At 45.7% G+C, this 72089-nt stretch overlaps 5 protein-coding genes across 6 annotated transcripts in view; 1 reads left to right on the plus strand and 4 right to left on the minus strand.

Moving 5' to 3' along the window:
- kcnj6 (potassium inwardly rectifying channel subfamily J member 6) overlaps positions 1 to 3926 on the minus strand; it is a 23218-nt gene extending 19292 nt beyond the window's left edge. Inside the window, exon 1 of the mRNA XM_079507909.1 lies at positions 3637 to 3926. The gene's annotated coding sequence lies outside the window, so the exon portion shown is untranslated. The remainder of the gene's footprint in view (positions 1 to 3636) is intronic.
- An 11573-nt stretch (positions 3927 to 15499) lies between these two features.
- Positions 15500 to 33779, plus strand: LOC306928315 (hepatic and glial cell adhesion molecule-like). Its single transcript, XM_079508333.1, has 7 exons — positions 15500 to 15616; positions 21364 to 21711; positions 25580 to 25864; positions 29446 to 29539; positions 30654 to 30712; positions 30838 to 30905; positions 33034 to 33779. Exons 1-7 carry the CDS (start codon positions 15532 to 15534, stop codon positions 33322 to 33324), a joined length of 1230 nt encoding a protein of 409 aa, XP_079364459.1. The 5' UTR covers positions 15500 to 15531; the 3' UTR covers positions 33325 to 33779.
- An 8255-nt stretch (positions 33780 to 42034) lies between these two features.
- Positions 42035 to 45721, minus strand: LOC306928704 (cullin-associated NEDD8-dissociated protein 1-like; the record flags this gene model as incomplete). Its single annotated transcript, XM_079508974.1, has 1 exon — positions 42035 to 45721. The coding sequence occupies one exon, from the start codon at positions 45719 to 45721 to the stop codon at positions 42035 to 42037; it is 3687 nt and encodes a 1228-aa protein (XP_079365100.1).
- A 2923-nt stretch (positions 45722 to 48644) lies between these two features.
- LOC306928705 (hypoxanthine-guanine phosphoribosyltransferase-like) lies at positions 48645 to 49304 on the minus strand (the record flags this gene model as incomplete). Its single annotated transcript, XM_079508975.1, has 1 exon — positions 48645 to 49304. The coding sequence occupies one exon, from the start codon at positions 49302 to 49304 to the stop codon at positions 48645 to 48647; it is 660 nt and encodes a 219-aa protein (XP_079365101.1).
- A 22107-nt stretch (positions 49305 to 71411) lies between these two features.
- LOC306927922 (uncharacterized protein) overlaps positions 71412 to 72089 on the minus strand; it is a 9522-nt gene continuing 8844 nt past the window's right edge. Inside the window, exon 7 of one of the 2 annotated variants that reach the window (XM_079507809.1) lies at positions 71412 to 72049. In XM_079507809.1, the coding sequence (XP_079363935.1) occupies positions 71863 to 72049 (187 nt within the window). In that variant the 3' untranslated portion in view covers positions 71412 to 71862. The remainder of the gene's footprint in view (positions 72050 to 72089) is intronic. The other variant, XM_079507808.1, reaches the window with a different exon arrangement.

Genomic DNA, 72089 nt, shown 5'->3' on the forward strand with positions numbered 1-72089 from the left:
AAAAGGTCTAAACGAAGATTATGAATGATAGAGCGTTTCTGTAAATGGCATCCTGTGATGTATATACCTCTGAGTCTCTATGTGTGTTGTTTATGTGTCTATAGATGCACATTTTGACCAGCTCAGTGGCCTAGTGGTTAGAGTGTCTGCCCTGAGACTGGGAGGTCCGAGTTCGATCTCCGGCCGGGTCATACCAAAGACTCTAAAAATGGGGGCCAATGCCTCCCTGTTTGACACTCAGCATCAAGGGTTGGATTGGGGGTAAGTCCCTGCGACATACTAGCGTCATGTCCAGGGGGTGTACTTGTACATCAAGCTGCCTCACGCTACAGAAACAGGAGATAGGCTCCTTCCCTATGGGCCTCATGGCTACAGAAACACGAGATAGGCTCCTTCCCCTATGGGCCTCATGGCTACAGAAAGAGGAGATAGGCTCCTTCCCTATGGGCCTCATGGCTACAGAAACAGGAGATAGGCTCCTTCCCTATGGGCCTCATGGCTACAGAAACAGGAGATAGGCTCCTTCCCCTATGGGCCTCATGGCTACAGAAACAGGAGATAGGCTCCTTCCCCTATGGGCCTCATGGCTACAGAAACAGGAGATAGGCTCCTGCCCCTATGGGCCTCATGGCTACAGAAACAGGAGATAGGCTCCTGCCCTATGGGCCTCATGGCTACAGAAACAGGAGATGGCTCCTGCCCTATGGGCCTCATTGCTACAGAAACAGGAGATAGGCTGCTGCCCCTATGGGCCTCATGGCTACAGAAACAGGAGATAGGCTCCTTCCCTATGGGCCTCATGGCTACAGAAACAGGAGATAGGCTCCTTCCCTATGGGCCTCATGGCTACAGAAACAGGAGATAGGCTCCTGCCCCTATGGGCCTCATGGCTACAGAAACAGGAGATAGGCTCCTTCCCTATGGGCCTCATGGCTCGTCAAGGCTACTTACTTAGATGCACATGGACTTGGTCTCAACTCCATGGATATCTACGGTCATATTTAGACATCTTCTCCTTGATGGGTCAAATCCTGGTTGTTTATCCATAATGTTTACAGACTCTCCTGTTGTTTTTGAGGGGCGCCATGCAGCCCCTCCTATACACAGGTTTAATGTTTGTCTTTAGTTCAATGTTTGTTTTGTAAACGCCTTTGATAATGAAGGGAAAATTTACCACATAATGTGTCATTTATGTCATATTGTCTTTGTTTAATGTTTGTGTTGGCACCGTTTGTTTTTCACATCACCATTACATCACCATATCAACATGAGTTAGACTTTAATATATTAGCGCCCCTCACTTCACATGGGTGCAGTGACGTAGAGTCTGTGGGGGCCGGGGGGCCAGGGCCCTATTATATATATATATATTCGCCTCAGTTCGTCCCGTTTGTACCGCACCAGGTCGCGCCGCGCCCGTTCGCGCAATTCTCGGGCGATCGGATCGGGCCCCCATGACGATTATAAAAACATTTAGTCTCTGCATGGGTGTGATTTTTAACTGATCATAAGGTATTTTGATTTTGTTTGTTTTGTGTACGTTTACAATCACTGTCAGGAGCTGAGAGCAACTTAGTTACATCATCAGCCAATCCCTGATTGGCCGACAGACAACGGCAGGCCCGCGGGAAGTACTTTACACTCGCAGGGTCTGAGCGTCTAGTAGGGGGTGCGCGCGCGTAGCGCGCGCCGCAAAAATGCGCGTGCACGCGCATCATGCACGCGCATTTTTGCGCATTTTCGCGCGCAAACGTGGCCTTTACATTCCCTCTCCACACGCAAGTTATATGAACGAACTGACACAGGCAATTAACCAGGATAAGGTGCCAATACTGTGATACAGCATATTTATTAGGCCTGGCCTATCTCTTTTTTTTTTCTTCCCCTCCTGTTCGAGGGGGGGCTGTGCCTGGGGGGAGGGGGTGCTACAGCCCCCCCAGCACCCCTACTTCCCTCAGCCCTGGACAACGGTACTTGTGCGCTCTTGTAACGCCCGGGATTCGAACTCGGGTCTCCCGCGTGAAAGTCCAACATCTTTTAAAACCACTTGACCAAAGGGATAGGCTATCCCTCTGGACCGCGGGGAGATATTAAGACTTTTCAGGCCATGAGGCAGAGGCTCTGAGTCACTCTGCTTATTATTAATAATAATAATAATAATAATAAAATCATGTGTGGTCCCGACCAATGCATGTTGAACACCAATTCATGTTGTTCTCCTGCATTGTTATTGTTATAATGCAAGTGTTTCCACTGGCCCTGTCACCTGCCCCCCCCCCCACACACACACACACACACACACACACGCACTAGCTGAAACGCTGCGCGCACCACCGCACGTACGGCAGGCACAGCCCACCATAATGGCAGGTTTCCCCGTCGCCATGGTGATGAGAACCCATCCAGGGCAGTTTATTATGTCTTGTTGGTGCGGGACTATATTTATCATCATGGCTACAGTAGAGGCTACTGTGGCCGGCCGGGAGTCGTCGTGCAACGATCATCTTGAGAGTGAAATGAAACGAAACGAAACCACACACTTAACACACACACAGCCCACCACAAACACACAGACAGACCGACGCACGTACAGCACAGGACAGTAAAAGATACACGCATATTATATATTGTATTTATTCTTGAATCTTTTCCTCGTTGCTTCTTATTTTCGCCACAAATCAGTCAAATCAACCATAATAATCCTCCTTATAGGTATCATCAGGTATAGGTGTTGGCTAATTGTAATCAGCTGTGATTTCTCCCCACATGCAGTGAGTGAACTAATATTAGGCCTGCCTGTCAATGTTATGTAACACCTACTGTATGTCTCCACTGTCATGTCTACACTTATTATTATTTCGCGCAGTCAACGGACCAAGAATGACAGAGGTTTTATTTTAAATCGATAATGACATTGTGTGTGTGTGTGTGTGTGTGTGTGTGTGTGTGTGTGTGTGTGTGTGTGTGTGTGTGTGTGTGTGTGTGTCGCGCTCTCTCTGTCAGTCTTGACCGACTCCCTCAAATATCCACTGGACGTTCATTGTCAACGCCCGTACTTCGCCACACATTGAGCGAATTACAAATATAAAAGTGCTCGACCTGAAGTCAGAGATGTCCAGCGTCGGGTCGGGCCGGGCCGGCTGTGCGTTCACTGCTATTCCGTGTTGTTCGATATAGAGCCGTTTAATCCCGCCTGTGCCTGATTTTCAGTCTACTATAGTGAGTTTATAGTGGCGCTGTTGTGGCGCAGCAGGCCAACGCCGGTATTACACGCAGCGGAAACGAGGAAACACGGTGACATTCGGGCCCGGGCTCTTTTTACCTCTTTTTATGGAACAAATACGGAATCAGACGGAACATAAGCGGCCCGCCGCGACGGGTAACAGCTAGTAGGGTGAGCACTTTATATTTTGCCATTTATACGCGTATAATAGAGTTGTGTACGGACCTCATATACGGACGTCCCGTTGATAATAGAGGAGGAGGAGGTAGACCAAAACTGACCGAGATATACACACAACACAACTATCGAATAAAACAGCATACATCTATTTAGGTACACGTCATTATACAGTTGCACTAAACCGGAGCTCGGGTGCATAAAACCGTCGATGAAAAGGAAGAAGTATTTCATACCTTAATGTTCATGTAAGGCTGCCATCCTCCTCGGTTTCTCCTCGCAGCCTCTACAAGACAATAAATTGTTCTCCTGATCTCCAGCCTGTGGACGCGGTCGACTCGACTCGGTCAGGTGGGTGAAGAGAAGACAGGGCGAAGGAGGCGGATATATATTAATCCAGCATTTCCCCCACCATTATCATCATCATCATCATGATGACAGTGAATTCATGTAGCCTACTGTACTACTACTATATGACTGTATGATACATCTCCTCCTGATACACAGTACACACACACAACCCGCCGTCTCCTCGACTGAACGTCAGGCAGAGATTGGAGACACTACAGGGAAGAAGAGGAGAGAGAGGGGTGGGGGGCGTATTGTGTGCGTGTGTGTGTGTTTGGAGACAGGAAAGGAGAAAGAGAGAGCGAGAGAGAGAGAGAGAGAGAGAGTGTGTGTGTGTGTGTGTGTGTGTGTGTGTGTGTGTGTGTGTGTGTGTGTGTGTGTGTGTGTGTGTTTGGAGAAAGGGAAGGAGAAAGAGAGAGCGAGAGAGTGTGTGTGTGTGTGTGTGTGTGTGTGTGTGTGTGTGTGTTTGGAGACAGGGAAGGAGAAAGAGAGCGAGAGAGAGAGTGTGTGTGTGTGTGTGTGTGTGTGTGTGTGTGTGTGTGTGTGTGTGTGTGTGTGTGTGTGTGTATGTGTGTGCGCGCGCGTGTGTGTGGGAGGATATTGGTACAACATGGGAGAGATAGATAGATAGATAGATAGATAGATAGATAGATAGATAGATAGATAGATAGATAGATAGATAGATAGATAGATAGATAGATAGATAGATAGATAGATAGATAGATAGTTAGAGAGATAGATATATAGATAGATAGATAGATAGATAGATAGATAGATAGATAGATAGATAGATAGATAGATAGTGGCAGCGGTGGCCGAACGGATAGCGGCGCGGTCTAGATACCGGAAGGTTCCCAGTTCGAATCAGCCGTCCGACGTTAAAATTACCACCGCTGAAATGCCCTTGAACAAGGCATCAACCACTACGATGAAATGTGTTCTATGAGCAGGGCCTGGCTGGAAACAAGTTCTTGAGCTTAGCCCAGATACCCTGGGTAAATATAGATTTCATTTCATTTCATTTCATAGATAGATAGATAGATAGATAGATAGATAGTTAGAGAGATAGAGAGATAGATAGATAGAGAGATAGAGAGTTAGAGAGAGAGATAGAGAGATAGATAGTTAGAGAGATAGATAGATAGATAGATAGATAGATAGATAGATAGATAGATAGATAGATAGATAGATAGATAGATAGATAGATAGATAGATAGATAGATATAGATAGATAGATAGATAGAGACTCATACAGATACACTCATATCACTAGATACTAGTACTTCCTTTCCTTGCAGTATTAGTCAACATCAACATGTAATGTTTACTGACGTAAACAAAAGGCCCCCAAAGGTCTAATAATAGCCCAGTGTGAACTATCTGTATGATGATGATATAACATATGAAGAAGAGCCTATAATCTAATTGGTTGCTATGGACCGCTTGGTTGGTTGTCTCAACACAATCATGTTCTACAGCACTGGTTCCCAAAGTGGGGTCCAGGGACCCCCAGGGGTCCTTGAGGGTCCCTATAGGTAAATGATAGTTTGGAACCAAAATGGACCCTTATGGGTCTGTGACTCTGAGTGTGTACAAATGGAACCAAATGGACCCTTATATGTGTCTGTAACTCTTGAGTGTACAAAACTACAAATGGAACCAAATGGACCCTTATGGGTCTGTAACTCTTGTGTGTACAAATGGACCCTTATGGGTCTGTAACTCTGAGTGTGTATACAAATGGAACCAAAATTTGGCGACTGTGGCTCAAGAGGTAGAGCAGGTTGTCCAATGATCCATGGGTCGGCGGTTCGAATCCCGGCTCCTCCTGTCTACATGTCGAAGTGTCCTTGGGCAAGACACTGAACCCCAAATTGCTCCCGATGTGCTGGTTGGTACCTTGTATGGCTTCCGCTGCAATCGGTGTATGAATGTGTGTGTGAATGGGTGAATTTAATGCACAATCTATGTAAAGCGCCTTGGATAAAGGCAGTATATATATGCACCATTTATGGGTCTGTAACTCTGAGTGTGTACAAATGGAACCAAATGGACCCTTATGGGTCTGTAACTCTGAGAGTGTACAAATGGAACCAAATGGACCCTTATGGGTCTGTAACTCTGAGAGTGTACAAATGGAACCAAATGGACCCTTATGGGTCTGTAACTCTGAGTGTACAAATGGAACCAAATGGACCCTTATGGGTCTGTAACTCTGAGAGTGTACAAATGGAACCAAATGGACCCTTATGGGTCTGTAACTCTGAGTGTGTATACAAATGGAACCAAATGGACCCTTATGGGTCTGTAACTCTGAGTGTGTACAAATGGACCCTTATGTGTCTGTAACTCTGAGAGTGTACAAATGGAACCAAATGGACCCGTATGGGTCTGTAACTCTGAGTGTGTACAAATGGAACCAAATGGACCCTTATGGGTCTGTAACTCTGAGTGTGTACAAATGGAACCAAATGGACCCTTATGGGTCTGTAACTCTGAGAGTGTACAAATGGAACCAAATGGACCCGTCCATTTGTACACTCTCAGAGTTAAATTAACATAGATTTTTACTAATCTAAAATCTAAATTGGGGGTCTCAGAGATAGAAATGCCATAAATGGGGGTCTGTAGACTAATGCATGTCAAACTGGGGGTCCTTGACAATAACATGGTTGAGAATCACTGCTAGAGCCGTAAACATCTTCTCTTATGGGGGTTCCTGGCAAATCTTTTCAATTTGGGGGTCCTTGACATGGAAAAGTTTGGGAACCACTACAGAAAGCTAAACTGTTTTATATAACTATATGCCTATAGTACACACAACCATATGCTAAGAGAAAGAGAGACAACAATGCAATGATGATACACGAACCGACCAAATTAATATATGGTACTTTGACCTATATTTGTTTATAATTAATATTATTTATGCATATATAGATTATGGTCTCAGTAACCTGAGCGACTATAAGAAAAGTGAGAGTCTGTGTCTAATTGGGGCTATGTTTTCAGTAGAAACACATGAGCCTAGATACGTTTCGTTCGTTCGTTCAGAGATAGGTCAGTTATATCTTACGATCATAGTTAGCACCAACAGAGTTATTAATAGAAGTATACTAGTCTAGTATGGAAGTCAGGAGTGTGCGGTATATCTAGTTCTATATGGGTAAATAGGACAGGCATGTATTGAGGTGAAGGGGCCACCAGATGGCGACAGACTCTTAGTCTAGCAGCAGAGTAAGTCCTTAAAAAGGCTTTAGTTTTTGAGTGGTGCAACCACTCCAAGGAACAGCAATGTCCGTGTCCGTGTGACACCTATGTGACTCGTGTTAACCTATGTTTGTGTGTGACTCATGTGTGACTCATGAGTACCAGTAGGGGCGCTGTCGTGCCAGAAACAGAGAGAGAGAAATAGTGCTGTACTGTTGCCTGCTAATGAGAGCGAGAGAGAGAGGGGGGGAGTTGCACCACTCAGTTCACATGGGTGTGATTTTCAGATACTCTGAGCTGAGAATAAGGAACCATGCACATACAACCCACACTGTGTTCTTGACCGTCTCAGTCAGAGGTCTACAGCTCTCCAGCTCCCTCTCTTATGATTGACTGTCTCAGTCAGAGGTCCACAGCTCTCGAGCTCCCTCTCTTGACTGTCTCAGTCAGAGGTCCACAGCTCTCCAGCTCCCTCTCTTATGATTGATAAAAAAAACTTTTTTGCCGTGTTGTCAACTTAATTGTCAGCTATTATTCCATCAAAATAGGCTAGAATAAATGTCTGAAGAAAAGGCGGCATCCGAGCACTCAAAATGTTACCTCAATAATGTGCCCTTTAGAATCTCTATTGATCCACTGAAAAAGTCAAGGAATCCAAAGCTTACATTTAAATCTATATCTTAGACACAAAATTAAACTACATAATTAAAAAAGGAAAAAGGAATTAGGCCTACATTCATCTGGAAACTATACCAGGATACCATCATCCTGAATGTATCCTATTGTAAGTCTGGGTCAGATGGTGGTCTTTGACATAACCACTGGTCTGGTGGTGAATGTCTGGGTCAGATGGTGGTCTTTGACATAACCACTGGTCTGGTGGTAAGTCTGGGTCAGATGGTGGTCTTTGACATAACCACTGGTCTGGTGGTGAATGTCTGGGTCAGAGGGTGGTCTTTGACATAACCCCTGGTCTGGTGGTGAATGTCTGGGTCAGATGGTGGTCTTTGACATAACCACTGGTCTGGTGGTGAATGTCTGGGTCAGATGGTGGTCTTTGACATAACCACTGGTCTGGTGGTAAGTCTGGGTCAGATGGTGGTCTTTGACATAACCACTGGTCTGGTGGTGAATGTCGAGATGGTGCATACGGATGTAAACTAAGTCATCACTTTCCATTATATTCTCCATTTGTTCGTTGCAGTGGCAGCGGTGGCCGGACGGATTGCGGAGCGGTCTTGATACCGGAAGGTCGCCAGTTCGAATCAGCGGTCCGACACGTCAAAATTACCACTGCTGAAGTGCCCTTGAGCAAGGCATTGAACCACTACCATGAAATGTTCTATGAGCAGGGCCTGGCTGGAAACAAGTTATTGAGCTTAGCCCAGATACCCTGGGTAAATATAGTAACTTTGCTTTGCTTTGCACAATAATTGGTTGATCTCACATATATCTTGCTGTGCACAGTGCACCAGTTTAGACACAGATAGACACTTCTATATAGACAAAGAACAGAACAGGAATTCATCATAATGGAGGTAAAAAGGGGAAGAAACATATAGCCTACAGTGAGGGGGAAAAGGGGGGAGGGGCGGTGGGGGGGGGGGAATTCAGATTTTACGGGGGCCAGTTTCGAATTGCAGCCGTCCGTAGGTGCCCTTTGAGAGCGGTTTTGAAGGAGTCAAGGGATTCACATGTCTTAATGACTGTTGGTAGGGCGTTCCACATTTTGGTGGCATAGGAGCGAAAATAATTTAGTCCCTTGTTTGTGCCGAATCTGGGTTGTACATGGTTCGTTGCACTCCCTCTGGTGTTGTGGGTGTGGACTTCGTTAACATTAAGGAAGTATTTAGACAGGTACATGGGTATCTTGGTCTGACTTATTAGCCAGGCGGCTAGAATGTTCATGCTTCAATCTGCCTACTATACTATAGTCTTATCTAGATCAGGAGATAGGCCTATCTTGTATCTTGTTTGGGAGTAAATTGTGTGCATTTTGGCCTTACGGTGGCACTAGAGGAAAAGACACATGCAGGGACACAAAAGCCCTGCATTAAAGAGCGCTCAAATTCAATGGCAAGCCAGCAATTTGAGATATGTTGTTGTTGGGAGCACACGTGTGCTAAAGTGTACTCAATGTAGGCTAAACCCCAAAACAACGTCAAATCTGTGTTATATAGACCGTGAGCCAGGGGGGTTGGTCTGTACCATCTGGGTGAATAAGGCTCATAGTGATTGTTGTGAAGGTATGTCTAGAGTTAGAAAATATGTGATAGCATTGCACCAGTGGTAGCTTTATGAGTGCTATCATGCATTTTATTTTATAACACTAGGCGAAAATTGCATGGATCAATATGAAAAAAAGCATAGTAATACACCCCCCAAAAGGTTTTTCCAATTGGTTCTGGTACCTCTAGGCATGCTTAAGAATATACTGAAAATCTAGGAAAATATATGTTCCGGAAAGGGGTCATTTTCAAGATGGCGTCCAATATGGCTGCCAGGAGCTTAAAATGCCTATAACTATTACTAATTCATCATTATTTGGGGTTTTAGGGCTAAAGGAATGTGGCTGAATCAGTGAAAGTGATCAGTTAATTATAGGGATGTGCCGATGAGACATTTTGGTCGATATCGAGATCCGATATAATTAATTGCTGTTAATCTCATGTGCTAAATGTCATGTCAATGTCTATCTCATAAGCAGGTGTGTCCAATCATGTAGCAGATACAGTATGGTCACTGGTTGACATGCACAGTATTCACCTTAACATTGATATGCAGCTGTTTGTTGTTGTAACCTACAGCAGGGGTATTCAACTAGATTGAACTGTAGAATGATGGTGTGTTTGTGTGTGGGGGCGGGGGTGTTCAAAAAAAACGATTTACTGAAAATGTGGGGGTTCTCAAAATACATTTTGTGCTCAAACACAAAGATGTATACATTTGTGCACAGTAATGAGCAGGATGTCTATACAGCTATATGCTAGCTTAGAATATATGTAGACCTATTTGACAGTGCATAAATATAATTGCCTTGACATTAACGACCTTCAATGAGCAACACACGCACGCGCACACACACACACACACACACACACACACACACACACACACACACACACACACACACACACACACACACACACACACACACACACACACACACACACACACACACACACACACACACACACAGTGATGGGCCTGATCGGTGACGATGACGAGACGGCCTACAGAGCAGAGGTTCGAACGCTGACACAGTGGTGCCACGAGAACAGCCTGGCTCTAAACGTCAGCAAAACCAAGGAGCTGATCGTGGACTTCAGGAGGCCAGAGAGAGCGTGCTGCAGTGGAGCAGGTCAGCGACTTCAAGTTCCTCGGGATACACATCTCGAGGGACCTGAAGTGGGCCACACACACAACCAAAGTGGTGAAAAAAGCCCAACAACGGCTCTACTGCCTGAGGCGCCTGAAGAAGTTCAGAGTGAGCCCCCGCATCCTCAGAGCATTCTATAAGAGCACCATCGAGAGTGTTTTGACGAGTGGCACCACTGCCTGGATCGGGAACTGCACCGCGGCTGCAGAACGGAAAGCACTGCAGAGAGTAGTGCGAACAGCACAGCGCATCGTGGGAGGGGAGCTTTCCCCACTCCAGGAAATACACGAGAGACGTTGTGTGGCTAAGGCTGAAAACATCATCAGGGACATCCATCACCCCAGCCATAGCCTGTTCAAGCCACTTCCACGCCCACGGCCGGGCAAACGCTACATGAGCATCAAGAGCAGCACCTCCAGACTCTTGGAACAGTTTCTACTTGTCAACAATTAGACTGCTGAACAAGAACTAGGACTGGTGACGCCGCACAGACTGAACTGAATTGGTCTCTTGTTCTATAGTAGAGACTACTTTATATATACACATAGGCTACATCACGATTATTTATTTTTATATATGCATACATATTGTACCATGTAGATTAGTCATGTACTATGCACTTTTTCTTCTTTTAACTGCAATGATGATCCTGCACAACAAGAATTTCACCCATGTTACTTGTAATGTGATGTGACAATAAAGTTTGATTCTGATTTGTTGTTATCCCATAGGTGAAATTTAGCATTGACCAGACCTTTAACATGTGAGATTGACCTGATATAAAAGAAAAATAGCTTCAGGAATGCATTCTACACATATGAAAATCCAATGAGCTCGCCGCTGCGGCCGCTCAGTGGCCTTTTTGGATTATGCCAATTACCAAAGTCTGGGCAACCAACTAAAATTGTCCCCAAATACAAATCAACAAAAACTTCATATGAAACAGCATTATTAGGTTTGGTATTGAACAGATAGAAGTGTCAAATGGACTAAAAGGTGATATTAATTATCTTATGCATTACTTACACTGTACACTTACACTATTTAGTTTATTGAATTTCATAAAACATTTCCTTAGAATTTATGTTCTAAGATGGTTTTAAATATTTACAGTTATTTACAAAGGGAACCTTTGTGTTACCTCTTTCATGAAAACAGAAGTACGTCTCATGTAATATATAGTCACTATATGTTGTCTCTCCTGTAATAGATAACATTTCTAGATATGCTAATTTTAACAACTTTTCAGAGAAATATATAGTCTGAGCTGTATCCCAACCATTCTTCAAAGATATATGATCAATAATAGGAGAGAACCATCAGTTTGAAGTAGAATGCTCCATTCGGATTTGGAAAATTGAGTTTTGGCATGTGGTTATAAATGGAGTGATAACACACAGAAAGCTACCACAGATGCAATGCTATCACATTTTTCCTAGCACTAGGGATGTATACCTTCCCAAAAATCACTATGAGACTTATTCGGCAGATGACCCCAGATTTGGGGTCCTGGCTCACGGACTATATACTATACTATACATATATACTATAAAGTGCTATGACTACATATAAAATGCAATTCTAGTGCTGTCTACGTAACATGCTATAAGTCTGTATAGTATACTATCTATTATACATTTGAAAACGTGTGCCCAATGCCCAAGCCAGGAAAATAAAGTCACCAGCTACTACGTCACTGACACGCTGCAACACGCTGCAACACACACTGCAACAACACACTAACACGACACAGCCTTACCCTCCGCGTCGATCCACGGCTATCTCCTCATGTCGCGCCGCACGCCCACAATCAACAACACCCGCGTAAAAACTGTCATTGCACTGCCACTACAGCCGCCTCCCGTCCACACTCACAAACAACATCAATATCAATAATAAACACAAACACGCCACAAGCACCGACACCCCCGCCTAATTTGTTGCCAGGTCTATGAAAACAACCCCAGAAAAAATGCCATTCAACACGCTACTTACAACTCGCTTACAATTCGCGGACCTGGCAACACTGCATCCTGTTTTCCCATTGGCTACGGTTGCTACAACACGCATTTGCACTGCATCTTGGGAGCAACACAGCTTAATGTAGGGGTCACCGATTGCTGTGCTACATCCCCCTCATGTTCTCACCACCCCGTTCGGCTACACCACACACACTAACCTACACAATTCTCCACATGCAACACAGGGCCCTTATTGGCTAGCCCCCTCACATGGCGATCCCCACGCAGCCAAACACAGGCCAGCCAGCCACACACACACACCCACAACGGCCACGCTCGGAATTATCGCACTGAGCGCACTGTGCAAATGCAATGCAAACTAATAGGCGAGTGTGCTTCGCTGCGGTATTTCCCAACGCGCCCATCTCATCGACACAACGCGCGCAGTCGGATGCCAAGGTCTTCCGCGCATTATTCCTTTCCCAGTCTCACCACACCACGGACTCATTGTAACCTCGCATCAGTGTCACTGCAGACACGTAATCACACTGTGGAGGATTTGTGACTGAGTGACTGTGTGTGTGTGGTTTGATTTCAGCATGTTTTACACTGCACAGTTCAACAGTTGCGCAGTGCACACCATGGGACAAATCGGCTTTTCACCCCCTGCCACTGTGCCCACAAACGCATGTAGCCTACAAGAGGAAAACAATCTAAACATTATATACTAACGTCAGCATCGGGCAGATTAACACACACAAGCGTTATTAGTTGAGTTTTCTTATTGAAGTGCCTCTGAATTGTAACTGTGCGTTTATGTCAGTCAGCGATGCGATCCGTTGTTATTCAGCCACGCACGGACTGGAGAGAGGCGACGTGTTTCTCTCCCTTCGGCTCATGTAGCCCTCATTGTAACTACACATATTGTTCCCGAAGAAACAATGTGGGGTCACTGCAATCCAAAAGATTGTAGGCCTACTATAATGCAGTCAAGGTCCCCACAAAAATATACTACAGTATGTTCTGCTCCATTCTCAACATCTTTTGGTTTCCAAAAACACTAACTTATTGTAAGTAAACCAAAACAGTAACAAGCAGTTTCATGTGTGCTTATTTTAATTTAATTTAATTTGCTTTGATGTGAAAATAAAATACAACAAATAATAATAATACCCATCCGTTAATACATGTGAAGGGCACAATACTGGGTTTAAAAACACAGCTGAAACATGAAGTGGAGTCTGTCAAATCTCGCAATTTCCTTCTTCCCATTGCGCTGCAACGGAACTAGGATGAGCCGCCCGAAGGGCGGCGAAATTCTAGTACTATACATATCATTAATTCCCATCTTCCTGGCCAGTGGTTTCAGTTTCTATGTGACACCTGAATTCATATTCCTCAGTCTAATTAACCTCCTAGCGCACTAGAAATGACTAGACTCGTCCTTGAATCCAGAAGATTTTGACTCCTTCAAAACCGCTCTCAAAGGGCACCTACGGATGGCTGCAATTCGAAACTGGCCCCCGTAAAATCTGAATCCCCCCCCACTGCCCCCCCTTTTTTCCCCTCACTGTATATGTTTCTTTTCCCTTTTTACCTCCATTATGATGAATTCCTGTACTGTTCTTTGTCTATATAGAAGTGTCTATTTGTACGTCTCTAAATGTTTTGATGAATTGAACATGGTGGACCCTGTTGTAAACAAGTGTAATGCTTAATTGGGTCGTCCACTCACAGTTAACAGCCTTTGTATTGAGTTTGTGCTTGAAATGTACTGTAATTCTGCAAACTGTTAATACAATTTTCAATCAATCAATCAATCAAAAGACAATTAAATGAAAGAAGCCGATATTAGAGACTAGCACTTTGAAAAAGTGGTAGGCTATACCACTTGAGTTTTACTTGAGTGAAAGTATTGTCATCAAATTTATACTTAAAGTTAGATCATGCTATTTTCAAATAGCTAAAGTTTACATAGGGCTGAATTAAGTGGTTAATGCACCAGATGTAGTCGAGTACAAAGTCAAAGTACCTACAGAAATACTCCACTACCTAAAACATGTACTGTAGTACTACTTGAGTACATTTATGTACTTAAGTTACTTTCCACCACTGGAGACTATATATTTATATTATGTATGGTACAATAATGGTCGATAATATTGACACATTTCATTCAAGGATATGTTTTGTACAGTATTATCTTTTTATTTTTTAAATACATTTTTATTTCATTTTTAGATGGAAGGCACGTGTACAGGCATACAACAAAAATGCACTTAAAACTACAATCAGTGGCTTGCCCCAGTGGCTTGCCCCAAATCCTACCCCCAAACCCCAGCACCAACCACCTTTGACGAAAAAAAAAGAGAAAAATATAGTAATGATTATAACAATTAAATACAACATAAAGCTCGAGACTATACAATTTTTAATATTATGTATGGTACAATAATGGTCGATAATATTGACACATTTCATTCAAGGATATGTTTTGTACAGTATTATCTTTTGTTGAGTGCTGGAAATATGTATTCGAGCAGCAGCAGCAGCAGCAGCAGCAGCAGAGACATCAGCAGCAGCAGCATCAGAGACAAAACAACCAAAGACAAACGCGACATACAAAGCACACACACATACATACCACACACATTGCCTCGTGTGCTGCTCGCACGCACGTTGGCTGTTCATGTGTACACTATGTACCCAGTATAGTCCCAGCCAGCTGAAGCCAGCCCCGAAGGAATGGCTGTGTGCTTTGTAAGGATGTGCCATGGTGGTTAAATCATGCTAACCCATTCTGTACGGGAAGCCGTTTTGCTGTTTCAAAGCATTTAGCTATTGAAAAATAGCAGATCTACAAGCTCGTAGCGCGGCACCGAGTGCCGCGCTGGTAGATCTGCTATTTTTTTTAAAGTCGTGAAAATGTGGCGCAAATCTTTGAATATATATTTCTTTCAGAACGAAAGTTTTTAACTCAAATATTTGCTTCTGGGGAGGGGGGGGGGGGGGGGGGGGGGATGTCCCTGGAACAACATATTTCCAGATGGGTGTCGGCGGCCAATTACATATATTTTTGGGGGTCCGTCCTTGACATGAAAATGTTTGAGAACGACTGAGATAGAAACGTAGGTCTTTCAGAAAACTGTCATGATTTAGAAGACATTTTGTAGAATGGTCCTCAGATCTAAATGGGCTAATGACCCGGGAGACCAGAGGAGTTTAGAACCAAGATGACGGCGCTGAGGAGGGAAGTTCCCGCAAAAGCCAATCGTCGGCTGCTATTGTCTGTGAGTCTCCTCGTTTTGTTCCACTCAGGTATGTAATGTTTTTTAAAATTATATAATTGAGTGTAAAATAAGTTATTAACTTGTAACTAAATGATGCTGATGTAAAAAAAAGGGGACACGCCTTTCATGATGGTGAGCATGGATGGAAGTTTTGGAACTAATGGTGTAAAATGCTGGTTTGGTTTAGATTTAGACAGAAAAAACATTTGTTCACATATTTATTCATAGTTCCACTGGTTTCACCTTGACCATATCCAAGTGATATTTCACAAGAGCAGAACATTAATAGTAACCAAAATCTGATCATGAAGTTCCCAAAAATAACCTAATAATAAATAATAATAATATCTGTGATTGAATATGGCATTGCATGACTAAGATGTACGCAATGTAGGTGCAATGCAAACAAAAAACAATGTGGAAAGTTATGTGGGCAGAAGAAGTATGTGTGGGTAAATGTATATTCCGTACAGTGCCCACTCTTCCTCTGTGCCCACTCCTCCTGAGTCCCGCATCCTTTATATTCACGTGAACACATAACGTAATCGAAATCACTGGATAAAAGCACACTTATAGAATAGATAATCCACAATTATTTCCTTGCCTTTTACTGATCTTGTGTTATCTTGATTTGTTTAATGTTTGGGTATTTCTTGTTTATTGTGTTCATTATGTTAGATCATGTCACTTATTTGTTTTTCTATTTTTCTATTGTGAATTTTCTTGTTATTCCTGTGCAGCACTTTGTGGCTCATGCCTAGAAAGGTGCTATATAAATAAAGTTATTATTATTATTAATTATAATCCAGCAAAAACACTATGAAATACTTTGTGCTTCAGTCAGAAGAACTGCTGACTCACTCCACATCTTCCCACCTCTTCAGACTCTAGGCCTACCTCAGAGCCGATCGACTCTTCATCCCTCCATTCCCTTTCTTGTTGCCTATTCTTGTTAGGTGCTATAGTTATATATGCTATACTTACTTCACACATAATGCTGTGTATATCATTTCGATAGATAAGGTTAATTCTTTGGACTCTCTTTACATGAGCATTTTTACGCTGTCGTTTGTTGACTTGGGTTTGTGTCATTTAGTCCATATCTTGCCCTCAAGCCACGAGCATCTGATTTAATGCCTAAATTATAAATTGCTTGTGTCCATCTATGTCAAATTATAGCAGTATACATCTATACACTACGGGCTGAATTTTAGTCCATGCTAAAGCCCTTATCCCTAAACTTCTTTGCCTTTTTTCACTATTTTGAAAAACATTTTTGAATAGTTAAAATAGACACTCTACAAGCTCACACCGTGTGGATGTAGATTGGCTAGTTGAACTAATAAAACATGTTTTTTTTTTCAAAATAGTTACAAAAGACAAATAAGTTTATAGTGATAAGGGGTTTAGCGGTGACGAAAATGGAGCCCCTACTGTACATGTACCATATCCTCTATGTATTACTGTACATGTACCATATCCTCTATGTCGTAATATTTATTTTAGTGAAGCAGACTGACGTGTTCGTGTATAATGATGTAAAGAAAAGAAGAAAAAAAGGAACAATCTGTAATCATTAATGTAAGGCGCCGGACAAAGTTACATACTGTTACTAAACAAACGTGCATGCTCCCCCCCCCCCCCCCCCCCAGCTGTGTCTCAAAGCAGTGGTTTGTATGTTGTTGCGGCCGTGCGCTTGTGTTGTGTCATTGTGTGTGTGTGTGTGTGTGTGTGTGTGTGTGTGTGTGTGTGTGTGTGTGTGTGTGTGTGTGTGTGTGTGTGTGTGTGTGTGTGTGTGTGTGTGTGTGTGTCAGCGGAGCGGGAGACACTGGGCCTGCTGTGTTCGTGATGTTGGACAGTGTTGCTGTGAGTGCTCTTTTCACGGCGCTGACATACAGAAGGAAACAAGACCAAAAACAATCCCCTGCCTTTGTTTGTTCCCCACAAGACAGATCCGTATATATACTTCGTCGTCGTGCGGCAGTGTCGCTCGCCAGCAAGGAAATAGCTGACCTACAAGGGTTTTCGCCTTAGCGACGCCCTGTGGGCTTGTAGATCGACTATTGTCGCCAAGCGCGTGCGGGACACCGCGGTACGGCGCATGGGAGCGTAAACTTAAGCATTGCCATGGCGATTGAGGAGCTGCTATGCAAGCTTTTGCTCGAGCAGAGTGGAGAGGGAAGAATATGCCCACGCCAAGTTACTGTTAGTTTGGTGGCGGTGGAACGTAGTACATTTACTGTATACTCATTACTCATAGGAGGCTTTTGCTATGTTTCACCAGTTACAATTGAAACGGGCCTCCTCCCTCAGCTGGGGGGCCAAACTGAAGGCCTCCTCCCTCAGCTGGGGGGCCAAACTGAAACGGGCCTCCTCCCTCAGCTGGGGGGCCAAACTGAAGGCCTCCTCCCTCAGCTGGGGGCCAGCTGAGGGAGGGGAAACTATGTTTCACCAGTTACAATTGAAACGGGCCTCCTCCCTCAGCTGGGTGGCCAAACTGAAGGCAGGACTTTGACTTGTTGTAACTGAGTATATTCCTTCGTTGTGTTGGTATTTCGACTTTTACTTAAAAGTAAAAAAGCAGGCCCGCAGTTATACAGCTCAACCGTCCGCGGGCACCTATAGGCATGCTGAGCCAGCCTGACGGCGTGCTGCGGGTTCGACTCCCGATCCCGAAAAAAATAGCAAATCAGAGTACTTCTTGGACCAGCACTGCGTGTGTAGATCTATGCCAACAGGAGGCTTCAGAGCAGTGTTCTCTCACTCTGCCCCACGCAACGGCCACTCCTCCAGAACCAGACCCGGAGCTTCAGAGCAGTGTTCTCTCACTCTGCCCCACGCAACGGCCACTCCTCCAGAACCAGACCCGGAGCTTCAGAGCAGTGTTCTCTCACTCTGCCCCACGCAACGGCCACTCCTCCAGAACCAGACCCGGATCTTCAGAGCAGTGTTCTCTCACTCTGCCCCACGCACGGCCACTCCTCCAGAACCAGACCCGGATCTTCAGAGCAGTGTTCTCTCACTCTGCCCCACGCAACGGCCACTCCTCCAGAACCAGACCCGGATCTTCAGAGCAGTGTTCTCTCACTCTGCCCCACGCACGGCCACTCCTCCAGAACCAGACCCGGATCTTCAGAGCAGTGTTCTCTCACTCTGCCCCACGCACGGCCACTCCTCCAGAACCCCAGACCCAGAGCTATAATGTTCTTACTGGCGGAGCCAGAACACTCATGGCATGCACATTCTCCCTGCCCACACCGACCCAACCTTTCTTCCTCATAGTGAATGTGTCTGCCGTGCCGTGCCGCCCACAATTTCTGCAAAGTCACGCAGGAATGCAGGAATGTGCATTTCTTGAGGGACACGCGCCGGGTGGTTATCTGCTGTGATGGTTAGTATACAGCCTATAGGCCTAGGGTGGTTATCTGCTGTGATGGTTAGTATACAGCCTATAGAGCGTCGCAGTCCCGCCCCCTCGAGAGACCCGGAAAAGAAATCCCCGTTCATTTTCCTCATAGACTTTTCAGAAAGTATTTATTTAAAGACGTTTACGCCGCGGACAAAGCCAACTCTTGTCGTGACAAATCATGACAATAAACACAATGTAATGATCTTAAATCCCTTTATTTTAAATTGTTTTGTAGTAATAGTACAACATAAACATTAAAGAGACTTTAGTTCACTGTACAATACTTTAAAACAGTTGTCATGTTGCACACATGCCTAAAATAGCTCTTTTTTGAGCCGCCCTCGTTGAAAACAATGTATTTCCAAATCCATCTTGTCTCAGTTCAGGCTGCATGAACAGCGCTCGAGCGCTCGGTTTCTGCCCCCTCTAAATCGTAACTCTTCTATTAGATGGCTCTGGGGTGTACCAAGTGCTTGGTTCATGTTTTTATTTGAGAAAGACCGATACGGGTTGAAACGTTGTATGTACTGCCTGCTGTATTCATGAATAAATTTACCTGGAGCATTACAAAGTGAGTTGCGAGCCCTTGCTTTTGTTTTTGTTCTTGGTTGCCATGTGGTTGCTAGGTGGTTGCAAAATAGGGTGTAGTGTAGTGGGTGGTAATAGCATGTAGTTATATGTAGTTTCTAAGCAGTTGCTATAGTATTTATTATGTGGTGGCTACGGTGTTGCTGGTACACATAGTATTTGCAATGGTGTTACTAAGGTGCAACAAGCTGGTTGACCTTTCCATCTAGACTATATGAACAAACTCAACCCCATCCTAACCTCTCCCATCCACTCTATGGCGAGCTGCAGAAGAGGGTAGCTTCCTTCAGCTACAGGCTCACACTCTCTCGCAGATGAAAACGGAGCATTACATTACGTTCTTCTATGCCAACTGCCGTCAGACTCCATAACGCATACGAAGTCTCTCCCATAATGCATATGGTTGTGTCGCAGTGTTGATGTTTTTGACAACAAATTTAGATTTTTAGTTTCAGTCATCATATAGTCTCTTGAATAGTTTTCATTTCGTCACATTTTAGTCACCTGGATTGTTTCAGTGTTAGTCTAGTTTTTGTCGACTAAACCTACAGTTGATTTAGTCGACTAAAATGAATTTTGGCGGGCCTTGCTGCCGTCGTAAGCTGGCATGCTGAAAATAGCAAATCTTGTAGATCGGCTATTTTCAGCATGCAACCAAGCGTAAAAGGACTTGTCCACTAGTCACTTCCTAACATTTTAGTCTAGTTTTTATTTGTTGACGAAATTGTCAATAGTCTTACTCTTAATTTTAGTCATCATAGCTTAGTTTTTATTTAGTTTCCAACTTTCCATTTAGTTTTCGTCAGGTAAAAAATCTTGTCGACGAACATTTTTTGTCATAGCATTAGTCCACGAAATCAACACTGCTGTGTCGGCCCTGCATGGACTTGTTCGATATTGTCCATCTGAAAGAGCAAGATCTGAAAGTGAGGAAGGCGTGACTTGCATGGAGGGCCCTGGACGGCATGGCCAGTGTATGGAACTCCAACCTCCCCCGTCAAACCAAACTGTTACTCAGCTTCTTCTACGCAACGCTAGAGTCTGTTCTCCTATACGGCAGTGAATGCTGGACCCTGAAGCCAACCCTGCAGAAGTCTATAGACGGGTGCTACACCAGCATGCTGCGTGCAGTACTTACGATCAGTTTATACATGTTACCATTCCCTCATACCATGAGGGAATACCAAGGGTGAGCCAGAAAGTATAGCAGTCAGGAGAATGAGACTAGCATAGACACAATGCATGGCCATGGTTTGATTTGTAAAACACAGAGGGCGGTGCATTTTGTAAACCACATTTATGTCCTACGTATATGCTTGCTAAACATAAAAAAAAAAAAAATCACACTCATGCATTGATGCTATAACTTTAGCGACTTTTTCCAAGATGGAAGCCAAAAGCGGCAGAAACATCACCAGTCCCAGCTCCCTTCATAACCATGGCCTGTCCGTTCTCTATGTCTCTATGTCTCTCTCTCTATAGGCCTGGTGGGGGCGGTGAACATCACCAGTCCCAGCTCCCTTCATAACCATGGCCTGTCCGTTCTCTATGTCTCTCTCTCTCTCTCTCTCCATATGCCCAGTGGGGGCGGTGAACATCACCAGTCCCAGCTCCCTTCATAACCATGGCCTGTCCGTTCTCTATGTCTCTCTCTCTCTCTCTCTCTCTCCATATGCCCAGTGGGGGCGGTGAACATCACCAGTCCCAGCTCCCTTCATAACCATGGCCTGTCCGTTCTCTATGTCTCTATGTCTCTCTCTCTCTCTCTCTCTCTATAGGCCCGGTGGGAGCGGTGAACATCACCAGTCCCAGCTCCCTCATCAGGGGCACGATGGGCGGCGAGGCTCTGCTCTCCGTGTCCTACAGCAGCATCAGTCTGGACCCGCCCGTCATCAAGTGGCTGCTGCTGCAGCAGCGCGACAAGCCGGTCACCGTGGTGCAGTCCATCGGCTCGGACATCATCGGCACGCCGCGGCCCGAGTACCGCGACCGCATCATGGTGTTCCCCAACGGCACGCTGCTGCTGCACAACCTGCGGCTCTCGGACGAGGGCACGTACGAGGTGGAGATCTCCATCACGGACGACACCTTCACGGGGGAGGGCAGCATTGACCTCACCGTGGACCGTAGGTGGACCGACGTGGTTGTTTTCAGTGGTTGGAGAGAAAATAGTATACTCACATGTTGCAGTGGTGGAAAGTATAACTAAGTACTTTTACTTAAGTACTGTACTTAAGTACAATTTTGAGGTATTTGTACTTTACTTGAGTATATTTCCAATTTCCAATACTTTTACTTATACTCATCTCCACCATAGCAATTTTGGTTACATCTCAGAGCCAAAATGTTTACTTTTACTTCACTACAATTATTTGAAAACTTTAGTTACTATAGATACTTTGGATATTTACATTTTGACTAGAGAACATACATTAACCACTTCAAACCTATATACATTTCGGCCATTTGAAAATAGCCGATCTACAAGCTCACAATCGCATTGCGACGCACGTGAGCTTGTAGATCTGCTATTTTCAATAGACTTTGTACACATTTTGAATTTGTGAAATGGCACATTCTGCACAATGAGTACTTTTACTTTCAGTACTTTAAGTACATTTTGATGACAATACTTTTGTACTTTTACTCAAGTACATTTTCAATTCCGTACTAAATTGCAGTATTGGTACATTTACTTAAGTAAAACAATTGAGTACTTTTTCCACCACTGCTCACATGGCGATGACCCCGGTATGGAGTATCAAACCCCTGTTTTGATACTCAATGTAATTTGACTCATGATGAGACTATTTTGTATTACAGACCTGCGGATGGAGTTTTTTTTGTCACCCGCAACCGCAAATTCATTATCCGCCCGTTATCCAACCGCATCATCCTATTTAATAATGTATATTAACCGCATCATCCGCGGTTACCCGCGGCTAAATCTGCCATCCGCAGGTCTCTACTGGCTTGGGACACCACAATGGAAATATATGAGGGCATAACTCATAACTCAACTCACCCGTTATCCAACCGCATTCATTATATCATCCTAGTTATATTAACCGCACCATCCGCCGTCCGCGGTTAACCGCAGCAACCACGGCTAAATCCGCCATCCGCAGGTCTCTATGTAATTCGGGGGGTGGGTCACATTTCTGCAACAAACGGTGACATTTCGGTCCCCCTATGAATGGATGCAGTCCTTTAGAGCACTGGTTCCCAAACTTTTTCACGTCAAGGACCCCCAAATTGACACTAATTAGCCCACAGACCCCCATTTGAAAAATATATGCCAGGGACCCCCATAAGAGAAGATTTTGACGGCTCTAGCGGTGATTCTCAACCTGTTTAATTTCAAGGACCCCCAGTTTGACATGCATTAGTATACGGATCCCCATTTAATGGCCCAGAGATAGAACTCTGGGACCCCCAATTTATATTGTAAAATCAATGCTAATGTAACTCTGAGAGTGTACGGGTCCATTTGGTTCCATTTGTATACTCTGAGTTACAGACCCATAAGGGTCCATTTGGTTCCAAATGATCATTTAGCTGGGTCCCCCTGGAACTCCCTCAAGTACCCCTGGGGGTCCCCGTACCCCACTTTGGGAAACACTGCTTTAGAGGCCCCTCAATGTGTGATTTAAAATGTGTGGCAGATTGGTCTTTTGGCATTTCTTTCCAATCAATCATATATCTAGTCTGAATAGAATAATGGGAAAACATGACAGTGATACATGTTGATCAAATGATTCCAGACAGAGCACCGATTTGTGTGAGGTTGTATATGACTAAATGAAAGACAGACAGGGGCGAAGGCATAATCGCCAGCCACCTCCAATGCAGCCTCTTGGCTTGGAGTAGATAAATATGATGTCATGTTATCATTACTTGAGCAAAGTGGAAATGTTGCACGCAGAGTGCATACCTCCGCCAACGCACTTCATGCACAAACACAAGCTCTATTCAGAGCGCTTGGGAAGACCTTTGGCATCTGCACAGATGAATAATGTATACGCCATGCATTCCAGACACATGTACTGCTGATAGTGTGAAAATAACTAAACCATGTAATTGCTCTTGGAATTTTGTCTTCAAGGCAACCAGGAGCTGAATAAACCATCTCTTTTTTTTCAGCAATACATAGCAATACATATATATATGCCTATATTGCCTGTTCGAACCTGGGCTCCCCCAGAGTTAGTGTCGAAGTGTCCTTGAGCAAGACAAGGGGCGGCGGTGGCTCAGGGGTAGAGTGGCTGGATGGTAACCACAAGGTTGCCAGTTCGAACCCTGTGGGCTCCCCCAGAGTTAGTGTTGAAGTGTCCTTGAGCAAGACTCTGAACCCCTAATTGCTCCTGATGTGCTGGTTGGTGCCTTGCATGCAGGTTTCCTCCGCCATTGGTGTGTGAATGGGTGAATTGATGCTCAATCTACGTATGTACAATCTATGTAAAGTGCCTTGGATAAAGGCGCTATAATATATCCCCAGGAAATAATTAAAAAATCCCCTACTCTATAGATACAGATTATGATGAGAGTGACTTCTAAGATGCCTAGTCCATTAAAACACGAGCCGTTAATACCGCCATAGCATTATTATTAGTTTGCTAATTAACTGACTTAATCCCCCTCGTCTTGTCATTGTATTTGTCGCCTGCCAACACTCCATTTGTACTGCAGTCGCTGCCTGTCGCTGCCAATGATCCTCCCTCCCTCCTCCCTCCCTCCCTCCCTTCCTCCCTCCTTTCCTCCCTCCTTTCCTCCCTCCCTCCCTCCTTTCCTCCCTCCCTCCCTCCTTTCCTCCCTCCTTCCCTCCCTCCCTCCCTCCTTTCCTCCCTCCTTCCCTCCCTCCCTCCCTCCTTTCCTCCCTCCCTCCCTCCTTTCCTCCCTCCCTCCCTCCTTTCCTCCCTCCTTCCCTCCCTCCCTCCCTCCTTTCCTCCCTCCTTTCCTCCCTCCCTCCTTTCCTCCCTCCCTCCCTCCCTCCCTCCCTCCCTCCCTCCCTCCCTCCTTTCCTCCCTCCCTCCCTCCCTCCCTCCTTTCCTCCCTCCCTCCCTCCCTCCCTCCTTTCCTCCCTCCCTCCCTCCCTCCTTTCCTCCCTCCCTCCCTCCTTTCCTCCCTCCCTCCCTCCTTTCCTCCCTCCTTTCCTCCCTCCCTCCTTTCCTCCCTCCCTCCCTCCCTCCCTCCCTCCCTCCCTCCTTTCCTCCCTCCCTCCCTCCCTCCCTCCTTTCCTCCCTCACTCCCTCCCTCCCTCCCTCCCTCCCTCCCTCCCTCCCTCCCTCCTTTCCTCCCTCCCTCCCTCCCTCCCTCCCTCCTTTCCTCCCTCACTCCCTCCCTCCCTCCCTCCCTCCCTCCCTCCCTCCCTCCTTTCCTCCCTCCCTCCCTCCCTCCCTCCCTCCCTCCTTTCCTCCCTCCCTCCCTCCTTTCCTCCCTCCTTTCCTCCCTCCCTCCTTTCCTCCCTCCCTCCCTCCCTCCCTCCCTCCCTCCCTCCCTCCTTTCCTCCCTCACTCCCTCCCTCCTTTCCTCCCTCCCTCCCTCCCTCCCTCCCTCCCTCCCTACACGCCACATGTCTCACCCAACATGGAATTAATTTCTGCCGGGGATTTGTTATGCTTCCATCATTTATTATTTACAGAAACCATGCAGTGCCACATACATAATCTGGAACAAACTCCCAGAAAAAGGGCAGGTTCCGTTCCAACCCTTTTTCTTTTGAGTTTTCTTCTTTCTAATTATTTGTTTTCTTCTTTCTAATTATCTACAAGCTCACAACACGTCGCGCTGCGACGCGTTGAGAGCTTGTAGATCAGCTATTTTCGGGGCGCAACCAATGACCCTTTACCTATAGAGATGTGGGATAAAAAATGTATTCAATTATATATATATATCACCAACGTTCTCCCCCCTCCCCCACAGAGCCCATATCCAGGCCCTACGTCGACATGGAGTCAGTTATTCACCACCAATGTTCTCCCCCCTCCCCCACAGAGCCCATATCCAGGCCCTACGTCGACATGGAGTCGTCGTCGGTGCTGGAGCGCAGCGAGAACGTGGTGCTGAACTGCTCCCACGAGAACGGCACCCGGACGTCGTACAGCTGGGTGAAGGGCGGCAAGGCCCTGGCCAACAACGAGTCACGCCTCTTCCTGTCGCACGACCAGCGCTACGTCACCATCACGCGCGTGCTGATGACCGACGACGACATCTACAGCTGCGCCGTGGAGAACCCCCTGGGAGGGATGAAGAGCCTGCCCATCAGACTGTCTGTTTACAGTAGGTGATGCCCATCAGACTGTCTGTTTACAGTAGGTGATGCCCATCAGACTGTCTGTTTACAGTAGGTAGATGCCCATCAGACTGTCTGTTTACAGTAGGTGATGCCCATCAGAATCAGACTGTCTGTTTACAGTAGGTTAGGTGATGATGAGACTGTCTGTCTACAGTAGGTGGTGCCCATGAGACTGTCTGTCTACAGTAGGTGGTGCCCATCAGACTGTCTGTTTACAGTAGGTGATGCCCATGAGACTGTCTGTTTACAGTAGGTGATGCCCATCAGACTGTCTGTTTACAGTAGGTGATGCCCATCAGACTGTCTGTTTACAGTAGGTGATGCCCATCAGACTGTCTGTTTACAGTAGGTGATGCCCATCAGACTGTCTGTTTACAGTAGGTGATGCCCACCAGACTGTCTGTTTACAGTAGGTGATGCCCATCAGACTGTCTGTCTACAGTAGGTGATGCCCATCAGACTGTCTGTCTACAGTAGGTAGACTGTCTGTCTACAGTAGGTAGACTGTCTGTTTACAGTAGGTGATGCCCATCAGACTGTCTGTTTACAGTAGGTGATGCCTATCAGACTGTCTGTTTACAGTAGGTGATGCCCATCAGACTGTCTGTTTACAGTAGGTGATGCCCATCAGACTGTCTGTCTACAGTAGGTGATGCCCATCAGACTGTCTGTCTATACAGTAGGTGATGCTCATGAGACTGTCTGTCTACAGTAGGTGATGCCCATCAGACTGTCTGTCTATACAGTAGGTAGACTGTCTGTCTACAGTAGGTGATGCCCATGAGACTGTCTGTTTACAGTAGGTGATGCCCATGAGACTGTCTGTTTACAGTAGGTGATGCCCATGAGACTGTCTGTTTACAGTAGGTGATGCCCATCAGACTGTCTGTTTACAGTAGGTGATGCCCATCAGACTGTCTGTTTACAGTAGGTGATGCCCATCAGACTGTCTGTCTACAGTAGGTGATGCCCATCAGACTGTCTGTTTACAGTAGGTGATGCCCATCAGACTGTCTGTTTACAGTAGGTGATGCCCATCAGACTGTCTGTTTACAGTAGGTAGATGCCCATCAGACTGTCTGTTTACAGTAGGTGATGCCCATCAGACTGTCTGTTTACAGTAGGTGATGCCCATCAGACTGTCTGTCTACAGTAGGTGATGCCCATCAGACTGTCTGTTTACAGTAGGTGATGCCCATCAGACTGTCTGTTTACAGTAGGTGATGCCCATCAGACTGTCTGTTTACAGTAGGTGATGCCCATCAGACTGTCTGTTTACAGTAGGTGATGCCCATGAGACTGTCTGTTTACAGTAGGTGATGCCCATCAGACTGTCTGTTTACAGTAGGTGATGTCCATCAGACTGTCTGTTTACAGTAGGTGATGCCCATCAGACTGTCTGTTTACAGTAGGTGATGCCCATCAGACTGTCTGTTTACAGTAGGTGATGCCCATCAGACTGTCTGTTTACAGTAGGTGATGCCCATGAGACTGTCTGTCTACAGTAGGTGATGCCCATCAGACTGTCTGTTTACAGTAGGTGATGCCCATGAGACTGTCTGTCTACAGTAGGTGATGCCCATCAGACTGTGTGTTTACAGTAGGTGATGCCCATGAGACTGTCTGTCTACAGTAGGTGATGCCCATCAGACTGTCTGTTTACAGTAGGTGATGCCCATGAGACTGTCTGTCTACAGTAGGTGATGCCCATCAGACTGTCTGTTTACAGTAGGTAGATGCCCATGAGACTGTCTGTCTATACAGTAGGTGATGGTGATGATGATGATGACGTCTGCCTTGATAGCACTGTTGTTTTTGGCAGCACATTTTGATTTTAGTTTTAGTCTTAGGCTTCACTCACACCTGCACAACAGATTGTTGTATAGCTGATGCATGAGACTTGTTGACTGTTGCAAGCTCGCAATTCATTTCCAATGGGAGTCACATGGTTTGACACAACATTGTTGTTGTATGAGGGGAGTGGGGCAGTCGAAACACAGCCGAAAGCCGTACAACAAAAATGTTGTGTTTCATTTAGTTTCCATGTAGTTTTCGTCAGTGGAAAAAGGTAGTCGACGGACATTTTTCGTCTTAGTTTTAGTCGACGAAAATCAACACTGCTTGATAGCATGCAGTGCACTCCCTGACACTAAAAGTAATACTCTAGAATTCAGTGTTTCAGTTTGATTTACGGTTTATTCTCAGTTTGCTATATGCACACACGCCATTTTGGAAAGAACTTGGGACCCCTTCCCTATACGAACCATGCACGTGTTCGCCCACAAAAGTAACAGTTTCTGACTTGCGCTTTCGTTTGAAATGTACACATGCATTCTGCATATACTGTGAGATACAAATTTAAATCAATCAAAGAGTTCAAAGTTACTGTGCCTATGATGAATTAGCCCTTGGCTAAGTCCCTCCCCCAACCCGTCCTTGTCCAATAGGCACGTTAGCAGCGAGGAAACCCCCATAGAGATTCATGTTAAATGACAGGATTTCTCCATATAAATAATCCACCATTTCAGTAGCAAGAGGATCAAAATGTCTTCTAAATCTAGTCAACCAGGCCTGCAGTATAGGCTATGCACTGGACAGATGTGCATGACATTATTTAAAATAAACTAGAAATACGAGGAAATGACAGAGGGAGAAAACAGTATCCAACATCAACTTTAACGACCGCCCGACAGGACTGTTCATGTTGCACGGTAAGACTATACGGTCATTAGTAGTATTTCCATCACCTGGGTGGGTCAGTCGTGTTACTGTCCCGATGTTAAGCTGTGTTCTTCAACAACACAGCCATGACGTTAAGCTGTGTGTGTGTTCTTCAACAACACAGCCATGACGTTAAGCTGTGTGTGTGTTCTTCAACAACACAGCCATGACGTTAAGCTGTGTGTGTGTTCTTCAACAACACAGCCATGACGTTAGGCTGTGTATGTGTTCTTCAACAACACAGCCATGACGTTAGGCTGTGTATGTGTTCTTCAACAACACAGCCATGACGTTAGGCTGTGTATGTGTTCTTCAACAACACAGCCATGACGTTAGGCTGTGTGTGTGTTCTTCAACAACACAGCCATGACGTTAAGCTGTGTGTGTGTTCTTCAACAACACAGCCATGACGTTAGGCTGTGTGTGTGTTCTTCAACAACACAGCCATGACGTTAGGCTGTGTGTGTGTTCTTCAACAACACAGCCATGACGTTAGGCTGTGTATGTGTTCTTCAACAACACAGCCATGACGTTAGGCTGTGTATGTGTTCTTCAACAACACAGCCATGACGTTAAGCTATGTATGTGTTCTTCAACAACACAGCCATGACGTTAAGCTGTGTTCTTCAACAACACAGCCATGCAAAATAACACTGACAGCTATGAGGTGACGAAAGCTTGCCCTGCATAGCAACGGTTGCTAAGCTACTTGGATTGGCATTGATTGGACGATCGCTTTTTGGGGACGTTGTTTAGCGAGGGGCTTTATAGCCTCGGTAACCCAGACGTTTTTTTAGCGAAAGGATAATTGATTTCACTTCTAGTGTCTGGTGTCTGTATGCAGGGAGAAGTTCCCTGTACATCATCCTCTCCACCGGTGGGATCTTCCTGCTCATCACCATGGTAACCGTGTGTGCCTGCTGGAAGCCCTCCAAGAAGTGAGCGCTCACACATCATTGGCTCGTTGCCCCCCCACCCCCCCCTCCACACACACACACTTTTGTTTGTCTACCTTAGTTTCTAGTTTTTAAAAATAGCAGATCTACAAGCTCGTAGCGCTTGTAGGTCTGCTATCTTTGAAAAATCTTGAAAATGTGGCTGAAATCTTTGAATGTATATTCTATAACGTTTTTAACTCAAATCTTTGCTTCTGAGAGGTTCCTGGAACAACATATTTTCAGATGGGGGTCGGTGGCCAATTACATATCATGTTTGGGGTCCTTGACATGAAATATTGAGCACCACTGATACAGAAACATGAGGTTTTTCAGAAAATCTTCGACGTCAGGCCTAAATGGGTTAACCTTTTTTGTCTAGTTTATTTTTTAGGGGCGCTAGCCCCTCCTATATTCAGCTATAGTGTAGGTTTTTGTCCTATAACACAAACATTAAATGCCATTGACAATGAATGGAGATTATTTTTACATTATACAGAATGTGTCGTCTGATCAAATTGGCAATTTTTGTCCAACACAAACATTCATTTCCCATTGACAATGAATAGAGCATTGACGTCGTATGTATGCTACGGACCCCCGATTTAATGGCATTTCTATCTCTGGCACCCCAATTTATATTGTAAAACCACTGTTAATTTAACTCTGGGAGTGTGCAAATGGAACCCATTTGTACACTCTCTGAGTTACAGACCCATAAGGGTCCATTTGGTTCCTAACTATCTCTAATTGAGCCCTCAAGTACCCCCAGGGGTCCCCGGACCCCAGTTTGGGAACCCATGCATCAAAAACAGATATCTCTATAAGTGTGTGATTAACTGTATACTGGCATTCAATCAATGTATTACATAATGAACTGTGGTTCATAATGTTCACATTATGTTCATAATGTTCACATTATGAACTGTGGGTGATAGAAAAACTAGTATTTTTTATGTATTTATGATATGCTGCATGTATTGTAGGAATACGGTATTGTGTAGCATGATGACTGGTCAGTTTCAGTCTCATGGACCTTTTCCATCTCAGTTGATAGAAATAACATGGTAGGCTATTTAATATTAATACCTATTTGTTTTGTTTGTTTTTTCTTTAGGAAAAAACAAGCCCTTAGAAATCCACTTTTGAAGTCTTACGACCATTGTCAACATTCACGTAAGGATCATTCCTACCCCTGCACTGCAGAGACGGATTATTCTTCACCAAAATGTACTGTAAACATTACTGTAAAGACATTCTTAAATATGTTCTAACGGTTTAAATGCTCTGCTTTTCCACAGTCAACGTTCCGATAGTGATCAAGCCTGAACGAAAGAATCCAGTGTCTCTCTACATCCTGGAGACAAAGGTACGTCTCAGCTGCACTTTCCTTTGACTCAACCCATTTACAATTTACAATTTAGGCATTTAGCAGACGCTCTTAATCCAGAGCGATTTACATTAGGCAAGAACAAAAAGTATGGGAATACATCACATATATAAAATGCATTTCTCAAGAAACATGCGTAAGCTAAGAACGTAACTAGAACATATCTATATAATGACACTATACATATTAACTATACATATATACTATACTTGCTATACATATGTACTATGATGTGCTATGACTACATACAATGCAATTATTGTGCTGTCTACATGACATGCTATAAGTCTGTATAGACCTGAGATCAGATTCTACAAATGTCTTCTAAATCCTGACAGTTTTCTGAAAAACCCTATGTTTCTATGTCAGTGGTGCTCAACCTTTTTCATGTCAAGGACCCCCGGAATTATCTGTATTTGGCCGCCGACCCCCATCTGAAAATATGTAGCTCCAGGGACCCCCCCCCCCCCCTCCCCAGAAGCAAAGATATACGAGTTAAAAACGTTCGCTCTGAAAGAATATATATTCAAAGACTTGTGCCACATTTTCACGATTTTCGAGTGCCGCGCTATGAGCTTGTAGGTCTGCTATTTTTCAATAGCTAAAATATAACATAATCCTTGAAACGCCAAAAGGTGTTCCCGCCCTGAATGGGTTTGGCAAGAAAGTATTGACCGATTCCGTAACGGGTCTCATGGTCGCAGCCTACGTATTTCCTGTAGGCGGAAATCTTTTTTTAGGAACACAAGGCTGCTGTACTTTATACCTCATACTAAGCATTAAAGTATGAGGTATAAAGTACAGCAGCCTTGTGTTCCTAAAACAGAAAGATTGGGTATTGGGTAAGACTGACGTTATGTATCTTTCAGGACCTTTCACTGCTTTGTCTCAACCATTACTCTATGGCTCTGGTCTCAGCCACCGCGGTAGATATTTTGACATTCCGTTTTTTTTATTTTTTATGTTGCCACTACTGTTGGAGCAGCCATAAACTACACAGGTTCATCCTGATGTTCTGGGCATCTTTGTAATGTTAGTGTTAGTAAAAATCAGGTAAAAGAGTAACGTTTGAGGCAGACTAACATCAGTCACTTTTCCATTCACTGTAGTAGAAGCTTGGAGCGGGGAAACCGCAGATGTGTCGTCTCCGCCTACTGGAAATACGTAGGCTGCGACCATGAGACCCGTTACGGAATCGGTCAATAGTTCAACGGTTCAACCACATGGACCCGATCGTCCCTAATCGGGTCCATGTGGTTTTCTGTGAAAATACCAGATCCACAAGTCACACTGCAGTTAGTTTGCGTAGGTCGGCTATTCACATTTTCGCTGAAGAGATTCAGTGTAGAGGGAATCTCTAGGAGCAAGACCTAGTATATAGAGTCCTGCAGGATCCGCGTTCAAAACCCATTTCGTGCCATACCCGCCTTTAGACGGGTTCAAAAGGTTATCACTTGTCTGCCACGCCCATAAATATACGGGTTACGAGACCCGTTTACGGCAGCCGCCTATATGGCCTGAAACGGCATCCATTGCGTCACATCGCGACACATTGTGAATGAGTCACGATGTGACGCATTGTGAGCTTGTAGATCTGCTACTTTCAAAATAACGTATACATTTGAAAACCGGGACCTTCTGCACATTGAGTAACTTTCTACTTTTGGTACTTTAAGTACATTTTGATACCAATACTTGACTGTACCTTTTATACCAGGGGTGGGCAACTGGCGGCCCGGGGGCCACATGCGGCCCCCACCTTCACTTAATGCGGGTCCGCATGTTAATATCAGAATACTGATATAGTATTGATTTCAGCTGTTACAATTCCAAACCCGCTTTAATTACTTCATGACTATAGTATTAAATTAAATATAGCAAAAATAGCTGATATATAAGCTCAAAACGCGTCGATCAGTAGATCAGCTGTAGATCAGCTATTTTTTGCTACGACAGTATATTTATGCACTGTGGCCCCTCTGGAGTGAGTGTGGAAATATATTGGCCCTCGTCATCGTCAAAGTTGCCCACCTCTGCTTTATAGTAAGTAAATTTGACTTGTAACAAGGGTATTTCTACTAATGCACTGTCGATGCTTTCCTTCCAGGGTTCCTTAGGTTCCTTGATGAGTGGCGGGGGCCACAACTCGCCCTGCAACGGCTCCCCGTCCGAGTCCTGCAACGGCACCCCCAGCGACACCAGCTCCATCACCCCCTCGCTCTCCTCCCAGTCGGCCGACCCCCCGGCCTACGACGTCAGGAGGTACCCTCCCACCCCGGCCAGCTCGCCCCCCTCGGGGCGCCGCAAGGCCCCGGCGTCGGCCCGCTCCCCGCATTGTGACTCTCACGGCAACAACAACGGCTTCCAACAGGCCCCGCCAGGCGGCGGACCGGAGTGAAGGGATTACGTAACGTAGGGGTCAAAGAAGCCCTGGACGGCAAAATGCGTGATGACAACAACAAAAAGTGTGGAATAATATAAGACAGTGGTTTTCAACCAGTGGTCCGGGGACCACCAGTTGGCCCTTGAGGATGTTCCAGGTGGTCCCCATGCTAAATGACGGAGAGTTGGTAACCAAAAGGACCATTACATAGATCTTTAAACAAGTGAGAGCGTAAAATGAAACCAAATTTGGTCTCATTTTATGCTCTCAAGAGATACATTATTGTTAAACATCTGCGTTACTTAATTTACAAGAAGTGTACACAATTGGAACGTAGAAGAATTGTTTGCCTGTCGTCTCTCTCCTGTAGTACCACATCAATACAGCATGGAATTGTGGACAAAATCGTATCCAACGACAACTAACTAGTCTTTAGTTTTGGCTCTGAGAGGTTAAATCTCATCAGATGGTGGTCCCCGGCTGAAATGCACAATAAATAATGGACACCCCCCCCACGCCCCCGCCCCTTCACCCGGATATTTCCGACCTTCGTGAATTCTCATTATCGTTTTCATGTAAAGCACGGCGGGGACCGACCCTCAGGGGTCCTTGAGGAGTCCTTACGGGGACGGACTGTAACCGAGACACAAAATGGACCATGATGGGTCCATTTGGTTCCATTTGTATACAGCCGAGGAGTTAAAATAACATTGAGGATTTTCTAGCGTAGATTGGGGTCCCAAAGAGTAAAACAAGGGGTCTGTGACTGTGGGGCTACTCTATTGCATTTAAAACTGGGAGTATTTGAAATTAAATATGCCCATTACTGGCTCTATATTGCCTATGATGACCCTCATGTGTTCTGAAGACTACAGTGCGTACAGCTTTTGTACGGAATATTTCTTAATATTGGATGTCTTTAATGGTATCTGGTAGTGATGCACCGAATATTCAGCCGCAGAAAATATTCGGCAGAAAATGGCTGAAAATGCATTTTCGGCCTATTCGGTTTCGGCCCAAATAGGCAGAAAATATATCACCGAATAGTGTATGCAATTAATGCATTCAAAAGAGCTGAATAATTGTTTTCTGGAACCATAATAGTGATTATTATTTAAGTTAAGTTTTGCCATAACCATTTATTTTGCCATAAATCAGGTAGCTTTAAGGTACGGCCATGACAGCAATGGTAGGAAAAAAGATATATAGGCCTAATATTAATCATATATATTCGGTATTCGGCCAACTGTTTCCTATATTCGGTATTCGGTTTCGGCCAAGAATTTCCCTTTCGGTGCATCCCTAGTATCCGGAATGCTCGTCATAAAACATGCTTGTTTTTATTTCGGCCGACCTCACGCAGACCGCTCCGCGGGGCGGTTCTTGTATATTCTTAGTATTTGTAGTTTTACTGAGGATAAGGTTAGAGTGACTGTGTCTTGAGGCGAGCTTTCCAGCATTCTCTGTTAAATGTAGGCGATGCCAATTCTGTTGAGGATGTAGTAGGTGATGTATGCAATAGAGCACCGAAGTCTGACGTCAATATCGGTAGAGGGCGCAAATCCACAGGTTCATGTACTTTTTATTTGTATTGTAATCCCCATAGGGGGATTTTAGATAAGAACCTCATATAAGAACCGTTGAAAGTAAAATAAACATGTCACCCTGGCCGCTTCACTCACATGGATATGAAAAATCAACTGACTGAGAGAAAACGCTAATGTTACTGCTACTGAATTAGTTACATTTTCGCTAGAAACAGACTGTATCATATTTGAGTGACTGACTGTTGCAAACGATACAGAGACACCTCCCCGACAATAACGCTGAGACAGCTTGTTTATTTTTGGACCACAACGCTTATAGTTGACGATATTAAGATGAGCCCATGTTATTCTCCATAGAGAAATTACTTCCGCGAACCAAGGGAATCGAGGGGATGAGCGAGTGACGTCAGGACTTCGGTGCTCTATTATGTAATTAAAACCCATTCAGGACGGGAACCCCTTTTGGCGTTTTACTTTTAAGCATTACGTTATACTTTAGCTATTGAAAAATATCAGATCTACAAGCTCGTAGCGCGGCACCGAGTGCCGCACTACGAGCTTGTAGATCTGCTATTTCTTTGAAAAATCGTACTGAAAATGTGGCACACATCTTTGAATATATATTCTTTCAGAGCGAACGTTCTTAACTCAAATCTTTGCTTCTACGCTCCCTGGAACAACATATTTTCAGATGGGGGGGTCGGCGGCCGATTACATATAGTTTTTGGGGTCCTTGTCATGAAAAACTTTGAGAACCACTGACATGGAAACATAGGGTGTTTCTGAGAACCGTTATAAGACATTTGTGTAGAATCTGGTCTCAGTCCTAAATGGGTTTTAAGGAAAAGGACAGTTCTGTGAACATGCACAACCAGCACTATCGAGAGCAGCAGTGAATCACCTGCACTGCAACGTCGTGACATTCCATTTGTATCTGTGTGACCGTATTGAACATATTCTGTGAAGGAGTGATTTCCCCATAATTCTCTTTTTTTAACATCATGTGTGATTGTTTCCCATTTAGATGCCCGCTGAGCAATAGACGGATATTAGACTTTCTTTACGTTGACGTTGATTAGCGGTTGTTTAAGCGTCTATATATAGACATTTAGACGTCTAAAAAACTTTCATTTTTAGCCGTTTTTTAATCGCATTTCTAGACGGCCCTTTAGACGCATATTAGACGTCTTATTAGACAAAAGAATGCTCAGTGGATGGTTTGGCGTGACTTTAATGGCGAGTTATTGCACACGTATGCAAATGTCATCATAAAGATGAAACATTTTGAGGACGATAACAGCGACGTATAGAAATAGAGCAACAGAAGAGCTGCAGGAGTCCGACAGTGGCTCTTATTAGGGGTGTAACGATACATTGTAACAGCGATACGATACATGGACGCGGTACATGGTTGACGATGCGATACATGGTTGACGATGTGATATCGTCAATACATGGTTGACGATACGATACATGGTTGACGATACGATACATGGTTGACGATACGATACATGGACGATATCGGTTCATTATGGCGACGCGATACGATACGATCCAATGATTTGAAATCGATACAGTAACTATTTAAAATACATTGACATTATTTTAATGTAAATCCCTCTTTTTCTTTCTCTTTCCTATAAATACCATGCACAAAAATTTAGTATTGATACAATCGATTTCTTTCGCATAGCATTCGATTTGATTCGATACCGATTATTTGCACTGCAAAACAATACGATACATATAGTCAATGTTGCCGTTTTCATTTCGATATACTTCGATTCTTGAAATTCAAATTGATTTTTCAATGCAGTTACTACATCGTCACACCCCTAGCTCTTATATAGATGGGTGCACTTTGGTGATACAGGTAGGACTATAGACAAAAAAAGCTATTTTTCCTTCAAGTTGTCCTACTGCCTAATTCCCAAAGGTGTAAAAATGCAGACTTTACACCGTTATCGGTCGAAACCATAGAGTATAAAGAAGGATAGAGACTGAACTGGCACGAAGCTCCCCCCCCCCCCCCCGCTATTCATGTCAGTGGAAGTTGCTCAGTGGCGTTTTGAAGCACCCGGAAAGAGCCTTCTACTTCCGCCTTTTTTCGATTTGGGATTTGCCCAAAATGCGGAAGTGCAAACGCGCTCAACGTTAAAGCCCAGCTGCACGGGGTTTCCTCGTCATACTTCCACGGGTCCGCCTGCAGTCCCTCCTCTTACCACTAGGGCCCAGTGCTTCAACGTTGGAGAGCCTCACTGGCCCCTTGGTCGAAACACGTAGGATTTTTTTTTATTTGCCTTGCTCATCAATAAAACCATATACATTTTTATTCACCAAAGACGGAGTGCCTTGGAACCCTTTTTTTCTTTACAAGTCTGCATTTTACACCTTTTAAGCAGTACAACTTGAAGGAAAAATACCTCTTTTGTCATTAACAGCAAAGTACTTTGACTTGCTGGTGAAATAGACATGTATTAAGGCCAGCAACCCAACACCATTCATGTCACCTTTCAGTTTGATTTAGCAGCCTAAGTCAGCTTATTGCTGTGGCTCATCTAGAAACAATAAAGTCCATTAACACATGATCAATAACCTATATAATGTACAATGTAAGTTGTTTTTGTACATATGCATTTTGTGAATTATTTAATGAACTAATAATGTAAAACAGTTATGCATTGTCTAGATCAGGGGTTCTCAACCCGTGGGTCGCGACCCCTTGGGGGGTCGCCAAATTATTTTAGGGGGTCCCCAAATTATTTTCCAAAAATAGCAGACCTACAAGCTCGTAGCGCGCCACTCGGTGGCGCGCTATGAACTTGTAGATCTGCTATTTTTAAATAGCTAAATTATAACAATGCTTAAAACACCAAAAGGGGTTCCCGCCCAAAATGGTTTAAGGTTATTGTAGCAGTCAATTTATATTGGGGGTCGGGAGGGGGCGGGGCGGGGGTCCCGAGACGTTGCCAAAGCATTTTCGGGGGTCCCCGGCCAAAAACGTTGAGAACCCCTGGTCTAGATCGTCTAGACTTTTGCAGAATTCTGTAATACACATGGATGAAGAATAAAGAAAAACATTCAGGCAGGTTGTGCTTAATTTTGTTCGAGAGAGAGAGAGAGAGAGAGAGAGAGAGAGAGAGAGAGAGAGAGAGAGAAAGAAAGAAAGAGAGAGAGAGAGAGAGAGAGAGAGAGAGAGAGAGAGAGAAAGAAAGAAAGAGAGAGAGAGAGAGAGAGAGAGAGAGAGAGAGAGAGACCAGTGGTGGAAAGCATAGTGTACTTGAGTAAATTTTTGAGATATTTCCAATACTTTTACTTCTACACCACTACATCTCTGAGGAAAATATTGTAGGTCCTTTTACTCCTCTGCAATATTAAATAATCCAATTACTAGTTACTTGCGCAAGCAGAGCGCGCAAGTCATGTTTTCGGCCAGGTGCTACGATGGGCGTGTTTGGGGCCAGCACATGTTATGACGTCATATGCTGGCCCCAAGCTGACCGTGCAGGTGTGTTTTTGTCATGCTACGAAGCATATGTCCCATGACGTGATGAAGATATGTACCAATGTCCCTTAGAATGCACGTGATATGATGTCATACGGACATACGGAAGCTGACCGTGCAGGTATGTTTTCCGTGAATCGTGATGAAGATTATGTACCAATGCCAGGGTATAATTGGTTGAAGATGGTGACGTAATGATGATACGTTTCAGTGTCAAGTACATACGCATCAAACCACCCAGCCGATCACATTATACCACCAACCACTCAGAAAACTACATATATATACATATAGACATGTACACATATATGGACATATGAGCATATGACGTGATAAATATATGTACCAATGCCAGGGTATAGTTGACGGTGACGTAACGATGACGTGTTCCAGTGTGACGTCGAACAAACTTATAGAAGATTTTACCATACTTAAAAATACTACTTTTTTTCCTCCAGAAGCAAGGTACGTAGCAAATAGCTAAATCTAATAATTCAATATGTGAGGCTAAGATTTGAAAGTTTGTAGCGGTCTACAGCACTTGCGCGCTCTGCTTGTGCACATTGTGTGCAACAAGCAAGTAGGCACTCAACAGAGTGTAGTTCTAGTTAGATTTGTATTTACTAGGCTCTATATTTCTTTTTAAGATTTTTTTGGGGGCTTTTTTGCCTCGATTGATCCGATCGGGACAACCCTACTCCAAAGTATTCCGCGACTGCAGTTTGCCTCCTATAGTGCCACGAATCCGACGTCTGAAATTGCTTGATAGCGAAAAATGCCGTAGGTGACCTTGTTTATAATTACTTTGGGCAGTCCCATCAAAAGTCACACATGTCATCAAAGTTCTGTAAAAAGTCCATAGACTTGGCAGCCATGTCATAGTTTACTGTGGCACCCACTACGACACGGTAAATGTATTTTGGCATTGAATTGGCCTGAAAGCTTGTACGGAATCAATTGTTCCGCAAAAACGTCCATAGACTTGGCTGCCACATGACGTTACAGGCCCCGCTCTATAAAGAATCTGGATGAACTAAAAAAGTCTAAAAAGTAAGTCCTGTGGTTCAAGAGTTGAAGGCGTCCATTCCGTATAGCGCTAGGCTGATTTAAAGATGGAGTCCTGTGGTTCAAGAGTTGAAGGCGTCCATTCCGTATAGCGCTAGGCTGATTTAAAGATGGAGTCCTGTGGTTCAAGAGTTGAAGGCGTCCATTCCGTATAGCGCTAGGCTGATTTAAAGATGGAGTCCTGTGGTTCAAGAGTTGAAGGCGTCCATTCCGTATAGCGCTAGGCTGATTTAAAGATGGAGTCCTGTGGTTCAAGAGTTGAAGGCGTCCATTCCGTATAGCGCTAGGCTGATTTAAAGATGGAGTCCTGTGGTTCAAGAGTTGAAGGCGTCCATTCCGTATAGCGCTAGGCTGATTTAAAGATGGAGTCCTGTGGTTCAAGAGTTGAAGGCGTCCATTCCGTATAGCGCTAGGCTGATTTAAAGATGGAGTCCTGTGGTTCAAGAGTTGAAGGCGTCCATTCCGTATAGCGCTAGGCTGATTTAAAGATGGAGTCCTGTGGTTCAAGAGTTGAAGGCGTCCATTCCGTATAGCGCTAGGCTGATTTAAAGATGGAGTCCTGTGGTTCAAGAGTTGAAGGCGTCCATTCCGTATAGCGCTAGGCTGATTTAAAGATGGAGTCCTGTGGTTCAAGAGTTGAAGGCGTCCATTCCGTATAGCGCTAGGCTGATTTAAAGATGGAGTCCTGTGGTTCAAGAGTTGAAGGCGTCCATTCCGTATAGCGCTAGGCTGATTTAAAGATGGAGTGCCGTGATTTTTGTATCTTTTCCAGCATTTCATGCGTTTATGAGGTGACAGTACTTCATTAGTAGCCTGGCTAATAAGCCAGACCGAATCAGCCGTTGGCAAATAAAATTGCCTGCCGGCGGATTACGCTCTGGAGAGGCTCAATTGTACGCCCATTTCCTACACCAGAGAACTGGTGTGGCCAATCGGGACACGGTATGCAATATGGGCGGGCTTTGGTACAGTGACGTTCAATGCTTGAGACCTTTGACTGATAGTAGCTCTAACCAATTGCGTCAAAGAGAAAATGTTTGAAGCCGCCCCCGGGAAACAAGATCCATACACAGCAGAGATGCTGAGCATCTCCAGACTCAAATACCACACGACAGTGTGATTTGAATCTGGCTTATTAGCCAGGCTACTTCATTAGACCCCTTGGTGTGGTTGTTATGTGCAATGATGTGTTCCCTTTGTATTTAGGGTTTCTTCCTGGAGGCTGAAACCTTGACAGTCAAACGTGCCAATGAAAAGAAACTGTGCTATAGTGACATCACAATAATCATCCACTCGCCTAACCCCGCCCCCTTTATCATACAACAGTTGTGGGTGAGGCTTCAGTTCAGGTGGATCACCACCCACCAGGCAAACCAGGCATACTCAATGAACTGGCGGGCGTTGTCCACATACAAACAACATTTTAACAAATACTGTACACTTTCTTGAAAAACTTCCTCACAGCACTCCATATTAAAAAAAAAATCACACTCATGTGAAGTGAGAGGCGCTTTTATCATCATACATCACATTCCGTGCTCAGCCAATCAAATCATTACTAGTCTATGGGTTACACACAGACGCACAACGCTGGACTGGCCAAACCATCTTGGAGAGGAGGCGGTCCTTCCTGACGCTGCTGGTGTGCGTGCAAAGTGCCACGCCCCATTGGTCCAACGGTGCCCGAGATTAATTCAACACGGACACACAAACATCTCGACATATACCGGCTTTTTGGGCCTGGAGGAGACCATAGAGTATATAAAAGGATAGAGACTGAACTGGCGCGAAGCTCCGCCCCCCAGCTATTCATGTCAGTGGAAGTTGCTCAGTGGCGTTTTGAAGCACCCGGAAGACTGCCGGAAGTACCGTCTCAGAACGTCTACTTCCGCATTTGACCATCGAATTTTGGTGGTCAAATGCGGAAGTGCAACCGAGCGCTCAATGTTAAAGCCCAGCTGCACGGGGTTTCCCGGTCATGAATCCACGGGTCCGCCTGTAGTCCCTCCTCCTACCACTAGGGCCCAGTGCTTCAACGTTGAATAGCCTCACTGGCCCCTTGGTGGAGAAAAAAGAAGAAAAAAAGAAGGGCAAAAAAAAGAAAGAAACCGGAACAATGCAAGGAGAGATTGACCGTTTTGAAATTGGGAGGAGCTTCAAAGCCTCAGAATAAATATTTCCAGCGTGGCTCTTAGGAGGCGACCCGAGAAAGAGAGTCCGAGTGTCTTGAGTTTTTCCCCCCCCCCAAAAGATATGCTTTAGAATATATATATTTTTATGGAAGTCAATGGCGGTGCGATAGGGCTGAAACCTTGCCTAAATATGGCATCATACAGTAGACTATCCAGGTGAAGTCCAAGGTCCACATGTAAGCCACGCTTAGCTCCCGTCTTTATTTTTTGTGTGTGAATATTTCTCACATTGGGAATTAATAATACATATCAAGATCCGTATTAAGGGCAAGATCTGTCATCAATATGTCGTAATCAACACGGTGCTAGAGATCTACAGGGAACCACGTCTTGTTAGGTACTACGACAAATGTGGGGGGGGTTTTCCATCAGCTCTGCGGTGCCAACGTTTCATCGTGGGTAATGTAGTCGTCACCTTAGCTGGTGTCCATGGACGAGCTGGCCGAGTTCTCCCTCTGGACGGAGTCAAAGATCGCCTCCAGCTCTCGATTGGACTGAATCCGAGCCTGGAACTGTGACATCAGCGGATGGTTCTTTGCTTCTGGGATGGAGAGCAGAGCGACAACGGTTTGCATCGCGCCACGCTTCAGCTGATCCACTTTGTCGGCATCCTGCTTCGTCGCGCCTTCCTTCTGCTTGGTGGTGCAGATTGCCTGTAGAGGCTCCACCAGTTTGTCCAGCCTCTGGGCGACGGTGCTCGGATACAGAGACGAGAGACGAGTCAGCATGGAAAAGGTCAATCCCTTGATGTCATTGTTAACGTCTTTGAGTCCAACCTCTATATGGTTGAGGAAGGTGAAGATGTCCAGTTTGTCCTGGCAGCTTTCCAACAGGGTGGCCAGGCAGTCAAATGCTGCTTTCCTCAAATCCATACCGTTGTCGTCATAGTGTCTGTATGGCCCAACCTGTATCTCTCTGATGAGTTCTTTCCTGACTTTAGTTTCGTTGTAAACATGTGGTAAAACTGAATCCAGCAGCTCTCGAATCAGACTGGGCTTATTTTGAGCTGCTGAGGTTAATGTTAGCAAGGCGACGCGTTGAACACTCGGGTCTGGGTCTTCTAGAGTCTTCAGGAAGTCGCCTATACAGTTCTTCAGTACATGATCTATTGGCTGAGGCTTATCAGATATGGTGAACTTGACAGCATAAAGCACTGAGCTCCTGGTGGAAGTCGAACCGGACAGTAGATAGCCCTTCAGCTTCGGCAATACAACTTCAGGGTCTATCAGAGTTAACTTCCCGAGACATTGAGAAACAACCGCTCGGGTTCTTTCGTCCTGACACTCGCAGCATTTGAGCAGCAGGGACGACACTGACTCTACATAGGGCTTCAGATGTGGAACCGAAGCGGAGTCTATCGTCCCCCTTAGAGAGTGCAGTAATAGATACTGTCTCTTAGGCTGAGAGGAGATCTCCGAAAGGATGAAGGGGAGATACTCTGGCAGGTTGCCGACAGCGATCAAACCCAAAGCATTGGAGGCTGTTAACTTCACCTCTTCACTGGGGGAGGAGAAAGCATCAATGATGACAGTCTTGACTTCTGGGTGGCCACTGAGGTCCATATGATGTCCAACTTCACCCAATGAGCTCAATGTTAACAGTCTGATAGGCTCTGTGGAGCGGCTGTTCTTCACGTCCTTTATGAACTGTCCCACTACAACCGGCAATTCGTGGGGACAGGCTCTGGTGAGCGCTGCCACACATTTAGCGATAGTGGAGTAGGCCTGTTTGTGAGCCAGCGGCGCAGCAGAGTTCTGGTAGACCGGTCCCGTTAGCATCTTCATCAGGTCCTTGAAAGCCAAACCTGCTGTGTTCGAACACACCAGAGCCCGGTAGAAATCCTTCATGGCGTCCAGTGCTGCGCCTTGCAGCAGTGGGGAACGAACCAGTGATGTAAGCTGGTTGAGGATGTTTCCGTTTCCTCGGCTGAGCTTAGCCAGGGAGGAAGGGTGTGTCTGGACCAACGTGGACAGGAAGATCAACACATTCTGAGACACGTTCATGTCATTCTCCGATATGAGAGGAGGAAGTTCAGCCAACACTGCATCTATCATGGCTGGCATCACCGAGGAGCCACATTTCTTCAGCAGCATGTCCAGTGCTTGCAATGTAGAGAGTTTGAGAGTTCTCTCCTTGTGGAGGAATGAGGCAAGGATGGGAAAAGCTTCGCGAAGAATGGGACGCAGGTCGATGTTCAGAGGAGAGCTTGCTACCAGCTCCAATGCTTTGACAGTAGTGAGTCGTGTCATGTCTTGCTTGAGTCGTTCCAGAAAGATGTTCAGTGTTCCAGGCAGATCAGTGGCAAAATGGTCACCTAGGTTACAGATGATCTGGCCCATACAGGTAATGGCTCGTTCATTTACTTCCTGGTGAATGTCAGCGGCTCGCAGGCGCTTAATTGTACAACTGAACAGGCTTTGAATGTAGGGGGAGGGGTCGAATCCCTCCGAGCCCCCACATTGGCTGTCAAGAGGTCTGATCACAATGACCAGCTGCTGTGTGACCAGCAGGGCTTCGGAGGGGATCTTATGATAGGGTTCGCCCACGCAGGCCACCACGTGTGGGACGAGCTCTTTGCAGATGTGTGAGATGTGCGGGTGGAAGGCGCTGGCGGGCTCGTAGCGCAGGATCCCGTGTAAACACGCCAAAGCGTCCATCTTCAGGTTACAACTGCTGGACTGCTTATCTTTCAGACTGAAGACTATACCGGGTATTAACACTTGGATGTGTTGGACCACGGCTCCAGGCAGAACCTTCACCAGCTCAGTCAACACGTTGAAACAACAACTTCTCGTCTTGACACCTTTCTCCTTCAACTGCTTCTGAAGAGCGTTCACTATCATGGGGACCTGACTCTGTAACAGGGTCAGAGGTGTATCTCCCTGAGGTGCATCTCCCATCCACTTCTGAGCCTTTCCAGTTTGTGTCAGCAGAGAGATGTATGCATGGAACACGTCCGCCTTCACATTCTCCTCTCTCTCCTTGAAGCGGGAGATGAGTGCCGGAGAGACGGAGCGATAGAAGTCATGCAGCATCTCGTGTCTGGTCGAGACGACGCCATCCAGACACTTGGCCGCCGCACGGCGCACCTTCCAGCTGACGTCGTCGTCGTCGCTGTACTCTTCGTCGCTGCCTCGATAAGCTTCGTCGTTCTGTTCCGTGTCCATGGCGTTGTCATCCTCATCTTCGTCGTAGTTGTAGTTGGGATCGTAGGTCAGGTAGAGCAGGCACAGCTCGATCACCGTGGGAATGTGGGGGTATACCTCCTTGGGGCACTTTGTGACGAAGGACTCGAAGGCCAGGATGCAGTACTCTCTCAGTTCGTCGTCGTTGGCTTTACAAAACTTCACCACCAATGGAATGATCTTCTCCAGATATTCGCCGATGCGGTGTCCAGCCTGTCTGCTGATAGCAGCCATGCACTGGATGTATGTTCTGGTAGTCGCTATGTTCTGTGTGCGTCCCAGCTCAGACAGCAGGTGTTCAATTAGGTCAACGAACACCGACTTCCCACATGACACTGCGAGGTGGCCGAGGGCCGTGATCGCCCTCTTTTGGACGGGCAGGCGAGGGGAGGTGAGCTGGGGAAGCAGACAGCTCAGGATGGAGGGGTGGAAATTCACCAACAGTCCTCCCTGTCTGAGGAGCATGTTGGCCATGATGTCGAGTGCCTTCTGCTGAACAGACACGTCTTCCTGTTTGGCAATGGCACTGGTCAGCCTGGCGGTTATCTTCTTGCAGACACCGGCCGAGAGTTCCCCTATGACGGTCTTCAGTCCGAAGGACGAGATGTCCCGGAGCTGCTCGTTGTCGGACAACATGTTGGTCCACAGCGTGTCCACGATGGTCTCCACCTGGTACTCCTTCACCTTGCTCACCAGAGGACCCAGGCACTTGACAGCCAGGTTCTGGACCTCTCCGTTGTTGTCCTCCAACAGTTTCAGAATCATCTTCACCACCTTCTTCTCGCCGTCGTCGTCCAGCGTGACCGTGTCCTTCTGCAACTCGGACATCAGGTCGTTGGTCGCCATGTACCTGAAGTCCTTGTCGGTCGAGGTCATTTTGTTCAGCAGACTGGAGACATCGTATATGGCGCTCGCCATTTTGATCTGTTTTTAGCTACCCGGTTGGCCTCCCAATAACGTGCTTCGCTGGGACAGTTGAGGGACAGACCCTATAGATTTTAAACGCGCTGGGATTCCCAGTTAGTTGCTGGCTGCCTTTGTGCTTTAGTGCTTCAAGGTCGGCTTGGCAAGCTGGTCGTTGGTTGGTTGGGAATTCTGCAGAACACTCCGAATGTCTTTGAATACACTCTGGGTTCTGTAAAGACCGCTCTGTTTTATACCGGCTGTGACAGCAACCTCACATTGTGATTGGCTGATAGGCAATGACGTCATAGTTTTAGATGGCATAATAGATCTCCATATGAGGAAATAAAATGAGAAAATGTTTCTGTAACAGAATGTGTTGTAGGTGAAACCTTTTATTTTGAAAGGCTTCCCACCCACAGGAACAAATCAGCCGGAGCGAGGACGGCAACACTATGGGACCATTAAACACAAAATGTGTGTTTGATGTAGTCAGTTTAATGTCGTCTAACGTCGTTTAATGCAATCAAATAGGAGTTATCTGTTTGTATGCATGGGCTGCCATGGCCATAAAGTAGTTTTTTGCCACTAGACGTTCCCGCATAACTTCCGGGTGTGATGATGTCACGCACATACCCTCTATTGGCCCGCGGACCGCCACTTGAAAAGATATGCCAGGGACCCCCATAAGACCCAGGGACCCCCATAAGACCCAGGGACCCCCATAAGACAAGATTATTACGGCTCTAGCAGTGATTCTCAATCCGTTTAATTTCAAGGACCCCCAGTTTGACATCCATTAGTCTACGGACCCCCATTTAATGGCATTTATATCTCTGAGACCCCCACATTATATTGTAAAATCAATGTTAATTTAACTCTGAGAGTGGACAAATGTACACAATGGTTCCATTTGTACACTCTCAGAGTTACAGACCCATAAGGGTCCATTTGATTCCAAACTAGGTGGGGACCCCCTGGAACTCCCTCAAGGACCCCTGTGCACGAAGACTTCCAATACATTTGTGCACAGTAATGAGCAGGATAATATATGTATATGTCTAGCCATATATATATGGCTACCTTAGAATAGATGTAGACCTATTTGCGTGTATGCACACGCACCCGCACACACCTGCCCTCTGCAGTGCTTTAGTATAAAGTGAATGCATGGAGTCTGTCTCATTTCTCTCTATTATTTATTTTTCAATATTCTTCCAGGGGCCACAAGGGGGGGGGGGGGGGGGGGCCGCGGCCCGCAAGCCGCCAATTGAATACCCCTGTTCTATACCTTTTGACATACGGCCATCAGCCATTGACTTCCATTATGACATTTATATATATATACATATTTCAAAACATATAAAACGTATGAAACAAGACTTGGATTTCGTGTGGCCATTCTATGACGCCGGTTGTCTTTGATGATATGTGACGTATCAGGATGACACATTGCCCAAATATGGGGTCATACGGTATGACCCCATTTTTGGGCAATGTTTCATCTTGATTCGACTGCCATTCACTTCCTCTTATGGGCCATATGCAGACCGCGGCCATCTTACCATATAAGGTAATGGCAAGGTGCTAACAAGGTGTACAATAGACAGCCCATTCATCCAAACAGAAACATAAACAATCTGATTGTATTAAACAACGTCAAACTCACAACGCTGTTGTACAAATAGCTTGGAATTATTCTCTTTCTATCCTCAAAGTGTTTGTTTACATAAACATCCACTGTAGAAATGTTATGAGTTACTTTCTGTCCATGCATGGTCAGGCCCCGGGTTACTTAATTGACCTGGTGCCACGTTATGTGCCCAGTAGAGCCCTCGGGTCTGCAGAACAGGGTCTGTTAGACCCAACCCTCCACCAAACTAAAGACAAAAGGTGACAGAGCTTTTCAGGCTGTAGCAGCCAAACTCTGGAATGCTCTTCCACTAGCCCTGAGATTTGCACCCTTTGTGGACATTTTAAAAACAGCCTTAAAACGTTCCTTTTTGCACAAGCATTTGTAGATGGTTCAACCTGAATTTCCTGTTTCATCGTATATTTATTGATTCATTACGCTTGTATTGTCATTTTATTTGAATTGTACAGCAATTTGTATCTGCCTTGTCTTTTTCTTGTATTTTATTGCACATCATGTAAAGCACTTTGTGAGTCCTCTCTGAAAGGTGCTATATAAATAAAATGTACTTACTTACTTACTTACTTACAGGTGATTATTTTTCTATAGCCAAATTCCAACACCCAAAGTCTCGGCCACTCACACTCGGTCACTCCAACATGGTGGTGTTACGGTGGAACTGGTGACCTGCTGAAACATGTGACAATCGTGTAGACAATCACATACTGTTAGCGTCCTAATGTAAACTGTTGCAGTTTGTTCATTAGCAGAGTTCAACCTAACTGTATTTAAAGACTTCCATGTAAGTCCACAAGATTGTCACATATTTTGGCAGGTCACCAATTTCAGTGAGCGAGTGGCCGAGATTTGGGCTATTGGAATTTGAAGTGTTGCAGTTTGGAAGTGCTCGTTGGATTTCACTCAACTGCTCCGCGTACCACCTGTTTTGAATTTGCACATAAATGCAGGAGGCAGCATGACATTGCTTTACTGAAAACGAGTGCTTCCAAACTCTGACGGCCGCGGTCTGACGGCTTGGCTAGCCAGTTACGGCAGGCAGTCAAACGGTTGTAAGTTAAATGCAATGATGGCGTACACGTCGTCAATTGCAATGCAAGCCGCCTTTTCCAAGGCTGACATCAACAACAACAACAACGTCTCCGCTCCAGTAGCCTACTGGCTCCATTAAATGGTCTTGATAATTAACATATGGGTTGATATAAACACTCAAATCCACTATAGCCGAGTCCAAGTATCGATGGAAGAATCTAAATGATACAACAATCAAAGTACATGGAGAGCTCTTCATGACTTGTACTTCTCTCGTCCTGTCTCACTAATGACGCAGATATGCTTTAGATCTCTGAAGTACTCGTTGTAGTCCAGCCCGTATCCCACCACAAATTTGTCAGGGACCTCAAACCCGACAAAGTCTGGCCTGTACCCGACACTCCTGGGGGTTCTCTTCACCAGCAAACTTGCCACTTTGACGATCTGGGGATTGTGCAGTTTGAGGAGCTCTAATAACGTCTTCATCGCCTTGCCCGTGTCCACGATGTCCTCCACGATCAGGACGTGCTTTCCCGTCAGCGCGGGCAGGTCGTCGCCCCGGATCACCTTGATCTCGCCGGTGGACTGGTCGTCGCAGTAGCTCACCAGACGGATGAACTCCACCGTCATTGGCACCGAGCAGGACTCGCTGTTGCCGTTCAGCGCCTCCATGTAGCCCAGCAGGTCCGCAAAGAACTTGTAGCCCCCCTTCAGCACGCAGAGGGCCACGACGTGGTGGCCGCCCATGTCCTTCATGATCTCTCTGGCCAGCCTCTCCGTCCTGTCCAGGATGAGTCCGTGGGGGATGTACACCCTCTCCAGGTCAGAGGCGTAGTGCTTCGGTACGCAGAACAGGTCCAGGTCGTAGCCCTGGTCCTCGTCGCCGATCACGATACAGGGGCTCGATGTTGCCATCGTCGGTATCGGCTTACAGATCTTTTTAAATCGACGTACAACTTTTAAAGTGTCTTTAACTTAAAAATGTAATTCAAAAGTATGTACTTAAAAAGTGTACGCCATTCTAAAACCCGCTCCAGAGAACACCTTTTCTTTTTACACTGCTAGATCTCATAAATGTGCCTCACGTAGTTATTTTATGCAGCCTTCTGCAGTCTGTCTTTTATGTTGGTGGTGACATCACAGTTAGTTCTAACCTCTGACCATTGTGATAGGCTGAGAGGCATTTTTTTTTTAAATATCTCCAAATATAAAAATCACACCCATGTGAAGTGAGGGGCACTCTTATCATCGTACATCATCATGCATCATCTCATACTGGCCAATCAGAATGCCTGTTGCCTGTGATTGGTTAGCTGATTTGCTCGTTTACGTAAATATGACGTTAATTTTCCCTTCAATGTCAAAGGCGTTTTAATGTTTTCATGTTTAATTTACGTCATATTTAGCGGAATTCTGACGTAATTTCTCTGTTCATTGTCAATGGCAAATATTGAGACATAACAAATATACACCTCGCAGAGAGCGCCATAATACAAAGTACGCAACCCCAGTATGCAAGTCAAATTATACAACAGGTCGTTTCGAGGAAGCAATCTGATTGGTTGAAACAGCCTTGTGGTTCAAATTAACGAGCACCACTCCACACCTAATCAAAACAAAGAATTCAGCTGCTCTGTTTTCCCCAGAGTGCAGCAAACTCGGTGGCTAGGCTAGCTAGTTTCTTGGGACATTTGTGGTCGTAGTGACTACATCTGTCATTAAAGAAATGTGTTTTTTCAGCGATTTTCTTAGTTTTAAGGGTAACTGTTGTATAATTGCAATATTACACTCGCGGGTGTGATTTAACGTGATTATTGCCACTTCAGTGATGCTTGCGGAACTCGACTACGTCTCGTTCCTGACCGCATCACTGTCATGGCAATAATCACGTTAAACCACACCCTCTCGTGTAATATTGCTTAAGTATACATAACAGTATGTCCAATACATGACTCACCTACAAGTAGGGGTGGGTCCCGAACCTCGGGATCAAGCATGTACCGAACCGAACATGCTTGGGTACCGCCGGGTACCCATTACAATAATTACATTTCGGTTCACCCTATCGGTTCCTACAGACGCACGCAGTCACGCACTATAATTATTTATTATATTTCTTCCCTTTTCATCCTATAGATCCTTGATGTTGCGGCTCAACTGTTAAATAAAGGAGAGGATTTTAGTCTATGTATGTCTTAAATTAAAGGCTTAAAAGAATAAAAGGTTTTTTGTTAAACATATTTTGACCTCTTATTTAAGTTATTTATACCATTTTGGAACCGAAATAGCGAACCGTTATGAACTGGAATCGATTTAGCAGAACCGGAATCTGCACCAGACTCATTAAAATCCCCAACGATATCCATCCTTACCTAACCTGACTTCGCCAGATTGCGGCAGTATTGAGTTCACCAGTTCCCTCCTCCTGCCTGCATCTGGGATCTCTCAAGCAGAAACGATGAACCCGGAAGCAGCGGGACAAACATTTGATATCTCCATAATAATTTCGAGTTGTAGTCTTGTTAGGTTGTGTTTACATTTGCGCTGTGGCAGCGCTTCAATATGTCATAAGTCTCGTGTTGATCCCGCCTCTAGCGGCCTCATACAGCCGCATATCGCTCATTTGAAAAAGATATGCCAAGGACCCCCCATAAGAGAAGATTTGTACGGCTCTAGCAGTGATTCTCAACCCGTTTAATTTCAAGGACCCCCAGTTTGACATGCATTAGTCTACGGACCCACGTTTAATGTAATTTCTATCTCTGGGACCCCCAATTTATATTATTGTAAAACCAATGTTGATGTAACTCTGAGAGTGTACGAATGGAACCAAATGGACCCGTTAGGGTTCATTTGGTTCCATTCGTACACTCTCAGAGTTACAGTCCCATGTGGCTCCATTTGGTTCTAAACTATCATTTAGCTGGGTACCCCCTGGAACTCCCTCAAGGACCCCTGGGGGTCCCCGGACCCCACTTTGGGAACCACTGGCCCGGACAGTTTGTCTCTGAACGAGGCTCATGAAGCACATCAAAATGGGATCCACAAAAGGCCATGCCGTCATTAGACCGAACATGCCTTGTATTTTCTGAAATATTAAATATGAATTTCATGATAGAAGTAAATGGTTTCCACACCTGGCCTGGCAGGGATATGCATTCCATTGAGTGCACCGTTCTATAGTTTCATATTTTGAATATTTAAGTCTATGGGAGTCCAATCGGGCTGACACCATTCCCACATCCGCATGAGTAATATACAACAAATAATAAATACAAAATAAAATCAGTTCAAAAACAATGTAATATATTGTATTATATATACAATATATATAATATATGTATTCTTGTATGTTAAATATATGTATTCTTGTATGTTTTGGTCTTGTCTGTGTTTATAAAAAAAGAACAGCATTCTGTAATATGTGGACCCCCTTGAAAACGAGATGATTCATCTCAAGGGATTATTCCAAAAAAGAATTTCAATATATAATAAACATGCCATACAAAGACCAAAAGAGAAACAAAAAAATAATACTTTTGGACAGAAACATTACTAAACACGCATGACGTAGGCCTACAGTAGTGTGTTTAGTCGGCATGATGTTTTAATGTCTTATTTTCACTATCTTTGAAAAAATGGCTACGATTAGTTCAGTGTAGCTCTGCTCTGCTTGTGTGTGTGAATGAATGAATGAATGAATTAATGAATGAATTAATGAATTAATGATTTGTTTTTGTTTTTCGTGTCTTGTCATAAAGACCCATCTATCCCTTCTGTGATTATAATACCCCAAAAACATGAAAATGAACAATATCACTGCACAAAAAAGAAAATATTTGGTTAACTTTATACCCCAAAACAAAAAATAATGTTTATATTATTATATTATATTGCATTCACTGCATCATTAGTCATTCTCAGTCAGTCTCGTCGATTTTATAGCTTGTTAAAATGTGTTTTCTTGGTTAAAAAAAAGAATTGTGTAGGCCTACACTTTTAGTATTTTAGCATTGTGGCTCCACCTCTATCGAAGGGACATATAGAAGATAATTAATTTCATAATTACGCATATTACCAAGACATTTAATATTTCATACACTTCTATATAAAGATTTTGTTGTGAATTAATTGGCTACACCACTCCTACACCACTCAGGCACAGTGGTGAATGGAATCACCAAGCATCCTTGATGCATTCCTTGGTAGGCAGCACTTTGTGCAATGCCCAAGCTCATCCTTTTGCCGATTGCTGAATGATTATACTATATTAAACTTGCCTCAGTGGTCTCTGGTGAATGGTGGGTTGACGGTGGGCGGACGTCACAAATGTAAAATCCAGACTTCATGCGAGGCGATTTGTTGCTGCGATCCGCACCAAACTACCACAAACTAACTGTTTAGGGGTCTGCCATGAGAACAGTCACACCAGGGGGGGCACCTTGTACTGTGTCAGGGGCCCACCGTCACCAGGGGCCACATTGTATGACCCATCTTACTGTGTCAGGGGCCCACCGTCACCAGGGGCCACATTGTATGACCCATCTTACTGTGTCAGGGGCCCACTGTCGACACACGTTGTGAAGGTACAAAGTTGCTCTGATCTGATCATCCAAACGTGGCACAGACTTTTTTCAGGGCCAGGGTCTGACATATAGCCAAACAGGGGGCCACAACCCAGCTTACTGTGTCAGGGGCCCCAGCTGAGGGCCATGCGTTGTACAGCCCAGCTGACTGCTGCCAGGGCCCATGTGGTACAGCCCAGAGCCATAGAGTAAGACAGTAAGACTTTGATTGAGGGGGCAGAAAACAGCCTGGTCACGTGGTTCATGTACCCCATAGACTGGATTCCGTAAACCTCCGGTTGTCCCTTTCAAAAGGGACAAACCAATAGAAGTCTATGTGGAAGAGCCTGGCCCCATGAAGTGAACGGAGTTGTCGTAACTCATGTCTTATACTCTGTGGCTCTGGTACAGCCCGGCTTACCGCTTAACAGGCCCCCAGTGGTCACACGTTTTCAAGGTCTACCATTGGTCGCTCCAGTCCGCATCAAGCGTGGCACAAACACGGTCCGGGGGGGTCTGCCAGTAGGAGTCACACCGAAAAACCTACATTTTCACCCGTATGGGGCACTACAGCATGCACGCAGGATCTGATAGAAACAGTACTTTAGTTTTCATGTGCTTAAGTTTCCACAGTACGAACGAACTATAGCAACTCAGCGTGGTCCAAAGTAATAATACTTTCAAAAGAAACACCACTATTGGCTCATGACACGTATTCAAAAACTCGACAACTATGTCACCATTATATTATTACCATTATTAAACTAGACTATCTCCACCAAACCAAAGGCTTGGCCATTGTAGAGATACAATTACATTTCAAAACAAAAACAGTTTGCCTCTCGATATCCTACCATTATGTCCTCGTGGTGAGAGTGGTGGAAGCAGGTGATGGTGATTAATAGGGCTGATTTATTAACTGAATACAGATTAATAGGAATACAATGCTAAAACGACGGAACCCAAGAAAGCACTATGGCTTGTTTCCATTGGGGTCCTAGCTGTGTATTCAATTCATAGAAACATTTAGTCAGAGACAATTATACTTGATACTATGTAAAAATACCATAAAAACAAGTACTTAATGAAAAAGAAAAATATGTACAGTAAACATTTACTGGGAAAAGTGCATAGTGCAGTGGATAAGTGGATAATTGAAGACGGATAATTAGATAAACACTGGATAGTTTAACATGCCCAACCTGGTTTAACCATCTGGCCGCCAGGATGAATTAATCTATCGCACATTGCCAAGGTTTTATCGCACGTGCAACCCTTATTTTGAAGAGCCAAATATCCGTAACCGGATGTTACAATGACAAAATGCTGTGTGAGGCGTCTTCACCGGTTGTTGGTCTCTCGGACGGTGGACCGGGAGTATCACAGCGCCTGCTGTCGGCCGTTGAAAAACCTTGTTTTCACCAGAAACGACATTCACCGCGTCGATTTGGAGATACAGGCCTTTGTAAGCAGCCCATAGATTGCAAGTGGATGCGCGCGCATCTTCAAAATGCCTGCGGCCACCGTCCCACTTTGACTGTTATGCTAACGAACGGCAGCTAACGATACAATCGGATCAAAACATGTATTAGAGAATGTAAACCCTGGAAAACATAGGCTACGGTTCTGGCGGGCTGCATGATTAATTTAATCCTACGGTTACTACCTGTTCTGGCGGGCACCGTGTTAACATAGGAGGAGTGACAGCAGCTTGTAGCTTCTCATGTCCTCTGCTATGATTCCTGTCTTCTCACTAGCAGACATGGTCCTCACATTCCCTCCAGGGATGGGATGGATCTTCTAGGGCAGCTAAGAGTTCCCAGTGTTCCAAAAGTGTTGTCCAAATGGCCATTTGGTTCCATTTGTACACTCTCAGAGTTAAATTAACATTGACTAGACCTGTACATGCCCGTCGGCCACCGGCCTACTTGAGAACGATGCAACTTTGGAACCTAATAATACCCGTTGTCAACTTGTCATAGCACCCGTTTTAACTATCTGTCTGTGTCCCACATGGAGATCTCTGTATCTACCAGTCTGCCTGTGTCTAAAGAGTGCAAACTGACTGTGAAAAGTGGAGTGGTTAAGTAATCAATTTGCAGGTGAGGGGTTGCCATGGCAATCAATTGGCTGAGGCAGAAGCTGGAAATTGCACAGGTGAGGGGACTTTGGCTCATTAGGCCCACTGGCAGAGCCTTTTGTGGTGGTTCCGGAGAACCGTGGGTCCGACCGACTTGATACGGGGCACTGCACTCCCTGCGGGGGTGTGGGACGCGTGTGTCGAACTCAAAGTCGGTGGGGCAAACGGTTCTCGAGTTGCGTGTATTACAACACACGCAGACAGACAGACTGCAGACACACTGACGTGGCGTATTTATAGTAGGATTTTACAATACAAAGTGGGGTCTCAGAGATAGAAATGCCATTATATGGGGGTCCATAGAGGCGTAGACTGATGCATGTCAAACTGGGGGTCCTTGAAATGAAACGGGTTGAGAGCCGTAAAAATTTTCTCTTATGAGGGGTCCCTGGCATATGTTTTCAAATGGGGGTCCGCAGGCTAATGAAAAAGTTTGGGAACCAGTGTTCTAGGGGTAAGAACAGTAAGCAGGTTCAGATGCACAGGTCTCTTTACTGTGCCTCGTCATCGTCTCTTTGAGGTATGCATGAATATGGACATAATGAAGAACAGTACTATTCTATGCTAGACGCTGAGCGATCTCTTGCGGTATAACGTCACTTCAGAGCTGGTATGGTAAGTAGACTACAATTAAGAATGACTCTGTGCTAAGAAAAATAAATGGGTACGAATTATACACAGTCTAGTTAGGCCAATATACAGTACAGTGCCAAAGACCGTAAAATAATTATTTGAGAAAACATGACAATCCAAACCTTGATTATGTAAATACCTCATCAAATGACCTTTTGAGGTAATCTACGTAGCTCTGCAAGCTTTTGTTTTGACTTTCTGCTCGGTTCAATCTGAGCTGCAGGTCTTTGAGACGCAGTTCGTGCTGCTTCTCTGCGGACTGCTTGTTCTGCTTAAGAAACGTTAGCTCAGTGTCCCTGATTCTCTTCTCTGCCTCGAACTCCCGGATCTTGGTCTGAAGAGAGGCTACCTCTCTGGAAGCGGCCATGGCCTCCGACTTGTCTGAGCACTTCCTCTGCGAGCCTCTGCAGCTGCCGTGCTCGGTTGTCCTCAGCAGGTCACGGTAGGTGTCTGCTTTGTCCACGTGCCACTTCAGGTCCTGCCTGATCTTCTGAACATCGGAATCCTTGTGGTTGTCCATCTGCTTTAAAAGGCCCTCGTACTTTGTCCTGAGGACGTCTACTTCGTCTCTAAACTCCGCCAGCTGACGTAGGTACTTTTCGTGCAGGCGTTTCTCCTCCCGGGAGACGGCCTTCTCCTCTATCAGGGCAGTTTCAGATTGAGCGAGCTTCTGCTCCAGCAGCCGCTTCTGGTTTCTCCAGGACTCTCTGTCGGCGCAGGCGTTGGCCAGCTGAACGTCCTTCTCTCTCAACTGAGTGAAGCATTTACCGACGGCAACTTCAAATTTCTCCGCTCTCTTTTTATGGGCTTCTAGTGTTTCGTTGCTCTCCGAGGCCTTCCCAGACATAGACGAGATGGCCCATTTTAAGACACCAATGTCCATCTTGCGTTCAACAAGTGTCCTTTTTAGAGTCTGGAGCTGCACAGTCAAACGTTCCTTCTCGGCTTCCTTTTTGCGTAGCTGCCATTGCAGGCGAGCATACGTGTCCGCCTCGGATCTGGTCGTGTGAACTGAACTCGCCGTGCTTGCCCTGCCGTCCCCTTTTACGTGCAGCTTTCCACTTTCTGCCTGTGAGAAACCCCTCAGTAAGGTTTCAATCAGTTTGTCTCTTTTAACTCGATGAGCCTCTGCCTGGACCCCCTTCAATTGCTGTCGAACCGACGTCGATTTGTTTATGGTTGATGTAAAGCAACACTTGTCGGAGGCAGGACGCCTCGAACCGGCAAACATATCCTCCATGGTGTCCTTAAAGTACGCAAGTTGACCAACCGCAGAGTTGGCAGCTGCTTCGGCGTCCTTTAATGTTTTCAGGAGAGGGGGTCCTGATCCCATCCTTGGGCCGACTACGGTTGCTGCAGAGTTAGTGTTGTCAGTGCCTGGGGTTCGTTTGTTGCGACTACCGCGCGCCATGGTCATTCTCGTTGGCTCTATGGGTTCAACCGGGTCAGCATAACTAATATCTTTCCTTGTAGAGCTGAACACTACCGAGTCCTGGATGGTATCATCCGCAGACATGGCTGTATCTGCACATTGTCAAGCAAGGTGGGGAACCTTTCAACTAGTAGAGTCCCCGGGCACGCAGCATTTCACCTGTTGTTGGCGGTGATGTCACGGTTAGTTAAGACCTCACTCTGTGATTGGCTGAGAGGCATTGTCGATGTCTCCAAATATAGAAATGTAGAGCCCAGAGGGCACCTTATCCATACCCGTATTGCAACCTAGCAGCAATGCCTGCCGCCCAAATGTTAGTGAGGCTAGTTTTTGTGTTTTCATTCTAAACTACTAGACCGGTGCCACCGTGCCGGGCTGTAGAGCACCGAGTCGGTAACGAATCCGATTAGAAGTTGGAGGTCCATGCCCCACCCGGCTACCCGTTGTACGACCATATATGGAGATTTCTGTATCTGTGTCTCTGTGTTCCTTTATTCTATAATATGGCCCAAATATGGAGTGTTGTGATGTCAGAACAGGCCAGTTCCACATATGGACCCGTGGGTCCGACAGACACGACACCCGGCACCACTGCACTCACTGTGGGGGTGTGGAAGGCACCACTGCACTCACTGTGGGGGTGTGGAAGGCACCACTGCACTCACTGTGGGGGTGTGGAACACGACACCCGGCACCGCTGCACTCACTGTGGGGGTGTGGAACAGGACACCCGGCACCACTGCACTCACTGTGGGGGTGTGGAAGGCACCACTGCACTCACTGTGGGGGTGTGGAAGGCACCACTGCACTCACTGTGGGGGTGTGGAACATGACACCCGGCACCGCTGCACTCACTGTGGGGTTGTGGAAGGCACCACTGCACTCACTGTGGGGGTGTGGAACACGACACCCGGCACCACTGCACTCACTGTGGGGGTGTGGAAGGCACCACTGCACTCACTGTGGGGGTGTGGAACACGACACCCGGCACCGCTGCACTCACTGTGGGGGTGTGGAAGGCACCACTGCACTCACTGTGGGGGTGTGGAACACGACACCCGGCACCGCTGCACTCACTGTGGGGGTGTGGAAGGCACCACTGCACTCACTGTGGGGGTGTGGAAGGCACCACTGCACTCACTGTGGGGGTGTGGAAGGCACCACTGCACTCACTGTGGGGGTGTGGAACACGACACCCGGCACCGCTGCACTCACTGTGGGGGTGTGGAAGGCACCACTGCACTCACTGTGGGGGTGAGGAACACGACACCCGGCACCGCTGCACTCACTGTGGGGGTGTGGAAGGCACCACTGCACTCACTGTGGGGGTGTGGAAGGCACCACTGCACTCACTGTGGGGGTGAGGAACACAACACCCGGCACCGCTGCACTCACTGTGGGGGTGTGGAAGGCACCACTGCACTCACTGTGGGGGTGAGGAACACGACACCCGGCACCGCTGCACTCACTGTGGGGGTGTGGAAGGCACCACTGCACTCACTGTGGGGGTGAGGAACACGACACCCGGCACCGCTGCACTCACTGTGGGGGTGTGGAAGGCACCACTGCACTCACTGTGGGGGTGAGGAACACGACACCCGGCACCGCTGCACTCACTGTGGGGTTGTGGAACACGACACCCGGCACCACTGCACTCACTGTGGGGGTGTGGAAGGCACCACTGCACTCACTGTGGGGGTGTGGAACACGACACCCGGCACCACTGCACTCACTGTGGGGGTGTGGAAGGCACCACTGCACTCACTGTGGGGGTGTGGAAGGCACCACTGAACTTACTGTGGGGGTGTGGAACACGACATCCGGCACCACTGCACTCACTGTGGGGGTGTGGAAGGCACCGCTGCACTCACTGTGGGGGTGTGGAAGGCACCACTGCACTCACTGTGGGGGTGTGGAAGGCACCACTCACTGTGGGGGTGTGGAAGGCACCACTGCACTCACTGTGGGGGTGTGGAAGGCACCACTCACTGTGGGGGTGTGGAAGGCACCACTCACTGTGGGGGTGTGGAAGGCACCACTGCACTCACTGTGGGGGTGTGGAAGGCACCACTCACTGTGGGGGTGTGGAAGGCACCACTCACTGTGGGGGTGTGGAAGGCACCACTGCACTCACTGTGGGGGTGTGGAAGGCACCACTCACTGTGGGGGTGTGGAAGGCACCACTCACTGTGGGGGTGTGGAAGGCTCCACTCACTGTGGGGGTGTGGAAGGCACCACTGCACTCACTGTGGGGGTGTGGAAGGCACCACTCACTGTGGGGGTGTGGAAGGCACCACTCACTGTGGGGGTGTGGAAGGCTCCACTCACTGTGGGGGTGTGGAAGGCTCTCGGTTCTCGAGTTGCGTGGATTACAGCCGTACATACGTACGTACAGTACGTACAGTACAGACAGTGCATTTATAGATATAGTGTTGACGTAGAGAGAGAGAGAGAGAGAGAGAGAGAGAGAGAGAGAGAGATAGAGAGAGAGAGAGAGAGAGAGAGAGAGATAGCGTGCGTGCGTGCGTGCGTGTGTGTGTACGCGCATACGCAGCCGAAAACAGCACTTGCGCTCTGCTCGCGCAAACGAAGGAACTCGGAGGCTGGAGGAGGAAAGGACTGCCAGAAGACTGAAGACTGAACAGAGACAACAGAGACACAGGAGGAACACACCCATGTCTGCCATGCAGTACCACTACCTACCACCACTACAATTAACCTACACATGATGCCCTATGGCAGTGGTTCCCAAACCTTTTCATGTCAAGGACCCCCAAAATTGACACTAATTAACCCGCGGACCCCCATTTGAAAAGATATGCCAGGGACCCCCATAATATAAGATTTTAAGATATAAGATTTTTACCGCTCTAGCAGTGATTCTTAACCCGTTTAATTTCAAGGACCCCCAGTTTGACATGCATACTGTATTAGTCTATACCACCCCCATTTAATGGCATTTCTATCTCTGGGACCCCAATTTATATTGTAAAATCAATGTTAATTTAACTCTGAGAGGAACCAAATGGTACACTCTCAGAGTTACAGACCCATAAGGGTCCATTTGGTTCCAAACTATTATTTATAGCTGGGGACCCCCTGGAACTCCCTCAAGGACCCCTGGGGGTCCCCGGACCCCACTTTGGGAACCACTGGTTTAAGGACATAAATTGACGTCATCATCGGATTCGATGAACAACCATAAAAGCTAAAAGTAAGTGTGTGTGTCCAGACATACTGGAACTGTGGTTTCTTTCATCTTGTAGTCGATGCTGCCATTTTCATTTGACACCAATACGGGAGACTTTAAATGGCTGAACATTGGTTCTAATACGGGAGACTTTAAATGGCTGAACATTGGTTCTGATACGGGAGACTTTAAATGGCTGAACATTGGTTCTAATACGGGAGACTTTAAATGGCTGAACATTGGTTCTAATACGGGAGACTTTAAATGGCTGAACATTGGTTCTAATACGGGATACTTTAAATGGCTGAACATTGGTTCTAATACGGGAGACTTTAAATGGCTGAACATTGGTTCTAATACGGGAGACTTTAAATGGCTGAACATTGGTTCTAATACGGGAGACTTTAAATGGCTGAACATTGGTTCTAATACGGGAGACTTTAAATGGCTGAACATTGGTTCTAATACGGGAGACTTTAAATGGCTGAACATTGGTTCTAATACGGGAGACTTTAAATGGCTGAACATTGGTTCTAATACGGGATACTTTAAATGGCTGAACATTGGTTCTAATACGGGAGACTTTAAATGGCTGAACATTGGTTCTAATACAGGAGACTTTAAATGGCTGAACATTGGTTCTAATACGGGAGACTTTAAATGGCTGAACATTGGTTCTAATACGGGAGACTTTAAATGGCTGAACATTGGTTCTAATACGGGAGACTTTAAATGGCTGAACATTGGTTCTAATACGGGAGACTTTAAATGGCTGAACATTGGTTCTAATACGGGAGACTTTAAATGGCTGAACATTGGTTCTAATACGGGAGACTTTAAATGGCTGAACATTGGTTCTAATACGGGAGACTTTAAATGGCTGAACATTGGTTCTAATACGGGAGACTTTAAATGGCTGAACATTGGTTCTAATACGGGAGACTTTAAATGGCTGAACATTGGTTCTAATACGGGAGACTTTAAATGGCTGAACATTGGTTCTAATACGGGAGACTTTAAATGGCTGAACATTGGTTCTAATACGGGAGACTTTAAATGGCTGAACATTGGTTCCCCAACCCTTTCAGCAGAGACCCACCCAATCAAAGACTAATTTGGTGTCTCCCCGGTAAAATCCTTTATGGGTTAACAACTTAAACACTATTTAATTATGAAAATAGCTGATCTACAAGCTCATAACGCATCGCAACGCCATGCTTGTAGATCCATAATCATCACTATTTCTTATACATTTTTAAAATTGATTATCTATCTATCTATCTATCTATCTATCTATCTATCTATCAATCAATCAATCAGGGGTGTAACGATACATTTTAACAGCTATACGTATCACAAATACATGGTTGACGATACGATACAATATTGGTCCATTATGGTGATACGATACAATTCAATGATTTGAAAATGATACAGTAACTATTTAGAAAATACATTACATATATGTGAAACATGTGGATAGTGCAGGTTTTTTAACCAGATTAGATGTTTAGATGCCACGGCCGAGATAACGAGGTTAATTGGCGTTAATCCAGCATAAAAAAAAAACAATTAGCATGTTTTAGCTTCGTTGCTAGCCACCGCTTAGCGTCCACGTAACATCAGCCAAAATGCCCACGTGCAGACGCGTGCACGCCGTCTTTATGGACATTATGGCTCAAAATGAGATGAAATAGGAATGATCGGCGCCTAAAAATACATTAATCCAAGTATCCAACCTCCCGCTAATGAAAACATTGATCGCATCGCTAGTAGGCCTCGTTGGGCCTCCGCAGAGACGGGGCTTGATTAGTTTCACTTCCACCAAAACAACAAAGGCCGCCCCAGATTCGCTCATGTAATGATTTTTGTCTCCACTACCCATATCTATTAATAACGCTACAGTTTGTTACACTCCCGTGTTTAAGGTTTAATTGAGACAAAAATATAAACACAAAGGTCTGCTAGCCCGATGTGGCAGAAAAAAAGTCTGATGTGGCCAAAACACAACTGAACCCTGGCTATATTAAGAGTGAACTTTCCCTCATCGGAAGTTCTGAATGTAAACTGTCTCCGCACGTAGGCTGTCTAAAAGAAAAAAGGGAGAGGGGAATAATTAGTGTATGAAGAAGATCTACAAGCTCAACGCATTGCATGCATGATGTCCACACATGTTAGTTTTGAAGTACAAAGTCGAACAAAGTCCCATATTCGGATTTGAGAGTATCAAGGATGTTCTGTAGGCTGCGGTTTGTACTGTCGGATTCTTCAAGTCTTTCCGTCATGGCCTTCAACTGACACTGGTAGTTGGACTCCATATCTTCCTTAGTTCGGACTAACTGGCTAAATTCCGCTTCGGCAACGCCCGACTGGGACTCCAAGTTTGTGCCATCCGTCTGACTGTCCGAATCCTGCAGGGCGTGCTCCAGTTGTTGCTGAATGCTTTTAATGGTCGTCTCTTTCACGTGAATATCCTGGGCCTTGTCTTTGTTGTCACACGTGATCTGCTCCAGCTTCATCTCCAAGCGCTCAATGTCATCCTTTAAAAGGTTGTTCTCTTCTTCTAGCTCACCATTAAGCTGCTGAGCAGTGGCTGCTTGTTCCTGAGTCTCTTTCAGCTGCACCTCAGTGACTCTTTGTTTCTCCACCAGCTTCTCGAGCGTCTCTAGATATTCGAGCAGAGACCCTCTGAGCTTCTTTATCTCGCCCTCGAGGTGAGCCTTCACCTCGCGCGCCTCCTTCTGCGCCTCCTTCTGCACATTCTCGAGCCTCAGAGAGTACCCCTCCGTTTCCTGACCAGGTTGGTGGCTTGACTCTCCAGCCGAAGCCTTCGGGCTCGGGTCGTCCGACTTGGCCGAGGTAGCATCGGTTCTAAAGCTACGCTGAGTCATCTCTTCCCTGTATACTCTGCATTTCTCCTCTTCGGCGTGCAGCATTGTGGTCAGTTCGGCCACCTGGGTTTTAAGACGGGGGATCTCCTTCTCAAGCTGCTGTTTAATGCCAAGGATATTCTGCTGGTCTGCCAGCTCTTCTCTGTATTCTCTGCACTTGTCCTCTTCAGCCTGCAGCCTCGTGGTCAGTTCGGTCACCTTGGATTTAAGACGGGTGATCTCCTCCTCAAGCTGGCTCTTAGCGGCCAGATCTTGTGTCTGGCGGGTGCCCCATTCCTTCGATTTTGAGTGAACATCTGCCAGTTGGGTCTCCTTCTCCTGTAGCTCTGCAGAGAGTTGCCTGGCGGTCTCAGTGGCCTGCTGAGCCTGATGTTTCAACACAGACACAGTTTCCATACTCAGCCTCTCTCTGTCCTGCCGCTGCTGCTTCAGCATCCTCAGCTCCTCCTGCTGAGCCTCCATCGTCTGAATCAGGGCAGCTAGGTGACTGTTCTCTGCTTCTTTCCTGCGCAGTTGAGTTTCCAGATGGTTGCAGGTGGACTGGAGAGTTTTGGATATCTCTGCAGTAGTCTTTATGCTGCCCTTTTGAAACTCCAAACGCCCGGCGAGCTCGGTAGTCTCCTTCTCCTTGTTGTTGAGTTTGGCCAAAAGGACACTGTTCTTTGCTTCACAATCGGCCAGTCTCTTTGCTACTTCGTCCTTCTCGTAGTCACACCACTCTCGCCTCTCTCGCTCCTGTCGCTGCTGCCTCAGCATCTGCAGCTCTTCCTGCTGGGCCTTCAGGTTGTGCTCCATCCTCTGTATCTGGGTAGCTAGGTGACTGCTCTCTGCTTCTGTCCTGGACAGTTGATTTTCAAGACGGTTGCGGGTGGAGTTGAGAGTTTTGGATAGCTCTGTTGAAGCCATTGTGTTGTCCCTTTGAAGGTGCAAATGCCCTGCAAGCTCAGTATTCTCTTTCTCTTTGTTGTTGAGCTTGGCCAAAAGAACAATATTCTCTGCTTCACAGTCAGCCAGTCTGTTTGTTATGACGTCTCTCTCATAGTCGCGCCACTCTCTGAGACGATCTCGCAGTATGCGGTTTGTGCTGTCAAATAGCTTGATCTTTTCTTGCAACAAGTCCCGCTGTTTTCCAAGTGAAACAACATCCGTCTTTGATGGTCTTTTATCCTTGGGCAGACCATCTACAGTGTCCATCAATGCCGACAGTTGCCTGACTATGGAATCACCATCAATCTCGGCTTCTACCAGTGTCCTCAAAAGCAGCTCCGTGTCCCCATGATGCTCCGACGCATCTAATCTGCTGACGTTCCTATCTTTGGATGCGGCGGCCTCTGCAGTAGGACGGTAAACATTCATACTTTGTGTCTGCTGTGGCCGTCCCGTTCCCTTCATCCACCGCTGTGACTCATTCTTATGCATTCCTCCTAAATCGTCCAACGTCAGGCTGTCCTTACTGCCATGCTTCTCGTGAGAGTAACCCTCTTCAGCATCGGCATTTCTGCAAGGGTCACCATGTGATCCGGGTGTAAATGGCTGGGTTGACGTGTGCCACTTATATGTTGTGCTTACGTTTCCCTTTGCGGATGCCCCTTCTGGAGGTATCCTTGGGCTACAGGACTTGGACCTGGCGGAGGGGTAAGGGTGCCCGGCGTCGTCCTTCCAGGCGGAGGGGTGAGGGTGCCCGGCGTCGTCCTTCCAGGCGGAGGGGTGAGGGTGCCCGGCGTCATCCTTCCAGTGTGTTTCTCTGGTCTTGGTCCGCGAGTTCTTATTACGCAACCAATGGACATGTACATGTGTCTTATCGAGGACGTGGACATGAACGGGAGGGGCTAAATCTTGTGTTTGAATCTTTTCTGGGACATTGACGTGAACAGGCGACGCCAAATCTTGTGTTTTCATTCTTCACAGGCACTTCCGAATGTTATCATCTCTTATAACGTGCATATATATGCAAATTTAGCTCGATATTTTTCAGAAAAACAACAAAACACATATAAGTCTTACAACCTATCTTTAACAACCATCCTCTCTCTCTCTTATGCTGGTGGTGACGTCACAGTTGTTCGTCACGATCTCCAAATACATAAATAGAGAACAATAGAGAGTATGCACATGCATGATTTTCCCATCAGGACACGCCCCCCTCATCTAGACTGAGTGGCAAAACATTGAGCAGCATGAGTGTTGGAGTTTGGAAGCGCTCGTTGGAAATCACTCAACTGTCCTGCGTAGCCTACCACCTGTTTCTAAATGTCACATAATGCAGGAGGCAGCAAAATGTTGTGTTATTGAAAACAAGCACATCCAAACTCTGACACTTAGAAAGATAATCAAATGCAGGGCATTTCTTGACAGAAAGTAGCTCATAACGTTTCTATGGTAGATTTTTATGAAACAAACTTTGCAGATAGAAAGAGGATCAAGCTTTTCGTACAGCTGCAATGTTGGTGAGTTTAACATTGTTTAATGCAATCAGACTTTTCTGTTAGGATGAATGGGCTGTCAAGGCCAGAAAGTCGTTTTTTGCCACTCAGTGGGCGTTCCTGCATAACTTCCAGGTACGATGATGTCACGTGCATACCCTCTATTGAGAGTACACATGGTACCTAACCTGTATTCTATAGGAAAAGCTACCCAGCAACTGTTATGGCTGCAACATACTCCACACAAAACTGAACTCTTTTTGGCCTCGGAAGGGCAAAGGTAATTTAATTAGTAGTAGTAGGTCAGAAAGGCTTATTATTATCGGTATCAGCCAGAGTGTGGGAGGGGAGGGGAGAAGGAGAAAGGGGGGGAGGGGGCGAAGGGAACAGGTCAGAAAAAGACAAAAAAAAGGCTTCATGTAAACTCCTGATGCAAGCGATTATGTATCTGAATATTGTCAACATAAGCACTGAAATGTTTGAAACTATGGTTTCTAAGAAGTAGGGGCAGTATGGATCACAAGGTCGCCAGTTCGATCCCCACCCCACTTTGAACAAAAGTAAGCTGACCCTAACAAGAGCCCAGTGTCTCTGATGTCATCGCCACTAGGCTCACTTCCTTCCTGAACTACATGTTGTCTCAGTAAGACAGCCCTCCCCCTATCCACAGGGAGGAGCAGTGCACCAAAGCATTATGGAAATTGTAGTGCAGGAAGTGAGCCCAGTTGTCGATGACATCAGAGACACTGGGCTCACTGCTAAAATCTAAAATATTTAAAACCACATATTACACACATAAAGACCCCCAGGAAAGTGTTCTAAATCTTCTAAACGTCATTAACATATATTTTTTTGCAAAAAGGGTTAAGTGTCCTTTATAGTAAGAGAAATCTATGCAAATCTGGGAATTAAATCGTTACCAAGAAATTTCTTCACCAATGTGTTTCTAAAGGTGTCTAATAACATGTACTAAAAGTTTGAAATTCAACTCCCGTGGGAAATTGAGTTATTAGCATAATATGCATAATATGCCCATAACATCCTATATAAGGCAAAAAAGTCCAAATTTCATCATTCTTTAAGTAACATGTGACATATGAAACTAGGGTGTTTGCATGATTCTGAATCCATTCCATTAGTTTTGCACAAAAAACACTCCTTGGGAGGAAAACGGCCACACAAACGTGAAGAGGTCAGCACATTTGGTCAAGTGGATATGGCCTAATTTAGCCCAAGGAGTGTTTTTTGTGCAAAACTAATGCTTGGAATGGATTCAGAATCATGCAATCACCCTAGTTTCATATGTCACATGCTACTTAAAAAATGATGAAATTTGGACTTTTTTGCCTTATATAGGATGTTATGGGCATATTATGCATATTATGCTAATAACTCAATTTCCCACGGGAGTTGAATTTCAAACTTTTAGTACATGTTATTAGACACCTTTAGAAACACATTGGTGAAGAAATTTCTTGGTAACGATTGAGTTCCCAGATTTGTCAAATACCTGATAAAATGCCCTTACTATTAACTGTATACGAACAGAGCTGAATTATTAATATAGAATGATCTATATGTGTGACATAGATTATAGTATTTGTGTGTATGTGTGTGTGTGTGTGTGGGGGGGGGGGGGGGGGCAAAAAACTTCCAAACAGAAAAGTCCTATTTGATTGCATTAAATGACTTTAAACAACATTAAATTCATTTATGTCACTTGATCTGCCATTTACTTTATGCATGGGCATACCCACCCACACTCTTGCTTTATACATCCAGGCCTTTTAAACATAAATCTTGCGCCCAACGTGGGGCTCGAACCCACGACCCTGAGATTAAGAGTCTCATGCTCTACCGACTGAGCTAGCCGGGCTTATGATGACACGGTAAACGGCTCCCCCTAGTGGGCTGCCTCTACTTGGCTCTAACGCAATATTTAAACTATATTTTCCAAATGCAAACACTGAAAACTACTATATCCCGTTCAAAGCCTTCAAATAGGCTACAATAAACAAGCAGCTCTTAGCAGCAGCATCATGCCATTTATATACAATATTTTTGCACGTGGTTGTGGAGAAATACTTTAAAACTTTTATTGAAATTCATTCATTGTTCATTTCAGTTTACTATATTTATATAGGCTATACTTGCAATTGTTTAGATTCTTTGTCCTTTTTATGTACAGCTAGAAATAAGCCAAGTAACAAAGTTGCCACAATTTCAAATCTAAATTTATCAGAAAACCACGTTATCACGAAAACCACAAGGGACTAAATTATTTTTCGCTCCTATGCCACCAAAATGTGGAACGCCCTACAAACAGCCATTAAGACATGCAAATCCCTTGACTCGATCTTCAAAACACACATAAAAACCCCAAAACAACTTAGGAAAAGAAATCACACATGTGTGAAGTGAGGGGCGCTCTTATCATCATACTTCATCATATACATCATCTCATTCTGGCCAATCTTTTAATGTTTGTGTTTACGCAAACACTCAAAACTGGGCCATTCATTATCAATGGCATTTAATGTTTGTGTTAGGACAAAGTTTGTGTTTACGCGCACACTAAAAGCTGGACATAAGCCCCTCAAAGGGGGGCACGCTTATGACCATACATCACATTCTGTGTTCAGCCAATCAAATCATCGCCATGAGGTACACACATTGCTCAGCCAATCAAATTATCGCTATGGGGTACACACAAACACACAAAGCTGGGCATAGTGAAGTGCCCATCGAAAAAAAAAACAATAAGATAAGGAATTATAAAATTATTAAAAACAGTGAAAATAAATTAGCTAGGGAAAGCTGAGCATAGCTGCCTTCCAAGCAGTTGACCAGGGTTCGATTCCCGGCCAACGCAGTGACTTTATGTGGGCTCTTCAATAGTTTCGTCATCCTCCCAACAGATCTGTGAGCAGAACTTTTTTTGGCATGAGAAAACATACGTTTACATTTCCAAAGCAGGTGTAGTGAAGCAAGGGAATACAGTAAACAAAGTCACATTTGCTTAGAAAAACTGTCTTACGATACCACAACTACAATAACAATTGTGTTCTATAGAGGTTATGCGCATGCTTAAAGTGAATGGCACATCGAGTGGCAAATCGAGTGGCAAAGCAACAGGCAAAGTGAGTTTAACATTGTTTAATGCAATCAGATAAGACTTTTCTGTGTGGATGTATGGACTGTCAAGGCCAGAAAGTAGTTTTTTGCCACTCAATAGGCGTTCCTGCATAACTTACACACACACACACACACACACACACACACACACACACACACACACACACACACACACACACACACACACACACACACACACACACACACACACACACACGTTTTAAACATAAATCTTGCGCCCAACGTGGGGCTCGAACCCACGACCCTGAGATTAAGAGTCTCATGCTCTACCGACTGAGCTAGCCGGGTTTATGTTGATATAGTAAACAGCTCCCCCTAGTGGGCTGCCTCTACTTGGCCCTATCGCAATATTTAAAATAGCCTATATTTTCTAAATGCAACCACTGAAAACAACTATTATCCGGTTCAAACTAGCGCCGCCTGGTGTTCACCCTGTTATATAGAAGGCTAGACAAGCAGCAGCAGCATCATGCCTTTTATATACAATATTGTTGCACGTGGTTGTGGATAAAGTAACACTTTTACTGAAATTCATTCATTGTTCCTTTCAGTTTACAATATTTACATATACTTGCAATTGTTTAGATTTTCACAATTTCAAATCTAAATTTGTCCATATATCATAAAACCATGTTCAACCCAGATTCAGCACAAACAATTTAAGGGAATAAAAATAATTTTCGCTCCTATGCCACCAAAATGTGGAACGCCCTACCAACAGCCATTAAGACATGTGAATCCCTTGACTCCATCAAATACCGCTCTCAAAGGGCACCTACGAACGGCTGCAATTCTAAACTGGCCCTCATACAATCTGAATCCCCCCACCTCTTTTCCCCTCACTGTATATGTTTTTTTCCCCTTTTTACCTCCTTACACGATTTCCTGTTTTTGAGTGGTGCAACCATAGGGTGCAGCCACTCCAAAGTCCAATGCCCAGCTTTGTCCGTCCCTGGTGGTGTCCCGTGTCCCTATGTTTAGGATACCAACAGGGGGCGCTGTTGCACCACTCACTTCAGATTGGTCTGATTTTTATATAGAAGTGTATATTTGTACGTCTCTAAATGTTCTGATGCATTGAAAGTGGTGGACCCTGTTGTAAGCAAGTGTAATGCTTTGGGATGACCTTTTACGCAGAGCCTGGCAGTCGATGGGTCACTGAGGGGGCGCTTGTTTTACAGGCGACCGGATTAAGGTTGGTGAGGGGTCCGTTAAAACGACCGGATTAAGGTTGGTGAGGGGTCCGTTAAAACGACCGGATTAAGGTTGGTGAGGGGTCCATTAAAATGACCGGATTAAGGTTGGTGAGGGATGCGCTGCTCCGTGCTTGCGGTTATGTTTAGGTTGGGCCGGGTTTGAGGTAGGTTGTCGTTCGGACCAAAGGTATGTCGGAAAGCATGCACCCATATAATACTAGCCTGGCTTGGCCAGCCTCATAACGGGGATTCACTGAAGATTCTTCCCCGTATGCGGGGAGGAAACATCAGTGAACCCTCGCTATGAGTCTGGCCGCGCCAGGCTAATATAATACCACCCTACTAGTAGTAGCCGGCGCTGTAAAACAAGTGTCCCATCAGCGCCCATCGAAACCGAGGCTCTGGGTGAAAGGTAGTCCCGTAATGCTTTATCAGTGTGTCGGGCTACCCGCCCCTCTAGACCAGAAAGCACGCTGGCTGGGCCAGGCTACCCGCCCCTCTAGACCAGAAAGCACGCTGGCTGGGCCAGGCTACCCGCCCCTCTAGACCAGAAAGCACGCTGGCTGGGCCAGGCTACCCGTCACTCTAGACCAGAAAGCACGCTGGCTGGGCCAGGCTACCCGCCCCTCTAGACCAGAAAGCACGCTGGCTGGGCCAGGCTACCCGCCCCTCTAGACCAGAAAGCACGCTGGCTGGCCAGGCTACCCGCCCCTCTAGACCAGAAATCACGCTGGCTGGGCCAGGCTACACGCCCCTCTAGACCAGAAAGCACGCTGGCTGGGCCAGGCTACCCGCCCCTCTAGACCAGAAAGCACGCTGGCTGGGCCAGGCTACCCGCCCCTCTAGAGCAGAAAGCACGCTGACTGGGCCAGGCTACCCGCCCCTCTAGACCAGAAAGCACGCTGGCTGGGCCAGGCTACCCTCCCCTCTAGACCAGAAAGCACGCTGGCTGGGCCAGGCTACCCGCCCCTCTAGACCAGAAAGCACGCTGGCTGGGCCAGGCTACCCGCCCCTCTAGACCAGAAAGCACGCTGGCTGGGCCAGGCTACCCGCCCCTCTAGACCAGAAAGCACGCTGGCTGGGCCAGGCTACCCGCCCCTCTAGACCAGAAAGCACGCTGGCTGGGCCAGGCTACCCGCCCCTCTAGAGCAGAAAGCACGCTGGCTGGGCCAGGCTACCCGGCCCTCTAGACCAGAAAGCACGCTGGCTGGGCCAGGCTACCCGCCCCTCTAGACCAGAAAGCACGCTGGCTAGTCCAGGCTACCGACGTGAGTGACGTCAAGACACAGTACGGCACTGCACTGCATTGTATCGTGTAACATTTTGCATATAGCGTAAGTTTTTATGAACAGTATCAATAGCCAAAAACAGTACATAGTTAAGCATACTTGGCTGCTAGGTCGCAAGACAAATTTCAGTGTGAACTGACAATAAAGTACTATATCATATATCACTTACCAAAACATTTAATCATTTCCAAACATTTTCCAGGACTGAAAAAAATAATTACCCACATCATTTTCAGAGAACTTGACTCATTGAAACTCTTGTCACACTGTTTTCAGTGGAAAGGTTTTACTTCAGTGTGGACACGACGCAGGTATGTCTTCAGGTTACCAGACGCATTGAAACGTTGATCACAGTATTTACAGTGAAAAGGTTTTTCTCCAGTGTGGATACGATGGTGTGTTTTAACCGTATTAATGCCAAGAACGTGGATTTCCGTTTTATCCCGCCGTTGTATTCCCGCCTGTGCCAGAACGTAAAAATCCGTCTTTCTGTAATGTCATTTAATCAGCCTCCACACGGAGGACGCGCACGCGGCCGCGCGCACGCTTAAAAGGAACCTAAATGACTGAAACTCTTGTCACGGTTCTGTGGAAATCAGCTGGAATCAGTCCCATCCTCAGCATCTGGCAGTAGAGGTCGTTGTGGCTCCTCTTGATGTGTTTAAGGAGTAGGACCTGGGATGTGAAGGCATACGGACACTCAGAACAAGAGAAGACCCGAGTCTGGGAGACTGGGACATCACTCCTGAGGATGAGAGAGTACTTGTTAAACCATAATAATAATA

The sequence above is a fragment of the Electrona antarctica genome (genome assembly GCF_951216825.1).
Source record: "Electrona antarctica genome assembly, chromosome: 8".
Lineage (NCBI taxonomy): Eukaryota > Metazoa > Chordata > Actinopteri > Myctophiformes > Myctophidae > Electrona > Electrona antarctica.

Coding starts and splice junctions, on each gene's coding strand:
- LOC306928315 (XM_079508333.1), top strand. CDS start 15,532: ATGACGGCGCTGAGGAGGGAAGTTCCCGCAAAAGCCAATCGTCGGCTG. Junction 29,540..30,653: donor TGCTGGAAGCCCTCCAAGAA/GTGAGCGCTCAC, acceptor TTTTTTCTTTAG/GAAAAAACAAGCCCTTAGAA. Junction 30,713..30,837: donor CGACCATTGTCAACATTCAC/GTAAGGATCATT, acceptor GCTTTTCCACAG/TCAACGTTCCGATAGTGATC.